Source organism: Ranitomeya variabilis, chromosome 2, assembly GCF_051348905.1.
Source record: "Ranitomeya variabilis isolate aRanVar5 chromosome 2, aRanVar5.hap1, whole genome shotgun sequence".
NCBI classification, from domain to species: domain Eukaryota; kingdom Metazoa; phylum Chordata; class Amphibia; order Anura; family Dendrobatidae; genus Ranitomeya; species Ranitomeya variabilis.
The window spans coordinates 556,792,112-556,864,200 of NC_135233.1; positions in this window are offsets into that span (position 1 = coordinate 556,792,112).

Below are 72,089 nucleotides of genomic sequence, written 5' to 3' on the forward strand. Positions count from 1 at the left end.
CTGTAAGCACCATATTATTTGAATTGGGCGTTGGCGCCCAATGGCGGGGCACGGACGAAACGCACGGGATCCTTCTAACCGGAGATACGGAAGTTGTAGCCGTGGCCTTGGCACAGGGGCAGGAGACTGCGCAGCTCCATAAGTAAGGTAAGAAAATGTTATCATCTTACCTGAAAGTCCCCTGTGCCCAGTCCTTGTCTATACCTCTTGCCGGTCAGGTGTGGTCTGGTCACAAATTCCCAGGTAGTGTAAAAAATCCGTAGCCACGAATCCACCCTGGGAGGTGTCTGCTGTGTGCCGTGTATGTGTTTGTGTAAAATCCGAGAGAAGAAGGAAAAAGTGATTTTTGCTTATGGTGGCTGGGTAACAGACAGCAGGAGGTCAAATCGCTGAATAAGCTATCACAGATTCCCGTGCAATAGGAGAGACAGGACGTCTCGGGACAGGCAGTTCCATGATCCAGGCTCGGATGGTGATAGTTAAAAGGGCTGCCACAGATTCCCGTAGCCGGCGGCCAGTCAGGACGACCGGAGCGGAGGGTGGTAGAGTCCGGCATATGCGTGCCAGTGCGATTGATAGTTGTCTGTTCCCAGCGCAACCTGCACGTGTCACAGACTTTAAAAGGGCGTCTCTCGGATTGTCTATCTGTTTCTGTCTGTCAAGTGTTGCTTCTTTAAGAAGCATGAAATAGTGAAAAGAAAGTTTTGGGTTTTTTTTTTCTTTCTCTCATGAACTTCCTCTTTTTTCAGCTGAAGCAGAGAGATATGCATTGTAAATCACACTGTCACATCGTTTTTTTTTTACTGACTGTTTTCAGCTGCAATGCTGGCTATGTGTAGCTTTTTGTGAAGAAGTTAAGTTAAATTGTATCTATCATTTTTGATGTGACATACATGTTTTCAGATATGTGATTTTAGTGACATTTGATATTATTGCAATAGCATACGGAATAAAAAGAGGAAGTGTGTCTCTGACTGCATTTGAGCGCAGAGATTCTAAAGGAAAAAAAAAAGGAGAAGAGAAAAGCCGTTTTCATTTTTAATTTTTTTTTACTCTCTTAAAGGGTCTTTTTCTTTTTGCGGCATTTTAAAATTTTTAATTAAGTTTTCCTCAATCTTCAATCTCTTTACCTTTTTATTTTTTTTATTTATTTATTTATTTTTGGAAAAAGTTTTCTTTTTTTTTCCTTTTGTATCAAAATTTTGAGTTTTTGGTTGTGAGCTAAGTTTTTGACGGTTTTTCTTATCGTTTTGGGTTTTTCTTAGAGTTTTATATACTCATTTTTAGAAGTTTTTTTATTATTTAGCACGGTTTTTTTTCATTTTTGTGTGTTTTTCATTTTTTTTTTTTGCTTTTGCCATGGGGAATAAAGTGGCCGAGCAACAGGAAAGTCTTTTTACTTCCTAATGAGAAAACAGCCCCTAGATAGTGGCAGGACACGAAGGTGTTAAGTATGTGAAGATTTTTGGAAGGTATAAAGTACGTGAAATTCATTAGAATGGCAGACTTCAAGCTGCGGAGTGGCATGACGTAGAAAGGAAAATAAGGGAAGTTAGCTGATGTTAGATTGCTGAATACTAATACATGGTATGAAGTGGCAGCAGAGCTTACATCGTTTAGGTGGTACAGAAAGTTATGTGAGCAAACCAGGAAGTGATTTTTGTGAGTATGAGACGGGAGAATCTGCGCAGTCTGCTTTTAGCAGAATCCATGGTATAGGTAGTTATTTTTGCACAGTATGTGGCGCGCCCCGTCTCTCCCTACAGGGAGAAGGCATAATTGCTCCTCTCTATTATTCTTGTTGTTCTCATCTATCCTCTTTTTTTTTTTTTTTTTTCTCTGTCAGTCTTTTCTATCCACATTCTCTCTCTCTCTTTTCCTCTCCTCTTCCTCCACATTTTTTTCTCTTCTCTCTCTTCCCCTCTCTATCTCTCTCCTCCATACCCTCCATCTTCTCCTCCCTCCTTCTCCACTCCCCCACCACACCTTTCTCCTCCTTCTTTTCTTTCTCCACACCCATCTCTCCTCCCTCTTTCTCCACACCCCTCTCTCTCTCTCTCTCTCCTCCTTCTCCACTCCCCCACCACACCTTTCTCCTCTTTCTTTTCCTTCTCCACACCCATCTCTCCTCCCTCTTCTCCTCGCCCTCTCTCTCCCCTCCTTCTCTCTCCTCTCTTCTCCTCCCTCTCTCTCCACATTCTCTCTCTCCCCTCCTACTATTCCTTTGTCTCACTCCTCAACCCCTCCCTCTTCTTCTTCCTCTTTTTTCCTCCTTGTTGCCGGCTGGGCCAACGCCCAATTCAAATAATATGGTGCTTACAGCACAAGGTTTCCCTCTATGCCCCTGGCACAAACCAGACACTGCCATTTGTGATATCGGGGAAAGAAGGTGAAAGCCCCCCCCCTACAGTGGGCAGCCCCAGACACATCAGGTAGCAGACAGCTCAGCCCTGGGTGCAGAGGGGGGAGGAATGATATCAGAACGAGCTCACTGACAGATCCTCCGTTACCTCATTTCACAGTCAATAATATTGTAACCCTTAAAGTTTTACATGAACTTTGATATCACCATGTATTGATAATGTACAACTTCAGCACCGGTCAGAGCTGCCTACATTCACACCAACATAGAACTATAAGCCTAATCCATCATAGCTTCAGCAAGGGGGGAGACATCCTCACATAAAAAAGCAACTTCTAAGTCCAAAATCAGCCAGTGTATGACCCCAGTACAAGCCATCACAACTATTCCTCTGATGAAGATGAAGAGGGAACATCATACATGCTGTCCAGTACTAGAAAAGAAACCCACAGGCACCAAGAATGCAAGGGCAGATAGAGGCACCACCATTACACTATGTGCACTGCACTTCAAGTCAGATGACAATCTTCCAGACCCAGGGATGCATCCCATGCCATTTTACCGAAGAATGTAGCAGAACCAGTGAACATATGCAGCCACCTGGAATGATCTCTTGGCCATGAATGAAAATAGAAGCAGGTGATGCACTCTGGCCAATCATGAAGGAACAATTCAAACTTCCAGCAGAATCAGACGTACACGCTTGGGAGTCAGGGCCACAGCTAATTGAACAGCTCAGAGAGTGGGCCAAAGGCAGATTGGCAGGACAAGCCATGACATGAGCCAAGATAAGACAGAGTCTGTAAAGAAGTTTCATTGCAGAGTAATGCAAGTATTCCAAGACTTGGGCTTCACCATTCATGACCTGATACACAGGCCTTTGGGCATGGACTGAGACAGCCAATCAGGAAACCACTGATAGTGGCTAGGCCTAGGAACAGGTCAATAGCAGTGGACTGACCCAGAAAAAATGTTTTATGTGCGCCTAGGAGACTGTTTATTGCCGATTGTCACCAAAATTGCCACCATTATAGCACCACAAAAGAGCACAAAGAAGGAAAAGGGTGCCGTGCTGCTGAGAACACCAGAAGGGGAGCCAGAGGTGAAGATGCTACAAAGTGCCGATCGACACACCGGAAGAACCGCTGCAGACTCCAGAGAGGAGACACCGACCTCAATAAGGTTAGCAAAGGGGAGAAGCTATGTCGGAGCAGGAGGAAGAAGTGATGGCAGATGCAGCCACAGCCCCTGTAATGCCCCAAGACCTTGGGTTGGATGCAGCCACCGGTCTCATGGCACCCCGGGCCTCGCCACGAATGCACCTGCAGGCCCCGTCTTACCACCGCAGCTTCAATCAGCAGGCCGGACCCCGCTGCCGCTGCAGTACCCATCATGCCGTTGTCCACAGTAGCCAAAGGGATTGAGTCCCAACCAGGGGTGCAGAAGACAGCCCCTCTCATGGTGACCACTGACCTGGAAGCGCAACCACCCTACAAAGACAGAAGAAGTGTCAAGGGTTACATCTGTGGCAAGTTTGGCCATTTCCAGAACCAGTGCAGGGCACCCACGCCCCCGAAGAGACTGGACCCATGCAACCCAAGAGTTGGTCCAGAGAAACAGGTCAAGGAGGAAGTGCAGAAAGCAGTGAAGTACCCCGTCCATAGGACAGAGGCAAGCAAGCCAGGCCCGCAAGACACTATGCTCCTGACATGTAAAACTTCATCTGCAAGACCACTACCTCAAATTACCCTTAAAATGGATGGCGTTGTCAGATCCAACGCGTTGCAGCCAGAAGTGTGATGACACCTGTGGAACTCGCTGATCCCACCTGCCTATCAGAATCCTCTGTGTCTTGCATGGGCATTGATGGTCAAGTCAGACATTCTCAGCTTACAAAGCCACTGAGCGTGTACACTCAGCCAGGACACTCTATCCTGTCCCAGTTTGTGGTGTAAAGGACCTGCCACTCAACCTGCTGGGAGCAAACCTACTGCAGAAGCTGAAGGCAACCACAGAGTTCCACGAAGATGGGGCAGTGACACTTTCTTCATCCCTGACCCAAGAAGAGTCATGCTGGCGGCCCTACAAGAACATTAAGCAATCGATGAGGCCTACCCAAGGAGGTACTGGATGTAGTACCAGAAAGTCTATGGTCAAAGGGACCCCAGCACGTGAGAAAACCTCAAGTTGCCCCAGTACGGGTGTCACTCAAGCCATGTACCCCGTTCCCTCGTAAGGCCCAGGCCAGGCCTAGAGTCAAGCTGCCTCTGATCAACTGAAGGTCTACCTGGAAATAGGAATCATTGTGCCTCGCACATCGCCTTGCAATACCCCGCTTTTCCCCGTCAAGAAAAAGACTGTAAAAGGAGAGCCAGCCAAGTTCAGAATGGTATATGACCTGAGAGCTGTGAATGACGCCACGGTGTTTGAAACTGCAATTATGCCGAATCCGCACACTCTGCGCTCAAATGTGCCTGCCACAGCAAAAGTGTTCACAGTGAACAACCTGGCTAATGTTTTCTCCAGTGTTCCCCTTCATCCGGAAGACCAGTTCCTGTTTGCCTTAATGCACCAGGGGGGACAACACACATGGACAGTGATGCCACAGTGGGCCCAGAACAGCCCTTCACGGTTCACCAAAGCAATGTCCACAGTCCTCACCAACTGGGTCGCAGAACATGCAGAAGTGACCCTGCTACAATACATGGACAATCTACTCCTTTGTGCAATTGACTTTGACACGTGTAAAGCCCATTCCTTGTATCTCCTACTCTACCTGGCGGAGCAGCACTGCAGGATCTCAAAGAACAAAGTCCAGTGGTGTCTGAAGCAAGTTACGTTCCAGAGACACTGTATTGCTCACCAGGCGAAACACCTGACAGATGACCGGAAGACCACAGTGGAGAAGATGGTCCCTCCGAGAACTCCAAAGGTGCTACAGGCCTTCCTTGGTCTAGTTTCATATTGCAGAGCCTGGATCCCTGATGCTTCCGTCCTAATGCAGCCTCTGTGTGAATACGTCAGCGTGACCCCGTTCCTCCAGACAGATGTGGCCTTTAGTTCGTTCAAGAAGTTAAAAGGCTCTGTAGTCTCAGCGCCAGCACTAGGCCTATCTGACTACAAGAAGCCATTCCATCTCTACTTGATGAGAAGAGAAGGCCTTGCTACTGGAGTCCTGACACAGCTTCAGGGGGGAATGCAGAGACTTTCGGACTACTTTTCAGCTTGCTTGGATCCAGTTGCAAGGGAAGCCTCTTCCTCCCGCATGAGAGCAGCAGTTGCAGCACACGCCCTCCTGGACAGGACTACTGACATCAGTGAAAAAAAAAAACATTGGAAATCCTGGCTCTGCATGACATCTCAGCAATCCTCAACCAAACCCAGCTAAAACATCTCTCCACCGCCAGGCATCTTCGCCTCCAGTGCTCTCTACTCCTGCCCAACAATGTCACCATCTCCAGATGCACAGTCCTCAACCCGTCCACTCTACTCCCACTCCCAAGGGGGGATACAGATATGGACCCTCAGATAAAAAGTCTGATCAAAATCTGCATGACACCTTCTGCAGGGATCTGAATTTGCTCCGGACGGATGACCATGATTGCTTCAGCATCATGCAACAGGAAACAGCAGGACTACCCAAGGTGGCAGAAGAGCCACTGACCAACCCAGAGTTGATCCTCTATGTGGATGGCTCCAGATTCGCAGATGATGAAGGAAGATGTGCAGTGATCAGCAATCAAGAGATCCTGTGGTCCAGAAGTCTGCCGCCCAGTCTGTCAGCCTAGGAAGCAGAACTGATAGCGCTGATGAAGGCCTACCAGATGGCAGAAGACAAGACTGAGAAAATGTATACCGATTCAAGGTACTTGCATGGCATAGCACACGACTTCGGACCCATCTGGGCTGCAAGGGACTTCATCACAGCAAGCGGAACAACCGTGAAGCATCAATGGAGCCATTAAGGACCTGCTGAACACACTTCAACTTCCAAAAGTGGTGACAATACTAAAAGTCAAAGCGCATGGAAAACTAAACACAGTAGAGGCACGAGGCAACAACATGGCGGATATGGCAGCCAAAGAAGCAGTCAAGGGAAGACAATATGGAAAAGTGGAAGAGGTCGCAGAGCCAGACGGCTACTACATGACGACTGAAGACAAGAAACCTGACCAAATGACATCCTGTGATCTGCTCAAAAAGCTGCAAGAGCAAGCCCCAAAGGACTAGAAGGAATTCTGGATGCAGAAAAGAGCAGCACATGAAGAGGGAAGGGTATACTAAATGGACTACAAACCCGGTTTACCCCGAAGCATGTACCCTATGGTGGTCCAGTGGGCACATGGGCCCACACACAGATTAAAGACACAGATGAATGTTCCGATTGGTGCTTACTGGTTCGCTCCAGAAATCTCCACCCTAACAGCCAAGTTCATAAACAGCTGTCTGACCTGTGGCAAATGCAACCCTGGAAGAATGAAGAAAGTTCCCACACATCGTCTTGCCAGACCACTGTACCCCCTTCCAGAGGATCCAGAGAGACCACATCCAAATTCCGCCAAGTGAAGGATTCGAATATGCCCTTGTGGTCGTGGACATGTTCTCAGGATGACAGCCAGAAGCTTTCCCAGTGAGGAAGCAGTCAGCAAAGACTACTGCAAAGAAGCTACTCTCAAAGACGAGATATGCAGCTATGGGGTCCCAGAAGTGATAGAGAGTGACCAGGGACCCGCATTCACAACAAATCTCACACGAGAGATCTAGTCAGCAGTAGGGTCAGACTTAGGCCTACACACTCCCAATCACACTACTCAGTGTTAAGCACACTCCCAGAGGCACAGGAAAGCTGTCATTATATGAAATTTGTTTGGGTCTAGTCCCAGGTTAGGGGTATCCTTTCCCTTAGCAGCTGATTATGCAATATGATACTTTGTCTGCTTATGTAATTGAAATCACCAAGAAACTTGCTAACATCCATTCTCGAGTTTTTTTCTTCATTGCCAGATCCAGATTCAGTGTCCGGTATGCACTCCTAGAAGCCAGGAGACTGGGAGTTGGTGGAAAAAAGTTTGTAAGGAGAACACCACTCGATCCCAGATTTGATGGTGCTGTTCAAGTGCTGCTGATGACACCAAACTCTGCGAAACTGGAGGGAAGACCCGCTTGGATCCACTCATCGCATGGCAAGAAAGCTCCCCTACCAGAAGATGACACCCAAGCCAGAATGATGTTGCGGCCTGACCGAAAAGATGACCTACCTGATAAAGACTACACATCGCTCACTACACATGCTATTGACTAAGAGACTGATTGCAACGAACCCCCGTTAGGGACAGATCTCCTGACCGCCCATTTGCGAAAAGTCTGTACGGAGTGGGGCACAGGCGTTAGGCTTGTGTCAGTTCGCCTACAGCACAAAAGAGTTGCAGCGCTTTGGGACAGGAGGCTAGGATTAGGGCAAGTGATATCTAAGGGGGGCTTGTGATAGAAATATATATATCATGTAGATCTCACTTGCATGTATACTCCTCTATAATCATATATACTCTTATACTCACAGCTAATATATACATTATAATAAATGGTTTAAAATGGTTGACACAAACTAATATAACCCAGACAGATCATATGGGATTTTCCATACCAAAAAGCAGAAGTGTGTCAGATGTTTGGTGACTGCTGATCAGATGTCTCCACTTTGTCCTAGACACAGAACTCAAGTTTAGTTGCTTAATACGCTGTCATATGAGCATTAGTCACAATATTCCATATATGTTTAGATAACCAATGACAGAGGAGCTAGACAATATGGTAATTAACTAACAACCCCTGACAACCCCTAACCACTCCTTTCTATGTGAAAATATAAAACTGTGTATGTACAATAAAGTATCAGTATTGATGGAATGTTATTGACACAATAATGTTGTGCAGTCTCATTCTTCCTTGAGCGCTCAAAATACTCAGTCTAATTGGGAGCGGCCGCAGCACACACAGAGGGATAAATTTATCCAACCCTAATATTTCCATAACACAGGTCCTAGTCTCTCTTGTACAGAACTGAAAATCTTATCACAGGCGACAACCGTATACCACAGACAAAAATTATTTTATTTTTTCTACACTTGCTTGCTTATCCTTCTCTAAAAAAACCTGTTTTTCCTGTTTTAACACACATTGCTTAACTTGCTCATCCTGTTCCAAACACAATGCTTCTCCTTCTGTAAACACTTGCTTCTTTTTCTTTCCTAGAAACCTGCTTTGACTGTCCTCACACAATGCTTCTCTTAACTACCAGTCATCTCCCCTCTTCACAACATGTAACAGGCAGTAGGCAACTAAAACATGTGACGGTTCTTGCAATTAAATGACCAGCAGCGGAGAGACCCTTCTGCCGTCTTACAGATACCAAGGAAACCGGACACGGTCAGGCAATCTGCACAGGATACCCCGAAGGACACAGGTAAAGACTACAGATTATAAAAATCAGCAGACTTACCGTGCTCTGTTAAGGAGGTGATCAGTCTCCAAGTTCGGGGTACTCAGTGCATCCAGCCGTTCCACTCGCCGGTTTTCAGGGTTCAGGGCTCTCCTCTGCTGGCCCCAGGTTTGGCGGCCAAATATTAGGGTTGAACAATTAATATAATGTTCAATTCTCTAGTTGCCTACTCCTGGCCTAATGGATATTGATCATGTGCACTAAAGAAATACACCAGACACAGTCAGCTGTAACTCTCCTTGATCAATGTGTGGCTCAGCTCCAAGAAGGGAAGTTTATTAGTCAAACACAATCTTATATATCTCCTGTAAGGGGGCTCGGTTAGCTTTAAAATGGGAGTGATCGGATGTATTTCATTGGTTAGTGGGTTGCGCATGAGCAAGTCCATGGGCGGATCCATGAGGTCATCAGGGTGGGTTGGTCCGTGAGGTCATCAGGGTGGGCGTCGCTGTGGGTGGATCCATGAGGTCATCAGGGTGGGCGTCATCTTGGATACCAGAGCACACGGCATGCTGATACAGGAAATGGCGGCCATCTTTAGTGTCTTCATTGTTCATCTTGGATACCAGAGCACACGGCTCTGGTAGAGGAGATGGCAGCCATCTTAAGTGTCTCACTTTGTCTGAGGAAAACTTATGTAAGGTTAAACAATACATGTTATGGGTTGCTTCCCTCAATTACCTTATGTGTTGAGGTTAATTAAGTATTTGATCTTATGGCTCTCCTCAACAGTCACACCTCAGGGACGGTTTAATGGTCTCAGGGGACTCATTTAATACGTGTTGAGTTCGACGTGTTCAAGGACAATAACTGAATGAGCCACCTTGTACAAATGCAGCATTACTGCTGTACAAGGTGACTGTTATACATACAAACGCCTGGGGGGGACAGGTTCCCTTCAATTTCAGTTGTTGTGTCTGCGTGGCGTTTGCAGGACACAATGCCGGCTACACAGCAGGGAAACAGCTGGCATTACTGAACCCCACTGACACATTGGCTGGTGTTTTTCTTTGTGCAGCCAGCACTTCCGAGCACCAACTGGCGGTGTTAGAGCCCAGGGTCAGTAGGAGCAGAGGGAGCAGAGTGTAGGCCGAAGCCTGCACTGGAGGCAGTTTTAGGTCTGTTGTGTCGGCGTGGCATTTGCAGGACACGTTGCCGGCTACACAGCAGGGGAACAGCTGGCGTTGCTGAACCCCACTGACACATTGGCGGGTGTTTTTCTCTGTGCAGCCAGCACTTCCGGGTGCCAACTGGAGTTGTTAGAGCCCAGGGTCAGCAGGAGGAGCAGAGGGAGCAGAGTGTAGGCCGAAGCCTAATTGAACCAATTTTAAAGGTAACCTTTAACCCCCCCCTCAGGTGTTACAAACTAGAAGAGCCACACCTTGGGCAGCAGTAGTGCTGCACAAGTCAAAGGTTGCTCTTTTAATTTTATTCCTTGCACACGCTGAATGAAACACGTATAACATTTAGCCCCTTATACAATCAAACTGTATTGGAGGCGTGACTTTCCTTCGTAATGAGACGCAGCACAGCTGTCAAAAATCCCACCTTGGTGCTGGGCGCAGCCTCCTGAGCGTCGTTATTTGCTGTACAGCAGTCTGCGCTGTCGTGTTATCCTTTGGCCATGCGCTGTTAGTGCTGCCCGTCTTCTGACATAATTTCATGTCGGCCGGTGCGGTTCGCGATGCCCATGAATCCCAGCCGCGCAGTGTCTTCTCATTAATTCACCCTGCGGGGCTGGGATTCATGGCCTTGCGCAGTCAATATGTTCACCTCTCACTCGTGTCCTTACACCTGCTTCAGACTGTGCGGCGTCAGCTGATCCCTTATCGCATGCCACGGCCATGAAGCCGTACAGTCTGAAGAAGGCGGAAGGAGATGAGTGACAGGCGAAGATATGCACTGCTCATGCCCATCAATCACACCCTCGCAGTCAAAATAAATAAGACACCGAGGGGCGTTGTGTCAGCCAGGGCGGCCGCAGAGGCGCAGCCAGCCAACCAATGATGTCAGAAGACGGGCAGCGCTACCAAGGGGGTTGCAGCGTGTCATTACAAAGGAAAGTCACACCTCAGGGACGGTTTAATGGTCTCAGGGGACTCATTTAATACGTGTTGAGTTCGACGTGTACAAGGACAATAACTGAATGAGCCACCTTGTACAAATGCAGCATTACTGCTGTACAAGGTAACTGTTATACATACAAACGCCTGGGGGGGGACAGGTTCCCTTCAATTTCAGTTGTTGTGTCTGCGTGGCATTTGCAGGACACGATGCCGGTTACACAGCAGGGGAACAGCTGGCGTTGCTGAACCCCACTGACACATTGGCGGGTGTTTTTCTCTGTGCAGCCAGCACTTCCGGGCGCCAACTGGCGTTGTTAGAGCCCAGGGTCTGCAGGAGGAGCAGAGGGAGCAGAGTGTAGGCCGAAGCCTAATTGAACCAATTTTAAAAGTAACCTTTAACCCCCCTCAGGTGTTACAAACTAGAAGAGCCACACCTTGGGCAGCAGTAGTGCTGCACAAGTCAAAGGTTGCTCTTTTAATTTTATTCCTTGCACACGCTGAATGAAACACGTATAACATTTAGCCCCTTATACAATCAAACTGTATTGGAGGCGTGACTTTCCTTCGTAATGAGACGCAGCACAGCTGTCAAAAATCCCACCTTGGTGCTGGGCGCAGCCTCCTGAGCGTCTTTATTTGCTGTAAGGAGTCTGCGCTGTCGTGTTATCCCTTGGCCATGCGCTGTTAGCACTGCCCGTCTTCTGATATCATTTCATGTCGGCAGGTGCAGTTCGCGATGCCCATGAATCCCAGCCGCGCAGTGTCTTCTCATTAATTGTCACTGCGGGGCTGGGATTCATGGCCTTGAGCAGTCAATATGTTCGCCACTCACTCGTGTCCTTACACCTGCTTCAGACTGTGCGGCGTCAGCTGATCCTTTATCGCATGCCACGGCCATGAAGCCGTTCAGTCTGAAGAAGGCGGAAGGAGATGAGTGACAGGCGAAGATATGCACTGCTCATGCCCATCAATCACACCCTCGCAGTCAAAATAAATAAGACACCGAGGGGCGTTGTGTCAGCCAGGGCGGCCGCAGAGGTGCAGCCAACCAACCAATGATGTCAGAAGACGGGCAGCGCTACCAAGGGGGTTGCAGCGTGTCATTACAAAGGAAAGTCACACCTCAGGGACGGTTTAATTGTCTCAGGGGACTCATTTAATATGTGTTGAGTTCGACGTGTGCAAGGACAATAACTGAATGAGCCAACTTGTACAAATGCAGCATTACTGCTGAACAAGGTGGCTGTTATACATACAAACGCCTGGGGTGGGGGGACAGGTTCCCTTCAATTTCAGTTGTTGTGTCTGCGTGGCGTTTGCAGGACACGATGCCGGCTACACAGCAGGGGAACAGCTGGCGTTACTGAACCCCACTGACACATTGGCTGGTGTTTTTCTCTGTGCAGCCAGCACTTCCGAGCACTAGTGTTGAGCATTCTGATATCGCAAGTATCGGGTATCGGCCGATACTTAGCGGTATCGGAATTCCGATACCGAGATCCGATACTTGCCGCGTATCGGATACCGGAATCGGAAGTTCCCAGGATTCAAACTGCACAAATTTGCACGAATTCAGCCAATGAGAATGATTCCAAGTGTGGGCACATCCTGTTCAGCATGGAGGGCATGAAACTACTGGCAAGGCTGTGATTGGCTGCTGAAATGATGTCATGCTGAAGTTTAAAAGTCTCTGGCGCCATTTTGCGCTCACTCTGCTGTGAATTCAGTTAGTGACAGGACGCTGTTTGCTGACTGAGGGCCAGTTTAGAGATAGCAATTTGCTTCATTGTTCTTTTCCAAGGCTAATTTAGCAACCGCTGTGTTCACCTACTAATCACCTTGCTTTTGCCTTGCAGCGCTGTTTTCACAGCGATCTGCAAGGTCTGTGTGTGTGTGTGTGTGTGAGTGCAGCCCACTCTCTAGTCTGTGTGCAGCCAATAGGCCATAGCTGGTTGTATTCAGTTCAGGGAGGGTGGTTCATTGCCTCATACTGTTCTATTTTTTATTTTTTTTTCAAGTAGTGTAGTCTGCTGCTCATTTTTTCTAATAATTCCTATTAGTGACTTTCCACCCGTATCCAGCTAACTTGTGGAAAAACACTACATAGGATAAAATAGAGGAGGTTTTTTGGGCCTTGCAGCGCCGTTTACGGCTGTCTGCACGGTCTCCGTGTGACTGCAGCTCGCCCTGTAGTCTGTGAGCAGCCATAGCCTGGTTGTATCCAGCTCAGGGTTCTTCACTGCGTCATACCGTAAAATCAATTTTCCTTTTGTTTTAAGTAGTGCAGGCTGCTGCACATTTTTTCAAAAAATTCCTATTAGTGTCTTTCCACCCGTATCCAGCTAACTTGTGGAAAAACACTACATAGGATAAAGTAGAGGAGGGTTTTTGGGCCTTGCAGCGCCGTTTACGGCTGTCTGCATGGTCTCCGTGTGACTGCAGCTCGCCCTGTAGTCTGTGAGCAGCCATAGCCTGGTTGTATCCAGCTCAGGGTTCTTCACTGCGTCATACCGTAAAATCAATTTTCCTTTTGTTTTAAGTAGTGCAGGCTGCTGCACATTTTTTCAAAAAATTCCTATTAGTGTCTTTCAACCCGTATCCAGCTAACTTGTGGAAAAACACTACATAGGATAAAGTAGAGGAGGGTTTTTGGGCCTTGCAGCGCCGTTTACGGCTGTCTTCACGGTCTCCGTGTGACTGCAGCTCGCCCTGTAGTCTGTGAGCAGCCATCGCCTGGTTGTATCCAGCTCAGGGTTCTTCACTGCGTCATACCGTAAAATCAATTTTCCTTTTGTTTTAAGTAGTGCAGGCTGCTGCACATTTTTCCAAAAAATTCCTATTAGTGTCTTTCCACCCGTATCCAGCTAACTTGTGGAAAAACACTACATAGGATAACGTAGAGGAGGGTTTTTGGGCCTTGCAGCGCCGTTTACGGCTGTCTGCACGGTCTCCGTGTGAGTGCAGCTCTCTCTGTTGTCAGTTCAGCCCCCAAAAAATAAATAAAAAATAAAGTTCACCAAACACACCACTTTACATTTCTGTAGGCCACATTAGCTCATATTAAAGTCTAGTCCACACTTTAGAAAATTAGTGTTTCTTATACCTGTTAGGACTCGGAGCTGTTCAGGAATAACCACACAAAGCCGTTAGTACTTTTCTGCTTATCTTTATCAGTCAACCAAGATGAAGAAGGCAGGGAGTAAGGCACGTGGGCGTGGGCGCGGAGCAGGGAGAGGACGTGGGGATTCTGTGCCTGCTGCGGGCACCGGTGACTCCTCAGCACCCACTTTCACCAGGGAACAGTCCTTCATGCGCAACTTTGTCCCAGAGCGCCGTACACCGCTGCTGCGTGAAGAACAAATTGAAGCCGTTGTCGGATGGATGGCAGCTAACGCATCGACTTCAATTAGTGCCACATCCTCTGAGACACAGAGCACTGGAGAGCAGCCATCTGTCTCTTCACCACCTGCCAAATTGCCCAGGCAGACAGAGAGCCCAGGACAGGAGCCGTCTCTACTTCTGTTCTCTGAATCTCTTGGCTTAGAAACAGGGGGCCAGCCAAGCAGCATTGGAGAAATGGAAGAAGAGGCAGGGTGCAGTGATGCCCAACAGCTTTTTCTCTCTGATTCTGAAGAGGCGGGTGGGCCAGTGCCTCCGGTCACCACATCGCAGGACGCATCCGCTGATGACACTCAGGTGCCAGTTTCTGGTGCGTGCTCTGCTGCTGAGACTACCCAGGAGGAGCAGTTGATGGCAGAGGGTAGTGTAGATGATGAGGTCCTTGATCCATCTTGGCGTGAGGGACAGGAAGGTGGTGGGAGCAGCTCTGAGGAAGAGATTCCCCGAACGGGCCAAAGAGGGAGAGGGAGGGGGAAGACTGCGGATCCTGCAGCCTCCGCTTTGGCACCCATTAGGAGCATGTCTCTTCCAAAATCCAAAAAGGGCGCTCCCAAGACTTGCAGTGCCTGGTCCTTTTTTGACACAGTTGCAGATGACATTTGCTATGTCAAATGCAAGGTGTGTCATCACAAAGTCAAAAGAGGTCAAAATGTCAGCAACCTCAATACCTCCAACATGTGGAAACATGTGCGGACCAGGCACATGGCGGAGTTAGAAAAACACACTGAAGAGCTAGGCCAACCAACAGCGGCAGCTACCACCTCTTCAGCTCGTGTTGCCTCTTCCTCCAGCTCACACGCAGCTGGTTCGGCTTCCTCCCAGGATCGCCGTGGAATAACCTCTGGCCCTGTTGTCCAGAGACCCACTGTAATTCCATCCGCAGCACCACGTTCCCAGGCATCCTCACACTCCCAGCCCAGTCTACAGCCATCGGTAGTACAGGCATGGGAGAAAAGGCGGCCTTTCTCGTCAAACCACCCACGAGCACAGGCTCTGACTGCAGGCATTGCCAAACTTCTGTCACTGGAAATGCTGTCATTCAGGCTGGTGGAGACTGACAGCTTCCGTGACTTGATGTCATTGGCAGTCCCACAGTACAATGTGCACAGCCATTTCAATTTCAGCAGGCAAGCCGTCCCTGCCCTGCACAAGCATGTGGAGGGACACATAAAACATGCGCTACTGAACGCCGTCAGTAGCAAGGTCCACCTCACCACCGATGCGTGGACCAGTCATCATGGACAGGGGCGATACCTTTCCCTCACTGCCCATTGGGTTAATGTTGTTGAGCCGGGTACAGATCGTGCGAGTGGCGCAGGGCGTGTCCTGCCCACTCCAAGGATTGCAGGAATCCTTGCATTGATTCCTCCTCATACACAAGTTCCTCAGAAACATCGCTGCAGGAGCCGTCACAGTCCACCTCCACATGGACCCGTGAACGTTTACCTGTTACGACCGACATGAGCACAGCCGTGGCCAAACGTAAACAGGCCGTCTTGAAATTAATTTATTTAGGGAATCGAAGCCACACAGCGCAGGAGCTCTGGAATGCCATCAAGCAGGAGAGCGATGTGTGGTTTGTGCCAGCGAATCTCCAGCCAGGCATGGTAGTGTGTGATAATGGCCGAAATCTGGTGGCAGCTCTGGGCCTCGGCAACCTCACTCACATCCCATGTCTGGCACTTGTGCTCAACTTGGTTGTGCAGAGTTTTTTGAGGGACTATCCGGATCTTGATGCACTGCTGCACAAGGTCCGCCTAAAGTGTGCTCACTTGCGGCGTTCCAGCATGGCAAAATCGCGCATTGCGGCTCTACATCGCCGATTCCGCCTTCCGGAACATCGCATCATATGTGACTTATCTACCAGGTGGAATTCCACGTTACATATGTTGGAGCGGTTGTGTGAGCAGCAGCAAGCCGTAATGGAGTACCAGCTGCATCAGGCGCAAAGAAGTCGCACTCCGTGCCGTTCAGACTTCACAACCACAGAGTGGGCCACTATGAAGGACGTCTGCCAGGTTTTGCGTCCCTTCGATTATTCCACGTGGATGGCGAGTGCAGATGATGCACTAGTCAGCATGACTGTCCCCCTTATCTGCCCGCTTGAAAAATCACTGCAAGCGCTAAGGGATGATGTTGTGGAAGAGGTGGAGGATAAGGATTCACCATTTCCATCATCTTCTGGACAGTCAGCGCCACATGGTTCCTCACAACCGCGTAGGCAGGGGACACTTTGTGAGGAGGATGAGGAGGAGTCAATGGAGGAGGAAGACATCCGTCCAGAGGAGGGAGTTACACAATTGTCCAGTAGTCAGTGTGTACAGCGAGGGTGGGGTGATGACGAGCGGGCAGAGATCACGCCTCAAGCAGGGGACAGCGTTTCTTGGCCAGTTGGCAGTCTCCAGCACATGGTGGATTACATGCTGCAGTGCCTGAGAAATGACCGCCGCATCGCCCAAATTCTCAACATGTCTGATTATTGGGTGTTCACCCTCCTCGATCCTCGCTACCGGGACAACGTAGAAAGCCTCATCACACCGTTGAAACGGGAGCGAAAAATGCGGGAGTACCAAGACACACTGGTGAATTCCATCATCTTCTCCAGTCCAACTGAGAGAAGTGCTGCTAGTGCATTACAAAGCAGCTCAGTGCGTCCAGGCAGTGGAGGAGGCTCTGCACAAAGAAGAAGCAGAAGCAGTGTGTTGTGTATCCGCTTTTTGGGCTCCCCTGGTGGTTGCTGGTGGTACTGGTGACTTGTTTGCACTTTGCTTCTTCTGTTCACCTGCTTCCATCAGTGTTTGGGAGTTTCCTATTTAGCCTTGCTCTCCAGTCAATTCCTTGCCGGTCATCATTGTAACCAGAGCCTTCGGTTGCATGTTCCTGCTACTAGTCTGCTGATCAGCTAAGTGGAATTTGTCCTTTTGTTTTGTACCTTTTGTCCAGTTTGCAGTTTTTGTAATTCTCTGTAGCTGGAAGCTCTTGCGGGCTGAAATTGCCACTCCTGTGTCATGAGTTGACACAGGAGTCTTAAAGTAATTTCAGGATGGTTTTTGAAAGGGTTTTCAGTTGACCGTGAAGTCCTCTTTTGTATCCTTCTGCTATCTAGTAAGTGGACCTCTCTTTGCTAAATCTACTTTCATACTGTGTATGTCTTTTCCTCTTAATTCACCGTTATTACATGTGGGGGGCTGCTATCATCTTTTGGGGTATTTCCCTAGAGGTAAGCCAGGTCTGTTTCTTCCTCTACCAGGCGTAGTTAGTCCTCCGGCTGGCGCGTGGCATATAGGAAGCCGTAGGTATGCTCCCTGGCTACTGTTAGTTGTGTGGTAGATTTAGCTCACGGTCAACTCGAGTTTCCATCACCCGAGAGCTCGTTCGTTACTTATGTGTTTTTTACGTTCCCTTGCCATTGGGAACCATGACAGTATGACCGGCCCACAAAATGTTAATTGTTTGGGCTGAAGCAGGAGAAAAAGAAGTGTTGAAGGGAAATTTTTTTTTTTTTCTTTCCCTCAGAGTTTTGCTGCCTAGCCCTTAATTGCTGTCTAGCTGCTTCTTACCTCCTCTTAACCCTTGAATGGCTCTGACCTTAGCTGTTTAACATGGATGTCCAGAGTTTGGCTGCAGGTTTAAATAATCTTGCTACGAAGGTTCAAAATTTACACGATTTTGTTATACATGCTCCTATTTCTGAACCTAAAATCCCTACACCAGAGGTGTTTTCCGGAGATAGATCTCGGTTTTTGAATTTCAAATATAATTGTAAATTATTCCTTTCTCTCAGACCTCACTCCTCTGGAGATCCTGTCCAGCAGGTTAAGATTGTAATCTCTTTGTTGCGAGGTGACCCTCAAAATTGGGCATTTTCATTGGCACCAGGGGATCCTGCGTTGCTCAATGTGGATGCGTTTTTCCTGGCTTTAGGGTTGCTTTATGAGGAACCTAATTTGGAGATTCAAGCTGAAAAAGCTTTGATAGCCCTATCTCAAGGGCAAGATGAAGCGGAGATATACTGCCAAAAATTTCGTAGGTGGTCTGTGCTTACTCAGTGGAATGAGTGCGCCTTAGCGGCAAATTTCAGAGAGGGCCTTTCTGATGCCGTTAAAGATGTTATGGTCGGGTTCCCTGCGCCTACAGGTCTGAATGAGTCCATGACAATGGCAATTCAGATTGATCGGCGTTTGCGGGAGCGCAAACCCGTGCACCATTTGGCGGTATCTTCTGAAGAGACGCCAGAGAAAATGCAATGTTTCAGAGTTATGTCCAGAAGCGAGCGGCAGAATTATAGGCGTAAAAATGGGTTATGCTTCTATTGTGGTGATTCTGCTCATGTTATATCGGCATGCTCTAAGCGTACTAGGAAGGTTGACAAGTCCATTTCAATTGGCACTTTACAGTCCAAATTTATTTTGTCGGTAACCTTGATTTGTTCATTATCAGTTATTACCGTGGATGACTATGTGGACTCGGGCGCCGCTCTGAGTCTTATGGACTGGTCCTTTGCCAGGCGCTGTGGGTTTGATTTAGAGCCTCTGGAAGTCCCTATACCTCTGAAGGGTATTGATTCTACACCTTTGGCTTGTAATAAACCACAGTTCTGGACGCAAGTGACTATGCGTATGACTCCAGACCATCAGGAGGTGATTCGCTTCCTTGTGTTGTACAATTTACATGATGTTTTGGTGCTTGGATTACCATGGTTACAGTCTCATAACCCAGTCCTTGACTGGAAGGCTATGTCTGTGTTAAGCTGGGGATGTCGGGGGGCTCATGTGGACACTCCTATGGTGTCCATTTTGTCATCTATTCCATCTGAGATTCCGGCATTTTTGTCTGATTATCGTGATATTTTTGAAGAGCCTAAGATTGGTTCACTCCCTCCTCACAGGGATTGTGATTGCGCCATAGATCTGATTCCTGGCAGTAAATTTCCAAAGGGTCGTTTGTTTAACCTATCTGTACCTGAACATGCTGCTATGCGCGAGTATATTAAGGAGTCCCTGGAAAAGGGACATATTCGTCCTTCTTCATCACCTTTAGGAGCCGTTTTTTTCTTTGTCTCTAAAAAGGATGGCTCTCTGAGGCCTTGTATTGATTATCGTCTCCTGAATAAAATTACAGTCAAATATCAGTATCCGTTGCCTTTGCTGACTGATTTGTTTGCTCGCATAAGGGGGGCTAAGTGGTTCTCTAAGATTGATCTTCGTGGGGCGTATAATTTGGTGCGAATTAAGCAGGGGGATGAGTGGAAGACCGCATTTAATACGCCTGAGGGCCATTTTGAGTATTTGGTAATACCTTTCGGCCTTTATAATGCACCTTCTGTCTTTCAGTCCTTAATGCATGATATTTTCCTGGAATATTTGGATAAATTTATGATTGTGTACTTGGATGATATTTTGATTTTTTCTGATGACTGGGAGTCTCATGTTCAGCAGGTCAGGAGGGTTTTTCAGGTTTTGCGGGAGAATTCTTTGTGTGTAAAGGGTTCAAAGTGTGTTTTTGGGGTTCAAAAAATTTCATTTTTGGGGTACATTTTTTCCCCTTCTTCTATTGAGATGGACCCTGTCAAGGTTCGGGCTATTTACGACTGGACGCAGCCTACTTCTCTGAAGAGTCTCCAGAAATTCTTGGGCTTTGCTAATTTTTATCGTCGATTTATAACTGGTTTTTCTGGCGTTGCTAAACCTCTGACGGATTTGACCTAAAAAGGGTGCTGATGTTGCCAATTGGTCCCCTGCTGCCGTGGAGGCCTTTCGGGAGCTTAAGCGCCGCTTTTTGTCTGCCCCTGTGTTGCGCCAGCCTGATGTTTCTCTTCCCTTTCAGGTTGAGGTCGATGCTTCCGAGATCGGAGCGGGGGCGGTTTTGTCGCAGAAAAGTTCCGACTGCTCAGTGATGAGACCTTGTGCCTTCTTTTCGCGAAAATTTTCGGCCGCCGAGCGAAACTATGATGTTGGTAATCGGGAGCTTTTGGCCATGAAGTGGGCATTTGAGGAGTGGCGTCATTGGCTTGAGGGTGCCAGACATCAGGTGGTAGTTTTGACTGATCACAAGAATTTAATTTATTTGGAGTCTGCCAGGCGCCTGAATCCTAGACAGGCACGTTGGTCGTTGTTCTTTTCCCGGTTTAATTTTGTGGTCTCGTACTTACCGGGTTCTAGGAATGTGAAAGCAGATGCTCTTTCTAGGAGTTTTGAGCCTGACTCTCCTGGGAATTCTGAACCTGCTGGTGTCCTTAAGGATGGAGTGGTTTTGTCTGCTGTCTCTCCAGATTTGCGACGTGCTTTGCAAAAATTTCAGGCGGATAGACCTGATCGTTGTCCGTCTGGTAGACTGTTTGTTCCTGACAAGTGGACCACTAGAGTCATCTCGGAAGTTCATTCTTCTACTCTGGCAGGTCATCCGGGAATTTTTGGCACCAGAGATTTGGTGGCTAGATCCTTCTGGTGGCCTTCCCTGTCTCGAGATGTGCGTGTTTTTGTGCAGTCTTGCGATGTGTGTGCTCGGGCCAAGCCTTGTTGTTCTAGGGCTAGTGGGTTGTTGTTGCCTTTGCCTATTCCGAAGAGGCCTTGGACGCACATCTCTATGGACTTTATCTCGGATCTCCCTGTTTCTCAGAAGATGTCTGTCATCTGGGTGGTGTGTGACCGTTTTTCTAAAATGGTTCATTTGGTGCCATTGCCTAAGTTGCCTTCCTCATCTGAGTTGGTCCCTCTGTTTTTTCAAAATGTGGTTCGCTTGCATGGTATTCCGGAAAACATAGTTTCTGACAGGGGTACCCAGTTCGTGTCTAGATTTTGGCGGGCAGTCTGTGCCAGGTTGGGCATTGAATTGTGCTTTTCGTCTGCATTCCATCCTCAGACCAATGGCCAGACAGAGCGAACTAATCAAACTTTGGAGACTTATTTGAGGTGTTTTGTGTCTGCGGATCAGGATGATTGGGTTGCCTTTCTGCCGTTGGAGGAGTTTGCTCTTAATAATCGGGCTAGTTCTGCCACTTTGGGTTCTCCTTTCTTTTGCAATTCAGGGTTTCATCCGCGTTTTTCATCTGGTCAGGTTGAATCTTCGGATTGTCCTGGAGTGGATGCGGTGGTGGATCGGTTGCATCGGATTTGGGGACAAGTGGTGGATAATTTGGAATTGTCCCAGGAGAGGACTCAGCAGTTTGCTAACCGTCGTCGTCGTGTTGGTCCCCACCTTCGCGTTGGGGACTTGGTGTGGTTGTCTTCCCGTTTTGTCCCTATGAGAGTTTCTTCTCCCAAATTTAAGCCTCGGTTCATCGGTCCTTATAGGATTTTGGAGATTCTTAACCCTGTTTCCTTTCGTTTGGACCTCCCGGCATCTTTCGCTGTCCATAATGTGTTCCATCGGTCGTTGTTGCGGAGATATGAGGTACCGGTGGTTCCTTCTACTGAACCTCCTGCTCCTGTGCTGGTGGAGGGTGAATTGGAGTACGTCGTGGAGAAGATCTTGGACTCCCGTATTTCCAGACGGAGACTTCAATATCTGGTTAAATGGAAAGGCTATGGTCAGGAAAATAATTCTTGGGTAACTGCCTCTGATGTTCATGCCTCGGATTTGGTTCGTGCCTTTCATAGGGCTCATCCAGATCGCCCTGGCGGTTCTTGTGAGGGTTCGGTGCCCCCTCCTTAAGGGGAGGGTACTGTTGTGTATCCGCTTTTTGGGCTCCCCTGGTGGTTGCTGGTGGTACTGGTGACTTGTTTGCACTTTGCTTCTTCTGTTCACCTGCTTCCATCAGTGTTTGGGAGTTTCCTATTTAGCCTTGCTCTCCAGTCATTTCCTTGCCGGTCATCATTGTAACCAGAGCCTTCGGTTGCATGTTCCTGCTACTAGTCTGCTGATCAGCTAAGTGGACTTTGTCCTTTTGTTTTGTACCTTTTGTCCAGTTTGCAGTTTTTGTAATTCTCTGTAGCTGGAAGCTCTTGCGGGCTGAAATTGCCACTCCTGTGTCATGAGTTGACACAGGAGTCTTAAAGTAATTTCAGGATGGTTTTTGAAAGGGTTTTCAGTTGACCGTGAAGTCCTCTTTTGTATCCTTCTGCTATCTAGTAAGTGGACCTCTCTTTGCTAAATCTACTTTCATACTGTGTATGTCTTTTCCTCTTAATTCACCGTTATTACATGTGGGGGGCTGCTATCATCTTTTGGGATATTTCCCTAGAGGTAAGCCAGGTCTGTTTCTTCCTCTACCAGGCGTAGTTAGTCCTCCGGCTGGCGCGTGGCATATAGGAAGCCGTAGGTATGCTCCCTGGCTACTGTTAGTTGTGTGGTAGATTTAGCTCACGGTCAACTCGAGTTTCCATCACCCGAGAGCTCGTTCGTTACTTATGTGTTTTTTACATTCCCTTGCCATTGGGAACCATGACAGCAGTGCCTCTGCCCAAGGCAAGACCAGTATGGCCCAACTGTGGCACAGTTTTGTGTGCCCGCCACAAAAGTCTACACCATCACAGACGGCTCCAGTCAGCAGGAGGCAACAGTTCCGTCAGATGGTGACAGACTACATGTCTTGCCCTCTTGCTGTACTCCCAGATGGCTCTTCCCCTTTCAAGTTTTGGGTCTCAAAGCTGGATACATGGCCAGAGCTAAGCCAGTATGCATTGGAGGTGCTGGCTTGCCCTGCGGCTAGTGTACTATCGGAACGCGTCTTTAGTGCTTCAGGTGGTGTACTAACTGACCGTCGCATGCGACTATCCTCCGATAATGTTGACCGGCTTACTTTCCTGAAAATGAACAAGGCCTGGATCTCGCAGGAATTTGCCACTCCTCTTCCTGATTAAATAATTAGGTGACTGTCTACAGTATCCAGGTCTCCTGTTGTGTTCATCTTTCTACCACCTGAACTTAAATTCCTGGGCTCCAACACCGCCAGTTGAGGCTCAGAAGTGCCGTCTGCACAGTCAAAACATACGACCCAGTGTTATTGGGTTTCAGTAACATCAGCTGATCCCCAGCTGTGTAGCCGGCAATGTGTCCTGCGACCGCCACGCTGACACAACAACTTAAATGTAAGGGAACCTGCCCCCCTCCCCAAGGCGTTTGTTACTGAAAGAGCCACCTTGTGCAGCAGTAATGCTGCACAAGGAAAAGGTAGCTATTTTTGTTTTGCTCCTTGCACGCGCAGAACTTAACACTTATAAAATGTGTCCGCTGATACCGTAAAACCGTCCCGGAGGTGGGACTTTCCTTCGTAATGTGACGCAGCACAGCCGTCATTCTTATCCCCCCGGCGACGTGCGCCGGCTCCTCAGCGTTGTTTGATTCTGTCTCGAAGCCTGCGCTGTTATGTTATCCCTTGGCCAGGCACACTTAGCGCTGCCCATCTTCTGACATCATTTGGTGTCAGGCTGGCTGCGCCTGTGTGGCCGCGCTGGCCGAGATCCCGCCTCGCAGTGTCTTCTGATTTAATCCCAGTGCAGGCCTGAGATCCATGGACATGCGCAGTGCATATCTGAACCTCCGCCTCTCACTCATCTCCCTACGCCTTCTTCAGACTGTGCGCCGTCAGCTGATACCTAATAGCATGCCACGGCCGTGACGCCGCACAGTCTGAAGAAGCCGTAGGGAGGGGAGTGAGAGGCGAGGATATGCACTGCGCATAGCCATGGATCCCAGGCCCGCTGTTGGATTACATTAGATGACACTGCGAGGTGGGCTCTCGGCCAGCGCATCCATACAGGCGCAGCCAGACTGACACCAAATGATGTCAGAAGATGGGCAGCACTAAGTGTGCATGGCCAAGGGATAACATAACAGCGCAGGCTCCGGGACGGAATTAAACAACGCTGAGGAGCCGACGCACGGCGCCAAGGGGGTAGGAATGATGGCTATGCTGCGTTATATTACGAAGGAAAGTCCCACCTCTGGAACGGTCTCACGGTATCAGGGGACACATTTTATAATATGTGTTTAGTTCTGTGTTTGCAAGGAGCATAATGAAAAGAGCCACCTTTTCCTTTTGCATCCTTTGTGCTGCACAAGCTGGCTCTTTCAGCTACAAACGCCTTTGGGGGGGGTTAAAGGTTCCCTTTTGACTTTCTCCAATCGGGCTTCGGCCTACACTATGTTCCTCTGCTCCTCCTGCTGTCCCTGGGCTCCAACACCGCTAGTTGTTGTCCAGAAGTGCTTGCCGCACAGTCAACAGTCGCTCCTCTGTTATTGGGGTTCAGTAACGTCAGCTGTTCCCCAGCTGTGTGTGTGGCAATCCCTCCTATCTTCTCCACCTCCTCCTCCTCATCCTGCTGTCCCTGGGCTCCAACACCGCTAGTTGTTGTCCGGAAGTGCTGTCCGCACAGTCAACAGTTGCTCCTCTGTTATTGGGGTTCAGTAACGTCAGCTGTTCCCCAGCTGTGTGTGTGGCAATCCCTCCTATCTCCTCCACCTCCTCCTCCTCATCCTGCTGTCCCTGGGCTCCAACACCGCTAGTTGTTGTCCGGAAGTGCTGTCCGCACAGTCAACAGTCGCTCCTCTGTTATTGGGGTTCAGTAACGTCAGCTGTTCCCCAGCTGTGTGTGTGGCAATCCCTCCTATCTCCTCCACCTCCTCCTCCTCATCCTGCTGTCCCTGGGCTCCAACACCACTAGTTGTTGTCTGGAAGTGCTGTCCGCACAGTCAACAGTCGCTCCTCTGTTATTGGGGTTCAGTAACGTCAGCTGTTCCCCAGCTGTGTGTGTGGCAATCCCTCCTATCTCCTCCACCTCCTCCTCCTCATCCTGCTGTCCCTGGGCTCCAACACCGCTAGTTGTTGTCCGGAAGTGCTGTCCGCACAGAGCCAAACACCTCGCCAATGTGTAAGTGGGGTTCAGTAATGCCTGCTGCTCCCCTGCTGTGTAGCCGGCAACGTGTCCTGCAACAGCCACGCAGACACAACAACTTAAATTTAAGGGAACCTGGAAGCCACCCCCCAGGCGTTTGTTACTGAAAGAGCCACCTTGTGCAGCAGTAATAATGATGCAAAAGGAAAAAGTGGCTCTTTTTGTGGTGCTCCTTGCACACGCTGAACTTGACACTTATGAAATGTGTCCCCTCACACCGTTAAACCGTCCGGTCAGAGGGACTTTCCTTTGTCATGTGACGCAGCACAGCTGTCATTCTTACCCCCTTGGCACCGTGCGCCGCCTCCTCAGCTATGTTTGAATCTGTCCCGGAGCCTGCGCTGTTATGTTAGCCCTTGTCCATGCACACAGTTTGCGCTGCCCATCTTCTGACATCATTTGGTGTCAGGCTGGCTGCGCCTGTGCGGCCGCGCTAGACGAGATCCCGCCTCGTAGTGTCTTCTGATTTAATCCCACTGCGGGCCTGTGATCCATGGACATGCGCAGTGCATATCTTAACCTCCGCCTCTCTCTCATCTCCCTCAGCCTTCTTCAGACTGTGCGCCGTCAGCTGATCCCTAATAGCATGCCACGGCCATGACGCCGCACAGTCTGAAGAAGCTGGAAGGAGGGGAGTGAGAGGCAAGGATATGCACTGCGCATGCCCATGGATCACAGGTCCGCAGAGTGATTACATTAGATGACACAGCGAGGCGGGATCTTGGCCAGCGCAGCTGCACAGGCGCAGCCAGCCTGACACCAGATGATGTCAGAAGATGGGCATCGCAAACTGTGTGCATGGACAAGGGCTAACATAACAGCACAGGCTCCGGGACAGATTCAAACAACGCTGAGGAGGCGGCGCACGGCGCCAAGGGGGTAAGAATGACAGCTGTGCTGCGTCACATGACAAAGGAAAGTCCCTCCGACCGGACGGTTTAACGGTGTGAGGGGACACATTTCATAAGTGTCAAGTTCAGCGTTTGCAAGGACCATAATTAAAAGAGCTAAGTTTACCTTTTCCAGAATTAGTGCTGTACAATATGGCTCTTTCAGCTACAAACCCCTGGGGGGGGTTTAAAGGTTCCCTTTCAACTTGCTCCAGTTCAGGCTTCGGCCTACACTATGCTCCTCCTGCTGACCCTGGGCTCTAACACCGCCAGTTGGCGCCCAGAAGTGCTGGCTGCACAGAGCCAAACACCTCGCCAATGTGTCAGTGGGGTTCAGCACCGCCAGCTGTTCCCCTGCTGTGTAGCCGGCATCGTGTCCTGCAACAGCCATGCAGACACAAGAACTGAAATTGAAGGGAACCTGTCCCCCCTCCCCCAGGCGTTTGTATGTTTCACAGCCACCTTGTACAGCAGTAATGCTGCATGTGTGCAAGGTGGCTCAGAAACTTATTCCCCTTGCACACGTGGAACTGAACACGTCAAAAATGTGTCCTATGTGACCATTAAACCGTCCCTGAGGTGTGACTTTCCTTTGTAATGACACGCTGCAACCCCCTTGGTAGCGCTGCCCGTCTTCTGGCATCATTGTTTGGCTGGCTGCGCCTCTGCGGCCTCCCTGGCCCACACAACGCCCCTCGGTGTCTTACTTATTTTGACTGCGAGGGTGTGATTGATGGGCATGAGCAGTGCATATGTTCGCCTGTCCCTCATCTCCTTCGGCCTTCTTCAGACTGTGCGGCTTCATGGCCGTGGCATGCGACAAGGGATCAGCTGGCGCCGCACAGTCTGAAGCAGGTGTAAGGACCCGAGTGTGAGAGGCGAACATATGTACTGCACCAGGCCATGAATCCCAGCCCCACAGTGTTTTAACAATGTAAAGACACTGCGGGGCTGGGATTCATGGTCATCGCGAACCGCACCGGCCAACATTAAATGATGTCAGAAGATGGGCAGCGCTAACAGCGCAAGGCCAAGGGATAACACGACAGCGCAGACTCCTGTGCAGCAAATAACGATGCTCAGGAGGCCGCGCCCAGCACCAAGGTGGGATTTTTGACAGCTGTGCTGCGTCTCATTACAAAGGGAACTCACGCCTCCAAAACAGTTTGACTGCTTAAGGGCCTAAATGTTATACGTGTTTCTTTCTGCGTGTGCAAGGAGCAAAATTAAAAGAGCAAACTTTGACTTGTGCAGCATTACTGCCGCCCAAGCTGTGGCTCTTGAAGTTTGTAACCCGTGAGGGGGGGGGGGGGTTAAAGGTTACCTTTAAAATCGGTTCAAATAGGCTTCGGCCTACACTCTGCTCCACCTGCAGAGCCCGGGCTCCAACACCGCTAGTTGCTGTCCGGAAGTGCTGGCTGCACAGAGCAAAACACACGCCACTCTGTCAGTGGGGTTCAGCACCGCCAGCTGTTCCCCTGCTGTGTCGCCGGCATCATGTCCTGCAACAGCCACGCAGACACAAAGCTGCCACCAGTGCAGGCTTCGGCCTACACTCCGCTCCCTCTCCTCCTCCTGCTGACCCTGAGCTCTAACAACGCCAGTTGGGGCCCAGAAGTGCTGGCTGCACAGAGCCAAACACCTCGCCAATGTGTCAGTGGGGTTCAGCACCGCCAGCTGTTCCCCTGCTGTGTAGCCGGCATCGTGTCCTGCAACAGCCACGCAGACACAAGAACTGAAATTGAAGGGAACCTGTCCCCCCTCCCCCAGGCGTTTGTATGTTTCACAGCCACCTTGTGCAGCAGTAATGCTGCATGTGTGCAAGGTGGCTCAGAAACTTATTCCCCTTGCACACGTGGAACTGAACACGTCAAAAATGTGTCCTATGTGACCATTAAACCGTCCCTGAGGTGTGACTTTCCTTTGTACTGACACGCTGCAACCCCCTTGGTAGCGCTGCCCGTCTTCTGGCATCATTGTTTGGCTGGCTGCGCCCCTGCGGCCTCCCTGGCCCACACAACGCCCCTCGGTGTCTTACTTATTTTGACTGCGAGGGTGTGATTGATGGGCATGAGCAGTGCATATGTTCGCCTGTCCCTAATCTCCTTCGGCCTTCTTCAGACTGTGCGGCTTCATGGCCGTGGCATGCGACAAGGGATCAGCTGACGCCGCACAGTCTGAAGCAGGTGTAAGGACCCGAGTGTGAGAGGCGAACATATGTACTGCGCCAGGCCATGAATCCCAGCCCCGCAGTGTTGTAACAATGTAAAGACACTGCGGGGCTGGGATTCATGGTCATCGCGAACCGCACCGGCCAACATTAAATGATGTCAGAAGATGGGCAGCGCTAACAGCACAAGGCCAAGGGATAACACGACAGCGCAGACTCCTGTGCAGCAAATAACGACGCTCAGGAGGCCACGCCCAACACCAAGGTGGGATTTTTGACAGCTGTGCTGCGTCTCATTACAAAGGGAACTCTCGCCTCCAAAACAGTTTGACTGCTTAAGGGCCTAAATGTTATACGTGTTTCTTTCTGCGTGTGCAAGGAGCAAAATTAAAAGAGCAACCTTTGACTTGTGCAGCATTACTGCTGCCCAAGCTGTGGCTCTTGTAGTTTGTAACCCCTGAGGGGGGGGTTAAAGGTTACCTTTAAAATCGGTTCAAATAGGCTTCGGCCTACACTCTGCTCCACCTGCAGAGCCCGGGCTCCAACACCGCTAGTTGCTGTCCGGAAGTGCTGGCTGCACAGAGCAAAACACACGCCACTCTGTCAGTGGGGTTCAGCACCGCCAGCTGTTCCCCTGCTGTGTAGCTGGCATCGTGTCCTGCAACAGCCACGCAGACACAAAGCTGCCACCAGTACAGGCTTCGGCCTACACTCCGCTCCCTCTCCTCCTCCTGCTGACCCTGAGCTCTAACAACGCCAGTTGGGGCCCAGAAGTGCTGGCTGCACAGAGCCAAACACCTCGCCAATGTGTCAGTGGGGTTCAGCACCGCCAGCTGTTCCCCTGCTGTGTAGCCGGCATCGAGACCTGTAACAGCCACGCAGACACAAGAACTGAAATTGAAGGGAACCTGTCCCCCCTCCCCCAGGTGTTTGTATGTTTCACAGCCACCTTGTACAGCAGTAATGCTGCATGTGTGCAAGTTGGCTCAGAAACTTATTCCCCTTGCACACGTGGAACTGAACACGTCAAAAATGTGTCCTCTGTGACAATTAAACCGTCCCTGAGGTGTGACTTTCCTTTGTAATGACACTCTGCAACCCCCTTTGTGGTGCTGCCCGTCTTCTGGCATCATTGTTTGGCTGTCTGCGCCTCTGCGGCCGCCCTGGCCCACACAACGCCCCTCGGTGTCTTATTTATTTTGACTGCGAGGGTGTGATTGATGGGCATGAGCAGTGCATATGTTCGCCTGTCCCTCATCTCCTTTGGCCTTCTTCAGACTGTGCGGCTTCATGGCCGTCGCATGCGACAAGGGATCAGCTGGCGCCGCACAGTCTGAAGCAGGTGTAAGGACCCGAGTGTGAGAGGCGAACATATGTACTGCACCAGGCCATGAATCCCAGCCCCGCAGTGTTGTAACAATGTAAAGACACTGCGGGGCTGGGATTCATGGTCATCGCGAACCGCACCGGCCAACATTAAATGATGTCAGAAGATGGGCAGCGCTAACAGCACAAGGCCAAGGGATAACACGACAGCGCAGACTCCTGTGCAGCAAATAACGACGCTCCGGAGGCCGCGCCCAACACCAAGGTGGGATTTTTGACAGCTGTGCTGCGTCTCATTACAAAGGGAACTCACGCCTCCAAAACAGTTTGACTGCTTAAGGGCCTAAATGTTATACGTGTTTCTTTCTGCGTGTGCAAGGAGCAAAATTAAAAGAGCAACCTTTGACTTGTGCAGCATTACTGCTGCCCAAGCTGTGGCTCTTGTAGTTTGTAACCCCTGAGGGGGGGGTTAAAGGTTACCTTTAAAATCGGTTCAAATAGGCTTCGGCCTACACTCTGCTCCACCTGCAGAGCCCGGGCTCCAACACCGCTAGTTGCTGTCCGGAAGTGCTGGCTGCACAGAGCAAAACACACGCCACTCTGTCTGTGGGGTTCAGCACCGCCAGCTGTTCCCCTGCTGTGTAGCTGGCATCGTGTCCTGCAACAGCCACGCAGACACAAAGCTGCCACCAGTGCAGGCTTCGCCCTACACTCCGCTCCCACTCCTCCTCCTGCTGACCCTGGGCTCTAACAACGCCAGTTGGGGCTCTAGGAAGACAAGCTTGAATAGGTCCCCATCCTGGTTCCAGCACCGTCAGCTGGTTCCGGGCAGAGCCTTTGGCTTAGGTGCCTCCTTCTGGGTATCCGAGTTCCACCAACGTCAGGTGGTCCTTGGTAGTGCTTTCACGCACGGGTACCTCCTGCTTAGTAACCGGGTTCCAGTAACGTCAGCTGGTCCTCGGTAGTTCCATTGGCTCTTGGACATTCGGGTAGCCATCCGAGTTCCAGTTCCATCAGCTGTTTCTCGGCATTTTCTCAGCCTTCTTGTACCTTCTGCTACATTTCCAAGTTCAAGAGACTAAAGACGATGACCCGGAAGACCACCCCTAAGATGATGACGACACCAGAGACGACAACCACTGAGATGATGACGACCCTGGAGACGATGACCCTGAAGACCACCCCGATGACGACGACCCCGGAGACGATGACCCTGGAGACGACGACGACCTGGAAGACCAAGAAGCAGAAGAACAAGAGGCTGCAGAAAAAAGAGCAGAAGAACATTAAGCATAAGACTAAATATCAGAGCAAAAGATATTATCTAAATTATAAGGTAGAAGATGAAGAAGAAGATGAATAAGGTGAAGAAGTTGATGTCAAAGAAGCTGATGATGAGGATAATGAAGAAGAAAGTGTGGGAGAAGTAAAAAAGAAGGTGAAGGGCGTGGAAGTAGTGAAACATCAATATCTGACAAAATAAAAAAAAAAATAACAAAGTCAAAATCTTTCTAACGCCGAACGTCATAAAAAAAAAAAAAATCCTGCTATTCTATTTGATTGGGCTAAACCTCTGTGCCTTTAATGTCTCCGCCACCTCCCCCAATACATCCTACATTATTCTTAGTTGTTTTCCTTCATGTAGAATGAACCTACAAGGAAAGAAAGGGTTTATTTTAATTCCGATATTTTCGTCCCATTGACTTGCATTGGTATCGGTATCGGATTAGATCCAATACTTTGACGGTATCGGCCGATACTTTCCGATACCGATACTTTCCGATAATGGAAGGTATCGCTCAACACTACCGAGCACCAACTGGTGGTGTTAGAGCCCAGGGTCAGTAGGAGCAGAGGGAGCAGAGTGTAGGCCGAAGCCTGCACTGGAGGCAGTTTTAGGTCTGTTGTGTCTGCGTGGCGTTTGCAGGACACGTTGCCGGCTACACAGCAGGGGAACAGCTGGCATTGCTGAGCCCCACTGACTCATTGGCGGGTGTTTTTCTCTGTGCAGCCAGCACTTCCGGGCTCCAACTGGCGTTGTTAGAGCCCAGGGTCTGCAGGAGGAGCAGAGGGAGCAGAGTGTAGGCCGAAGCTTAATTGAACCAATTTTAAAGGTATCCTTTAACCCCCCTCAGGTGTTACAAACTAGAAGAGCCACACCTTGGGCAGCAGTAGTGCTGCACAAGTCAAAGGTTGCTCTTTTAATTTTGTTCCTTGCACACGCTGAATGAAACACGTATAACATTTAGCCCCTTATACAATCAAACTGTGTTGGAGGCGTGACTTTCCTTCGTAATGAGAAGCAGCACAGCTGTCAAAAATCCCACCTTGGTGCTGGGCGCAGCCTCATGAGCATCGTTATTTGCTGTACAGGAGCCTGTGCTGTTGTGTTATCATTTGGCCATGCACTGTTAGCGCTGCCCGTCTTCTGACATCATTTCATGTCGGCCGGTGCGGTTCGCGATGCCCATGAATCCCAGCCGCGCAGTGTCTTCTCATTAATTCACACTGCGGGGCTGGGATTCATGGCCTTGCACAGTCAATATGTTCGCCTCTCACTCGTGTCCTTACACCTGCTTCAGACTGTGCGGCGTCAGCTGATCCCTTATCGCATGCCACGGCCATGAAGCCGTTCAGTCTGAAGAAGGCGGAAGGAGATGAGTGACAGGCGAAGATATGCACTGCTCATGCCCATCAATCACACCCTCGCAGTCAAAATAAATAAGACACCGAGGGGCGTTGTGTCGGCCAGGGCGGCCGCAGAGGTGCAGCCAGCCAACCAATGATGTCAGAAGACGGGCAGCGCTACCAAGGGAGTTGCAGCGTGTCATTACAAAGGAAAGTCACACCTCATGGACGGTTTAATGGTCTCAGGGGACATATTTAATACGTGTTGAGCTCGACGTGTGCAAGGACAGTAACTGAATGAGCCACCTTGTACAAATGCAGTATTACTGCTGTACAAGGTGGCTGTTATACATGCAAATGCCTGGGGGGGGACAGGTTCCCTTTAATTTCAGTTGTTGTGTCTGCGTGGCATTTGCAGGACACGATGCCGGCTACACAGCAGGGGAACAGCTGGCGTTACTGAACCCCACTGACACATTGGCTGGTGTTTTTCTCTGTGCAGCCAGCACTTCCGAGCACCAACTGGCGGTGTTAGAGCCCAGGGTCAGCAGAAGGAGCAGAGGAGCAGAGTGTAGGCCGAAGCCTGCACTGGAGGCAGCTTTGTGTCTGCGTGGCGTTTGCAGGACACGATGCCGGCTAAACAGAAGGGGAACAGCTGGCGTTACTGAACCCCACTGACACATTGGCTGGTGTTTTCTCTGTGCAGCCAGCACTTCCGGGCACCAACTGGCGGTGTTAGAGCCCAGGGTCAGCAGAAGGAGCAGAGGAGCAGAGTGTAGGCCGAAGCCTGCACTGGAGGCAGCTTTGTGTCTGCGTGGCGTTTGCAGGACATGTTGCCGGCTACACAGCAGGGGAACAGCTGGCGTTACTGAACCCCACTGACACATTGGCTGGTGTTTTTCTCTGTGCAGCCAGCACTTCCGAGCACCAATTGGCGGTGTTAGAGCCCAGGGTCAGCAGAAGGAGCAGAGGAGCAGAGTGTAGGCCGAAGCCTGCACTGGAGGCAGCTTTGTGTCTGCGTGGCGTTTGCAGGACACGTTGCCGGCTACACAGCAGGGGAACAGCTGGTGTTACTGAACCCCACTGACACATTTACGGGTGTTTTTCTCTGTGCAGCCAGCACTTCCGGGCACCAACTGGCGGTGTTAGAGCCCAGGGTCAGTAGGAACAGAGGGAGCAGAGTGTAGGCCGAAGCCTGCACTGGAGGCAGTTTTACTTCTGTTGTGTCTGCGTGGCGTTTGCAGGACACGTTGCCGTCTACACAGCAGGGGAACAGCTGGCGTTACCGAACCCCACTGACACATTGGCGGGTGTCTTTCTCTGTGCAGCCAGCACTTCTGAGCACCAACTGGCGGTGTTAGAGCTCAAGGTCTGCAGGAGGAGCAGAGTGTAGGCCGAAGCTGCACTGGAGCAAGTTGAAAGTGAACCTTTAACCCCAACTTCAGGCGTTTGTTGCTGAAAGAGCCATCTTGTACAGCACTAATGCTGCAAAAGGAAAAGGTGGCTCTTTAAATTATGCTCCTTTCTAAGGCTGAACTAGAAACTTATGAAATGTGTCCCCTCACACCGTTAAACCGTCCCGGAGGTGGGACTTTCCTTTGTAATGCGACGCAGCACAACCTTCATTCCTACCCCCTTGGCGCCGTGCGCCGCCTCCTCAGCGTTGTTTGATTCTGTCCCGGAGCCTGCGCTGTTATGTTATCCCTTGGCCAGGCACACTTAGCGCTGCCCGTCTTCTGACATCATTTGGTGTCTTTGGTGTCAGGCTGGCTGCACCTCGCAGTGTTGTCTAATGTAATCCCACTGCGGGCCTGGGATCCGTGGCCATGCGCAGTGCATATCCTCACCTCTCACTCCCCTCCCTCTGGCTTCTTCACACTGTGCGGCGTCACGGCCGTGGCATGCTATTAGGGATCTGTTGACGGTGCACAGTGTGAAGAAGGCGGAGATAGATGAGTGAGAGGCGGATCCCAGGCCCGAAGTGTGATTAAATCAGAAGACACTGCGAGGCGGGATCTTGGCCAGCGCGGCCGCACAGTTGCAGCCAGCCTGACACCAAATGATGTCAGAAGACAGGCAGCGCTAAGTGTGCCTGGCCAAGGAATAACATAACAGCGCAGGCTCCGGGACAGAATCAAACAACGCTGAGGAGGCGGCGCACGGCACCAAGGGGGTAGGAATGACGGCTGTGCTGCATCACATTACAAAGGAAAGTCCCACCTCCGGGACAGTTAAACGGTGTGAGGAGACACATTTCATAAGTGTTAGGTTCAGCGTGTGCAAGGAGCACAAATAAAATAGGCACCTTTCCCTTGTGCAGCATTACTGCTGCACAAGGTGGCTCTTTCGGTAACAAACGCCTGGGGGGGGGAAGGTTCCCTTAAATTTCAGTTGTGCCAGCGTGGCGGTCGCATGACACGTTGCCGGATACACAGCAGGGGAGCCGCAAGCGTAACTGAACCCCACTAACACATTGGCGAGGTGTTTGGCTCTGTGCAGCAACCAGCAGTGTTGGAGCCCAGGGACAGCAGGAGGAGCAGAGTGTAGTCCGAAGCCTGCACTGGAGGCATGTAAATGTCTCTTAGTGTGCCAGCGTGGCGGTCGCATGACACGTTGCTGGATACACATCAGGAGAGCAGCTGACGTTACTGAACCCCAATAACAGAGGAGCGACTGTTGACTGTGCGGACAGCACTTCCCGGCACCAACTAGCGGTGTTAGAGCCCAGGGACAGCAGGAGGAGCAGATTGGAGGTATTGCTGCACACACAGCTGGGGAACAGCTGACGTTACTGAACCCCAATAACAGAGGAGCAACTGTTGACTGTGAGGACAGCACTTCCAGGCACCAACTAGCGGTGTTAGAGCCCAGGGACAGCAGGAGGAGGAGATTGGAGGAATTGCCGCACACACAGCTGGGGAACAGCTGACGTTACTGAACCCCAATAACAGAGGAGCGACTGTTGACTGTGCGGACAACACTTTCAGGCACCAACTGGCAGTGTTGGAGCCCAGGGACAGCAGGAGGAGCAGATTTGTTTTGTCAGATACACAGCTGGGAATCAGCTGACGTTACTGAAACCCAATAACACGACAGCAAGTGTTAACTGTGCAGCCAGCACTTCCAGGCACCAACTAGCAATGTTAGAGCCAAGGGACAGCAGGAGGAGCAGAGGAACACAGTGTAGGCCGAAGCCTTAATAGAGCAAGTCGAAAGGGAACCTTTAACACCCCCCAAGGCGTTTGTAGCTGAAAGAGCCAGCTTGTGCAGCACAAAGGATGCAAAAGGAAAAGGTGGCTCTTTTCATTATGCTCCTTGCAAACACAGAACTAAACACTTATAAAATGTGTCCCCTGATACCGTGAGACCGTCCCAGAGGTGGTACTTTCCTTCGTAATGTGACGCAGCACAGCCGTCATTCCTACCCCCTTGGTGCCGTGCGCCACCTCCTCAGCGTTGTTTGATTCTGTCCCGGAGCCTGCGCTGTTATGTTATCCCTTGGCCAGGCGCACTTAGCGCTGCCCGTCTTCTGACATCATTTGGTGTCAGGCTGGCTGTGCCAGTGCGGCAGCACTGCCCAAGATCCCGCTGTAACAACTCTGCTGGCATCACGGCATTGCCTCTCATCTCTCACACTATCTTACCCACTGTTCCAGGTCATGTTGTGGTTTCTGTTTCTTGCCAGCACCATGTTCTATGTCTCTGCTCTCTGCATGCTTCATGGCTGTGTGTATAGGGGGCCGGCGCCTGAACTCTCTGGTTCTTATAGGAATCAGGTGCATCTGTCTAATCCGTTCCTGACCAATGACCAAGAGGCCTCCAGTATATAGTTCAGCTCCACCCAGTGGACTGGGCCTGTGCAATGTGTTTGCTCAGTTAGTGTCTAGCTGCTGAGTTTGCCAGGCCTTGTTCTATGTTACTCCCTCGCTGGAGGCTCTACTCTGTATTCTTGCCTTGTTCTTGTTGTCCACCCTCCAGGAGGCAGAATATCCTGGTCCATGTGTCTTTGTCCTTGTGTCTTGTTCCATTGCCTTGTCTGTACTTAGTCTTATCTCCATCTCCTTGTCTGTGGCTTCCTTCCCTGCTGTGTCTTTCCTTGTGTTCTCAGTCTGCTAATGCTCTGCACTCTTGCAGCTCTGCCTGCTCTGTACTTTTGTGGCTTTTACCTCTGATCCGCACTCCTGCGGTTCTGCTCCGTTCATCTCTGCTCCGCTCCTGTTGCTGTAAGAATCTCTTGCTGCAGCTCTTCTCCACATTCCTTGTGGTTCTGCTCTGCTTTGCTTTTATTGCTGTGCTATCTCTTGCTGCTCTACCGCTCCTATCCGCAGCCTTGCGGTTCTCTTCCAGTGTGAACAGGTCCCAACCTGTTTCTCCATACTACATATCCGTTCCCGCACCTCTTGTGTGGACAGGTCCCTACCTGTTCCTCCACACTACATATCCGTACCTGCACCTCCAGTGTGAACAGGTCCCTACTAGGGTTGAGCGAAACGGGTCGGACATTTTCAGAAGTCGCCGACTTTTGGCAAAGTCGGGTTTCATGAAACCCGACCCGACCCCTGTGTGGGGTCGGCCATGAGGTCGGCGATCTTCTGAATCTGGTATCGGAATTCCGATACCGAGTTCCGATATGTTTGCGATATCGGGAATCGGTATCGGAATCCATATTTAAGTGTAAAATAAAGAATAAAAATAAAAAATATTGATATACTCACCTCTCCGACGCAGCCCGATGTAACCGGCAGCTTCGGTACCTCAGAATGAGCGCTTGAAAGACCTTAGATGACGTCACGGCCTGTGATTGGTCACGTGACCTCCACGCGACCAATCACAGGCAGTGACGTCATCTAAGGTCTTTCAAGCGCTCAATCTGAGGTACCGAAGCTGCCGGTTACATCGGGCTGCGTCGGAGAGGTGAGTATATCAATATTTTTTATTTTTATTCTTTATTTAACACTTAAATATGGATCCCAGGGCCTGAAGGAGAGTTTCCTCTCCTTCAGACCCTGGGAACCATAGTATCCCATTGCACTGCATTGGGTTTCGTGTTTTGGCCGACCCCCGAACCCGACTTTTTTATAGGATCGGCCGATTTCACTCGACCCGACTTTTGAGAAAGTCGGGTTTCGTGAAACCCGACCCGATCCTATAAAAATAAAAGTCGCACAACCCTAGTCCCTACCTGTTCCTTCATAAACCACATCAACCAGTCCTGTGTTCTCTGTCGTGCCTTCCAATCCAGTGTTCCTGCCAGTCCTGCCGTTCCTGCCATGTCTTCCAGTCCTGTGTTCCTGCCGTACTAGCCAGTCCTGTGTTTCCTGCCGTTCCTGCCTGTCCTGTGTACCTGCCAGTCCTGTGTTCTCTGCCGTGTCTCTGCCAGCCCTGTGTTTCAACCGTGCCAGCCTACTCGTCTGAGTTTCAGCCGTGCTCTTCTGCCAGTCCTGCCTGATGCCCGCACCAATCCTGGTGTTCCTGTCTCCCGAGTGGGATCAGCAGCCACAGCCAGACATCACCCTGGAGTAGCACCTGGCAGCTGCCTGCTGCACAAGCCTGACCTCACCATCAGAGGCTCCAGTGAAAACCCAGGCAGCTGTCATAGTCACGCCCCTTCCAGGGTAGTCTGGTTTGTGGCACAATGGGGCCACAACCCCCCCGAGCTCACGCCCACCAGTCAGGGCATGAGCGTGACTCCCGCCTCGCAGTGTCGTCTAATGTAATCCTACTGCGGGCCTGGGATCCATGGGCATGCGCAGTGCATATCCTCGCCTCTCACTCCCCTCCCTCCGGCTTCTTCAGACTGTGTGGCGTCACGGCCGTGGCATGCTATTAGGAATCAGCTGATGGCGCACAGTCTGAGGAAGGCGGAGGGAGATGAGTGAGAGGCGGAGGTGAAGATATGCACTGTGCATGCCCATGGATCCTAGGCCTGCAGTGTGATTAAATCAGAAGACTCGGCCAGCGCGGCCGCACAGGCGCAGTCAGCCTGACACCAAATGATGTCAGAAGACGGGCAGCGCTAAGTGTGCCTTGCCAAGGGATAACATAAAAGCGCAGGCTCCGTGACAGAATCAAACAATGCTGAGGAGGCGGCGCACGGCGCCAAGGGGGTAGGAATGATGGCTGTGCTGCGTCACATTACGAAGGAAAGTCCCACCTCCGGGACGGTTTTACGGTACCAGTGGACACATTTTATAAGTGTTAAGTTCTGCGTGTGCAAGGAGCTAAACAAAAATAGCTACCTTTTCCTTGTGCAGCATTGCTGCTGCACAAGGTGGCTCTTTCAGTAACAAACGCCTGGGGAGGGGGGACAGGTTCCCTGAAATTTCAGTTGTTGTGTCAGCATGGCGGTCGCAGGACATATTGCCGGCTACACAGCTGGGGATCAGCTGATGTTACTGACACCCAATAACACTGGGTCGTATGTTTTGACTGTGCAGATGGCACTTCTGAGCCTCAACTGGCGGTGTTGGAGCCCAGGAATTACAGTTCAGGTGGTAGAAAGATGAACACAACAGGAGACCTGGATACTGTAGACAGTCACCCAATTATTTAATCAGGAAGAGGAGTGGCAAATTCCTGAGAGATCCAGGCCTGGTTCATTTTCAGGAAAGCAAGCCGGTCAACGTTATCGGAGGATAGTCGCATGCGATGGTCTGTTAGTACACCACCTGCAGCACTAAAGACGCGATCCGATAATACACTAGCCGCAGGGCAAGCCAGCACCTCCAATGCATACTGGCTTAGCTCTGGCCATGTATCCAGCTTAGAGACCCAAAACTTGAAAGGGGAAGAGCCGTCTGGGAGTACAGTAAGAGGGCAAGACATGTAGTCTGTCACCATCTGACGGAACCGTTGCCTCCTGCTGACTGGAGCCGCCTGTGATGGTGTAGACATTTGGGCGGGCACACAAAACTGTGCCACAGTTGGGCCATACTGGTCTTGCCTTGGGCAGAGACACTGCTTCAGCTCCCTCTTTGTGCAGAGCCTCCTCCACTGCCTGGACGCACTGAGCTGCTTTGTAAAGCACTAGCAGCACTTCTCTCAGTTGGATTGGAGAAGATGATGGAATTCACCAGTGTGTCTTGGTACTCCTGCATTTTACGATTACGAATGGTGTGATGAGGCTTTATATGTTGTCCCGGTAGCGAGGATCGAGGAGGGTGTACACCCAATAATCAGCCATGTTGAGAATGTGGGCGATGCGCCGGTCGTTTCTCAGGCACTGCAGCATGTAATCAACCATGTGCTGCAGACTGCCAACTGGCCAAGAAACGCTGTCCCCTGCTTGAGGCCTGAGCTCTGCCCCCGCTCTTCATCACCCCACCCTCGCTGTACACACTGACTACTGGACAATTGTGTAACTCCCTCCTCTGGACGGATGTCTTCCTCCTCCATTGACTCCTCCTCATCCTCCTCACAAACTGTCCCCTGCCTATGCGTTTGTGAGGAACCACGTGGTGCTGACTGTCCAGAAGCTAATGGAAATGGTGAGTCCTCATCCTCCACCTCTTCCACAACATCATCCCTTAGCGCTTGCAGTGTTTGCTGAAGCAGGCAGATAAGGGGGACAGTCATGCTGACTAGTGCATCATCCACTCGCCATCCGCGTGAAATAATCAAAGGGATGCAAAACCTGGCAGACTTCCTTCATAGTGGCCCACTCAGTGGTTGTGAAGTCTGAACGGCGCGAGTGCGACTTCTGATGCAGCTGGTACTCCATTACTGCTTGCTGCTTCTCACACAACCGCTCCAACATATGTAACATGGAATTCCACCTGGTAGGTAGGTCACATATGATGCGATGTTCCGGAAGGCGGAATCGGCGATGCAGAGCTGCAATGCACGATCTTGCCGTGCTGGAACGCCGCAAGTGAGCACACTCTAGACGGACCTTGTGCAGCAGTGCATCAAGATCCGGATAGTCCCTCAAAAAACTCTGCACGACTAAATTGAGCACATGTGCCAGACATGGGATGTGAGTGAGGTTGCCGAGGCCCAGAGCTGCCACCAGATTTCGGCCATTGTCACACACTACCATGCCTGGTTGGAGATTCGCTGGCATGAACCACACATCGCTCTCCTGCTTGATGGCATTCCAGAGCTCCTGCGCTGTGTGGCTTCGATTCCCCAAATAAATTAATTTCAAGATGGCCTGTTTACGTTTGGCCACGGCTGTGCTCATGTCGGTCGTAACAGGTAAACGTTCACGGGTCCATGTGGAGGTGGACTGTGACGGCTCCTGCAGCGATGTTTCTGAGGAACTTGTGTATGAGGAGGAATCAATGCAAGGATTCCTGCAATCCTTGGAGTGGGCAGGACACGTCCTGCACCACTCGCACGATCTGTACCCGGCTCAACAACATTAACCCAATGGGCAGTGAGGGAAAGGTATCGCCCCTGTCCATGGTGACTGGTCCACGCATCGGTGGTGAGGTGGACCTTGCTACTGACGGCGTTCAGTAGCGCGTGTTTTATGTGTCCCTCCACATGCTTGTGCAGGGCAGGGACGGCTTGCCTGCTGAAATAAAAGCGGCTGGGCATATTGTACTGTGGGACTGCCAATGACATCAAGTCACGGAAGCTGTCAGTCTCCACCAGCCTGAATGACAGCATTTCCAGTTACAGAAGTTTGTCAATGCCTGCAGTCAGAGCCTGTGCTCGTGGGTGGTTTGACAAGAATGGCCGCCTTTTCTCCCATGCCTGTACTACCGATGGCTGTAGACTGGGCTGGGAGTGTGAGGATGACTGGGAACGTGGTGCTGTGGGTGGAATTACAGTGGGTTTCTGGACAACAGTGCCAGAGGTTCTTCCATGGCGATCCTGGGAGGAAGCCGAACCAGCTGTGTGTGAGCTGGAGGAAGAGGCAACACGAGCTGAAGAGGTGGTAGCTGCCGCTGTTGGTTGACCTAGCTCTTCAGTGTGTTTGTGTAACTCCGCCGCGTGCCTGGTCCGAACATGTTTCCACATATTTGAGGTATTGAGGCTGGTGAAATTTCTCCCTCTTTTGATTTTCTGATGACACACCTTGCATTTGACAAAGCAAATGTCATCTGCAACTGTGTCAAAAAAGGCCCAGGCACTGCAAGTCTTGGGAGCGCCCTTTTTGGCTGTTGGAAGAGGCATGCTCCTAATGGGTGCCGAAGTGGAGGCTACAGGCTCTGCACTCTTCCCCCTCCCTCTCCCTCTTTGGCCCGTTCGGGGAATCTCTTCCTCAGAGCTGCTCCCACCACCTTCCTGTCCCTCACGCCACGATGGGTCAAGGACCTCATCATCTACACTACCCTCTGCCACCAACTGCTCCTCCTGGGTAGTCTCAGCAGCACAGCACGCACCAGAAAGTGGCACCTGAGTGTCATCAGCGGATGCGTACTGCGGTGTGGTGACCGGAGGCACTGGCCCACCCGCCTCTTCTGTCTTCAGACAGAGAAAAGCTGTTGGACATCACTGCACACTGCCTCTTTTTCCATTTCTCCAATGCTGCTTGGCTGGCCCCCTGTTTCCAAGCCAAGAGATTCAGAGAACAGAAGTAGAGACGGCTCCTGTCCTGGGCTCTTTGACTGCCTGGGCAATTTGGCAGGTGGTGAAGAGACAGATGGGTACTCTCCAGTGCTCTGTGCCTGAGAGGATATGGCACTAATTGAAGTCGATGCGTTAGCTGCCATCCATCCGACAACGGCTTCAATTTGGTCTTCACGCAGCAGCGGTGTACGGCGCTCTCCGACAAAGCTGCGCATGAAGGACTGTTCCCTGCTGAAACTGGGTGATGATGAGTCACCGGTGCCCGCAGCAGGCACAGAATCCCCACGTCCTCTCCCTGCTCTGCGCCCACGCCCACGTGCCTTACTCCCTGCCTTCTTCATCTTGGTTGACTGATAAAGATAAGCAGAAAAGTACTAACGGCTTAGGGTGCTTATTCCTGAACAGCTCCTAACAGGTATAAGAAACACTAATTTTCTAAATTGTGGACTAGACTTTAATATGACCTAATGTGGCCTACACAACTGTAAAGTGGTGTGTTTGGTGAACTTTATTATTTTTTTATTTGGGGGGGCTGAAATGACTACAGGGCGAGCTGCACTCACACGGAGACCGTGCAGACAGCCGTAAACGGTGCTGCAAGGCTCAACAAACCTCCTCTACATTATCCTATGTAGTGTTTTTCCACAATTTAGCTGGATACGGGTGGAAAGCCACTAATAGGAAGTATTTGAAAAAATGTGCAGCGGGCTGCACTATTTGCAAAAAAGGACAATGGAATGGATAGAACAGTATGAGACATTGAACCACCCTGAGCTGAATACAACCGGCTATGGCTGCACACAGACTAGAGAGTGGGATGCACTCACACACACACACACACACACACACAGAGACCTTGCAGATCGCTGTGAAAACAGCGCTGCAAGGCAAAAGCAAGGTGAACACACAGCGGTTGCTAAATTAGCCTGGGAAAAGCACAAAGAAGCAAATCGCTATCTCAACTGGCCCTCAGTCAGAACACAGCATCCTATGCCTAACTGAATTCACAGCAGAGTGAGCCAGAAAGGGCAGCAGCATTTTTTATAGTGCATCATGACATCATTTCAGCAGCCAATCACAGCCTTGCCAGTAGTTACATGCCCACCATGCTGAACAGGATGTGCCCACACTTGGAATCATTCCTCATTGGCTGAATTCGTGCTGTTTGAATTCTGGGAACTTCCGATTCCGGTATCCGATATGCGGTAAGTATCGGATCTCGGTATCGGAATTCCGATACCGCAAGTATCGGCCGATACCCGATACTTGCGGTATCGGAATGCTCAACACTACAGGTGACTGAATGGGGATGCATATTGTGCATAGACAGAAAGACAGGGAAAGGCTTATTAGTTTTGAGCAGATTAAGATCTCACACCCCTTAGAAATAGCCATGGTCACTGCAGTTACAATTTGTCAGCTCAGACAGTATGTTGCCGAAAGAAAATATAGAATATTGGAATTTCTATCCATCCAAGGAAACAGATATATATTTTCTCATAACTATAGCCCCTACCAAAAGTCCCCAAAGCCACAAGGGCCATATAACTGCCAACAGCTATGCCATGTTTTGTCTCTAACCATAGATAAAATCCCGATGCAAAATACGTCATCAACCTCGACCTTCTGCAGTCGTCCGGAGAGGAGTTAATGCATAAGTTGGGATTTCCTAAAATCATGAAGAGCTGATAGCAGCCCACAACCTGGCACATGTGAGGTCATCACAGGGGGGGGGATGTGTGGGTGGGACTCAGGGTCTGATAAAAGATTTAGCTCAATTATGATCTTTGTTCCTGTAAACAGTTGCACACTTGTGTATGCATGAATCCCGTTTATTGATGGCCCCAAGCGAACCGCTCTCCTTCAGCTAAACTGAATCGGTGTAGTAAGTTATCCTGTTAATCCCTTTTATTTTCTGTAACTGTACATGCTGTGTTGTTTTGTCTCCCTTGTAAAATCTTTTGTATAGTTTTCATAAACACTGTCTCTCTTTGGTTTAAATATAAAATGTAATAGTTATGTTCCTTCTGTTATGGAAATATTAGGGTTGGATAAATTTATCCCTCTGTGTGTGCTGCGGCCGCTCCCAATTAGACTAAGTATTTTGAGCGCTCATCAAGAATGGACTGTACACAACTGTGACAGAACAACATTCCATCAATACTGAAACTTTATTGTACATACATAGTTTTATATTTTCACATAGAAAGGAGTGGTTAGGGGTGGTTAGTTAAATACCATATTGTCTAGCTCCTCTGTCATTGGTTATCTAAACATATATGGAATATTGTGATTAACGCTCATATGACTGCTGATTAAGCTGATTAGCAACTAGAATTGAACTCTCTGCATGTAGGACAGAGTTGAGACATGTGACACTGTTGGTCTGCCGTTTCAGCAAGATTCAGCTATATTCTAGGCATTATTTCAGACATCTGACCCGAGTTCCTGTTTTTAAGATGGAAAAACCCCATACAGTCTGTCTGGCTTATATCAGTTTGTCAGCCATTTTAAACCATTGATTATAATGTATATATTAGCTGTGAGTATATGAGTATTTATGATTATAGAGGAGTATACATGCAAGTGAGATCTACATGATATATATATTTCTATCACAAGCCCCCCTTAGATATCACTTGCCCTAATCCTAGCCTCCTGTCCCAAAGCGCTGCAACTCTTTTGTGCTGTCGGCGAACTGACACAAGCCTAACGCCTGTGCCCCACTCCGTACAGACTTTTCACAAATGGGCGGTCAGGAGATCTGTCCCTAAAGGGGGTTTGTTGCAATCAGTCTCTTAGTCAATAGCATGTGTAGTGAGCGATGTGTAGTCTTTATCAGGTAGGTCATCTATTCGGTCAGGACGCAACATCATTCTGGCTTGGATGTCATCTTCTGGTAGGGGAGCTTTCTTGCGATGCGATGAGTGGATCCAAGTGGGTCTTCCCTCCAGTTTCACAGAGTTTGGTGTCATCAGCAGCACTTGAACAGGACCATCAAATCTGGGATCGAGTGGTGTTCTCCTTACAAACTTTTTTCCACCAACTCCCAGTCTCCTGGCTTCTAGGAGTGCATACCGGACACTGAATCTGGATCTGGCAATGAAGAAAAAAACTCGAGAATGGATGTTAGCAAGTTTCTTGGTGAGTTCAATTACATAAGCAGACAAAGTATCATATTACATAGTCAGCTGCTGAGGGAAAAGATACCCCTAACCTGGGACTAGACACAAACAAAATTTCATATAATGACAGCTTTCCTGTGCCTCTGGGAGTGTGCTTAACACTGAGTAGTGTGATTGGGAGTGTGTAGGCCTAAGTCTGACCCTACTGCTGACTAGATCTCTAGTGTGAGATTTGCTGTGAATGCGGGTCCCTGGTCACTCTCTATCACTTCTGGGACCCCATACCTGCATATCTCGTCTCTGAGAGTAGCTTCTTTGCAGTAGTCTTTGCTGACTGGTTCTTCACTGGGAAAGCTTCTGGCTGTCATCCTGAGAACATGTCCACGGCCACAAGGGCATATTTGAAACCTCCACTTGGCGGCATCTGGATGTGGTCTATCTGGATCCTCTGGGAGGGGTACGGTGGTCTGGCAAGATGATGTATGGGAACTTTCTACATTCTTCCAGGGTTGCATTGGCCACAGGTCAGACAGCTGTTTATGAACTTGGCTGTTAGGGTGGAGATTTCTGGGGCGAACCAGTAAGCACCAGCCGGATCATTCATCTGTGCCTTTAATCTGTGTGTGGGCCCATGTGCCCACTGGACCACGATAAGGTACATGCTTCAGGGTAAACAGGGTTTGTAGTCCATTGAGTATACCCTTCCTTCTTCATGTGCTGCTCTCTTCTGCATCCAGCATTCCTCCTTGTCCTTTGGGGCTTGCTCTTGCAGCTTTTTTGAGCAGATCACAGGACGTCATTTGGTCAGGTTTCTTGTCTTCAGTCGTCATGTAGTAGCTGTCCGGCTCTACGACCTCTTCCACTTTTCCATATTATCTTCCCTTGACTGCTTCTTTGGCTGCCATATCGACCATGTTGTTGCCCCGTGCCTCTACTGTGTTTAGTTTTCCATGCGCTTTGACTTTTAGTACTGTCACCACTTTTGGAAGTTGAAGTACATTCAGCAGGTCCTTAATGGCTCCATGATGCTTCATGGCTGTTCTACTTGCTGCGATGAAGTCCCTTGCAGCCCAGATGGGTCCGAAGTCGTGTGCTATGCCATGCGAGTACCTCGAATCGGTATGCATTTTCTCAGTCTTGTCTTCTGCCATCTGGTAGGCCTTCATCAGCGCTATCAGTTCTGCTTTCTGGGCTGACATACTGGGCGGTAGACTTCTGGACCACTGGATCTCTTGATTGCTGGTCACTGCATATCCCGTGTGGAATCTTCCTTCATCATCTGCAAATCTGGAGCCTTCCACATAGAGGATCAACTCTGGGTTGGTCAGTGGCTCTTCTGCCACCTTGGGTAGTCCTGCTGTTTCCTGTGGCATGATGCTGAAGCAATCATGGTCATCCGTCCGGAGCAAATTCAGATCCCTGCAGAAGGTTTCATGCAGATTTTGATCAGACTTTTTATCTGAGGGTCCATATCTGTATCCCCCCTTGGGAGTGGGAGTAGAGTGGACGGGTTGAGGACTGTGCATCTGGAGATGGTGACATTGTTGGGCAGGAGTAGAGAGCACTGGAGGCGAAGATGCCTGGCGGTGGAGAGATGTTTTAGCTGGGTTTGGTTGAGGATTGCCGAGATGTCATGCAGAGCCAGGATTTCCAAAGGTTTTTCCAATGATGTCAGTAGTCCTATCCAGGAGGGCGTGTGCTGCAACTGCTGCTCTCATGCGGGAGGAAGAGGCTCCCCTTGCAACTGGATCCAGGCAAGCTGAAAAGTAGTCCGAAAGTCTCTGCTTTCCCCCCTGAAGCTGCGTCAGGACTCCAGTAGCAAGGCCTTCTCTTCTCATCAAGTAGAGACGGAATGGCTTCTCGTAGTCAGATAGGCCTAGTGCTGGCACTGAGACTACAGAGCCTTTTAACTTCTTGAACGAACTGAAGGCTGCATCTGTCAGGAGGAACGGGGTCACGCTGACGTATTCACACAGAGGCTGCATTAGGACGGAAGCATCAGGGATCCAGGCTCTGCAATACGAAAGTAGACCAAGGAAGGCCTGTAGCACCTTTGGAGTTGTTGGAGGGACCATCTTCTCCACTGTGGTCTTCCGGTCATCTGTCAGGCGTTTCGCCTGGTGAGTAATACAGTGTCTATGGAACGTAACTTGCTTCAGACACCACTGGACTTTGTTCTTTGAGATCTTGCAGTGCTGCTCCGCCAGGTAGAGTAGGAGATACAAGGAATGGGATTTACACGTGTCAAAGTCAATTGCACAAAGGAGTAGATTGTCCATGTATTGTAGCATTGTTACTTCTGCATATTCTGCTACCCAGTTGGTGAGGACTGTGGACATTGCTTTGGTGAACCGTGAAGGGCTGTTCTGGGCCCACTGTGGCATCACTGTCCATGTGTGGTGTCCCCCCTGGTGCATTAAGGCAAACAGGAACTGGTCTTCCGGATGAAGGGGAACACTGGAGAAAACATTAGCCAGGTTGTTCACTGTGAACACTTTTGCTGTGGCAGGCACATTTGAGCGCAGAGTGTGCGGATTCGGCATAATTGCAGTTTCAAACACCGTGGTGTCATTCACAGCTCTCAGGTCATATACCATTCTGAACTTGGCTGGCTCTCCTTTTACAGTCTTTTTCTTGACGGGGAAAAGCGGGGTATTGCAAGGCGATGTGCGAGGAACAATGATTCCTATTTCCAGGTAGACCTTCAGTTGGTCAGAGGCAGCTTGACTCTATGCCTGGCCTGGGCCTTACGAGGGTACGGGGTACATGGCTTGAGTGACACCCGTACTGGGGCAACTTGAGGTTTTCTCATGTGCTGGGGTCCCTTAGACCATAGACTTTCTGGTACTACATCCAGTACCTCCTTGGGTAGGCCTCATCGGTTGCTTAATGTTCTTGTAGGGCCGTGTTGTGGATTCTGTTTGTGGGCTCCCTCTGGTGGTTACTGCTGGTACTGGGTGACTTTGGTGGGTTGCGGCCTTTGGTATCCACCTGTCCATCAGAGGCTGGGTGTTTCCTATTTTACCTGGCCTTTCTGTCATTCCCTTGCCGGCTATCAATGTATTCAGATGTGCTCTGTTTGGTTCCTGCCTACCTGCTCCCAGATCTTTCAGGATAAGCTAAGTGCTGATTTTCAGTTGTTTGGTTTTTTGTCCAGCTTGCTTATTATGTCTCTATGCTAGCTGGTAGCTCTAGTGGACTGAGGTTCTCCCCATGTGCCATGAGTTGGCACATGGGTTCTTGTAATCTCAGGATGGTTTTTTTGATTAGGGTTTTTTGCTGACCGCTCAGTCCCCTTTTGTATCGTTCTGCTTTCTAGTTTACAGCGGGCCTCTATTTGCTAAAACTATATATATCATCTCTATGTTGTGCCTTCCTCTCATTTCACCGTCAATACATGTGGGGGGGCAACTATATCTTTTTGGGGTTCATTCCTCTGGAGGCAAGTGAGGTCTTTATTTTCTCTGCAGTGCTAGTTAGCTCTTAGGCTGGTGCGTGGCGTCTAGAACCAACGTAGGCACGCTCCCTGGCTATCTCTAGTTGCGTTTGTCAGGCGTAGGGCAGCGGTCAGCCCAGGTTCCATCACCCTAGAGCTCGTCCGTTATTTATTTGTACTTTGCTTGTCCTGTGCTATCCCTAGCCATTGGGGATTCATGACAGTATAGCCGGCCCACAAAGTGTTAATTGTTTGGGCTGAAGCAGGAGAAAAAGAAGTGTTTAGGGAATTTTTTTTTTTTTTTTTTCCCTTCAGAGTTTTGCTGCCTAGCCCTTAATTGCTGTCTAGCTGCTTCTTACCTCCTCTTAACCCTTGAATGGCTCTGATCTTAGCTGTTTAACATGGATGTCCAGAGTTTGGCTTCCAGCCTGAGTAATCTCGCGGCAAAAGTTCAAAACATACAGGATTTTGTTGTTCACACTCCCATGTCTGAACCTAGAATTCCTATTCCAGAGTTCTTTTCTGGAGATAGATCTACCTTCCTGAATTTCAGGAACAATTGTAAACTGTTTCTTTCTTTGAAATCTCGCTCCTCTGGAGACCCTGCTCAACAGGTCAAGATTGTAATATCTTTCCTGCGGGGCGACCCTCAGAATTGGGCATTTGCATTGGCACCAGGGGATCCTGCATTGCTCAGTGTGGATGCGTTTTTTCTGGCATTGGGATTGCTCTATGAGGAACCTAACCTGGAGATTCAGGCTGAAAAGGCTTTGTTAGCCCTCTCTCAGGGGCATGATGAAGCGGAAATATATTGTCAAAAATTTCGGAAATGGTCGGTGCTTACTCAGTGGAATGAATGCGCCCTGGCTGCTAACTTCAGAAATGGTCTTTCTGAGGCCATTAAGGATATTATGGTGGGGTTCCCTACGCCTACAGGTCTGAATGAGTCTATGGCTATGGCCATTCAGATTGATCGGCGTTTACGGGAGCGCAAACCCGTGCACCAGTTGGCGGTGTCTTCTGAACAGGCACCTGAGACTATGCAATGTGATAGAATTCAGTCCAGAAGTGAACGGCAAAATTATAGGCGGAAAAATGGATTGTGTTTTTATTGTGGTGATTCAGCTCATGTTATATCAGCATGCTCTAAACGCACAAAAAGGGTTGATAAATCTTTTGCCATTGGTACTCTGCAGCCTAAGTTCATTTTGTCTGTGACTCTGATTTTTTCACTGTCTTCCATTTCCGTCGATGCCTATGTGGATTCGGGCGCTGCCCTGAGTCTTATGGATTGGTCATTTGCTAAACGCTGCGGTTTTAGTCTGGAGCCTCTGGAAGTTCCTATTCCTCTGAAGGGAATTGACTCTACACCATTGGCTATGAATAAACCGCAGTATTGGACACAAGTGACCATGCGCATGACTCCCGTTCATCAGGAGGTGATTCGCTTCCTTGTACTGTATAATTTACATGATGTACTAGTGCTTGGTCTGCCATGGTTACAAACTCATAATCCTGTCCTGGACTGGAAAACAATGTCTGTGTTAAGCTGGGGATGTCAGGGGGTTCATGATGATGCACCTCCGATTTCAATCGCTTCATCTACTCCTTCTGAGATCCCTGCGTTTTTGTCTGACTATAGGGATGTTTTTGAGGTGCCTAAGCTCAATTCGCTCCCTCCTCATAGAGAGTGTGACTGTGCTATAGAATTGATTCCTGGCAGTAAGTTCCCTAAGGGTCGTTTATTTAATCTGTCACTGCCAGAGCATACTGCTATGCGGAATTATATTAAGGAGTCCTTGGAAAAGGGACATATTCGTCCATCTTCGTCCCCTCTGGGAGCAGGTTTTTTTTTCGTGGCAAAAAAAAGATGGTTCCCTGAGGCCTTGTATAGATTATCGCCTTCTGAATAAGATTACAGTCAAATACCAGTATCCATTGCCATTATTGACTGATTTGTTTGCTCGCATTAAGGGGGCTAGGTGGTTAACTAAGATAGATCTTCGCGGTGCGTATAATCTGGTGCGGATAAAACAGGGTGATGAGTGGAAAACCGCATTTAATACGCCTGAGGGCCATTTTGAGTATTTGGTAATGCCTTTTGGACTCTCCAATGCTCCGTCAGTCTTTCAGTCCTTTATGCACAATATTTTCCGTGAATATCTGGATAAGTTTATGATTGTGTATTTGGATGATATTTTGGTGTTTTCTGATGACTGGGAGTCTCATGTTCTACAGGTCAGGAAGGTGTTTCAGGTTCTGCGGGCCAATTCTCTGTTTGTGAAGGGCTCAAAGTGTCTCTTCGGAGTCCAGAAGATTTCTTTTTTGGGGTACATTTTTTCTCCTTCTACTATTGAGATGGATCCCGTCAAGGTTCAGGCGATTTGTGACTGGACACAACCTACATCTGTTAAGAGCCTTCAGAAGTTCTTGGGGTTTGCTAATTTTTATCGTCGGTTCATTGCTAATTTTTCCAGTATTGTTAAACCTTTGACTGATTTGACTAAAAAGGGTGCTGATGTTGCTGATTGGTCTCCTGCGGCCGTGGAGGCCTTTCAGGAACTTAAGCGCCGGTTTTCTTCTGCTCCTGTGTTGTGTCAACCAGATGTTTCACTTCCTTTTCAGGTTGAGGTTGATGCTTCCGAGATTGGAGCGGGGGCGGTTTTGTCACAGAGAAGTTCTAATGGCTCGGTGATGAAGCCATGTGCATTCTTCTCTAGAAAATTCTCGCCCGCCGAGCGCAATTATGATGTGGGTAATCGGGAGCTTTTGGCCATGAAGTGGGCATTTGAGGAGTGGCGTCATTGGCTTGAGGGTGCTAAATATCGTGTGGTGGTCTTGACTGATCACAAGAATCTCATTTACCTTTAGTCTGCCAGGCGTTTGAATCCTAGACAGGCTCGTTGGTCGTTATTTTTTTCTCGTTTCAATTTCGTGGTTTCATACCTGCCAGGTTCAAAGAATGTGAAGGCAGATGCTCTTTCCAGGAGTTTTGTGCCTGACTCTCCTGGAGACTCTGGGCCTACTGGTATCCTTAGGGATGGGGTAATATTGTCCACCGTATCCCCAGACTTGCGACGTGCATTGCAGGAGTTTCAGGTGGATAAACCGGATCGTTGTCCACCAGAAAGACTGTTTGTTCCGGATGATTGGACCAGTAGAGTCATCTCCGAGGTCCATTCTTCTGTGTTGGCTGGTCATCCTGGAATATTTGGTACTAGAGACTTGGTGGCCAGGTCTTTTTGGTGGCCTTCCTTGTCTAGGGATGTGCGTACCTTTGTGCAGTCTTGTGAAGTGTGTGCTCGAGCTAAGCCTTGCTGTTCTCGGGCCAGTGGGTTGTTGTTATCCTTGCCCATCCCGAAGAGGCCTTGGATGCACATTTTCATGGATTTTATTTCTGATCTCCCGGTTTCACAGAAAATGTCCGTTATCTGGGTTGTGTGTGACCGCTTTTCTAAGATGGTTCATTTGGTGCCCTTGCCTAAGTTGCCCTCCTCCTCTGAGTTGGTCCCTTTATTTTTTCAGAACGTGGTTCGTTTGCATGGGATTCCGGAGAATATCGTTTCTGACAGGGGATCCCAGTTTGTGTCTAGATTTTGGCGGACGTTTTGTGCCAAGATGGGCATTAATTTGTCTTTCTCGTCTGCATTCCATCCTCAGACGAATGGCCAGACGGAGCGAACTAATCAGACCTTGGAAACTTATTTGAGGTGTTTTGTTTCTGCTGATCAAGATGACTGGGTTGCTTTTTTGCCACTGGACGAATTTGCTCTTAATAATCGGGCTAGTTCTGCCACGTTGGTCTCTCCTTTTTTTTGTAATTCGGGGTTTCATCCTCGTTTTTCCTCTGGTCAGGTGGAGTCTTCGGATTGTCCTGGAGTGGACGTGGTGGTGGACAGGCTACATCAGATTTGGAATCAGGTGGTGGACAATTTGAAGTTATCTCAGGAGAAGACTCAGCAGTTTGCTAATCGCCGTCGCCGCGTGGGTCCCCGACTTCTTGTTGGGGATTTGGTGTGGTTGTCTTCCCGTTTTGTCCCTATGAAGATCTCTTCTCCTAAGTTCAAGCCTCGGTTCATCGGTCCTTATAGGATCTCGGAGATTCTTAACCCTGTATCTTTTCGTTTGGATCTCCCAGCATCGTTCGCTATTCATAATGTGTTCCATCGGTCGTTGTTGCGGAGGTATGAGGTGCCCGTTGTTCCTTCGGTTGAGCCTCCTGCTCCGGTGCTGGTGGAGGGAGAATTGGAGTATGTTGTTGAGAAGATCTTGGATTCTCGTGTTTCCAGACGCAAACTCCAGTATTTGGTTAAGTGGAAGGGTTATGGTCAGGAGGATAATTCCTGGGTGGTCGCCTCCGATGTTCATGCGACTGATTTGGTCCGCGCCTTCCATAGAGCTCACCCTGTCACCCTGATCGCCCTGGGGGTTCTCGTGAGGGTTCGGTGACCCCTCCTCAAGGTACTGTTGTGGATTCTGTTTGTGGGCTCCCTCTGGTGGTTACTGCTGGTACTGGGTGACTTTGGTGGGTTGCGGCTTTTGGTTTCCACCTGTCCATCAGAGGCTGGGTGTTTCCTATTTTACCTGGCCTTTCTGTCATTCCCTTGCCGGCTATCAATGTATTCAGATGTGCTCTGTTTGGTTCCTGCCTACCTGCTCCCAGATCTTTCAGGATAAGCTAAGTGCTGATTTTCAGTTGTTTGGTTTTTTGTCCAGCTTGCTTATTATGTCTCTATGCTAGCTGGTAGCTCTAGTGGACTGAGGTTCTCCCCATATGCCATGAGTTGGCACATGGGTTCTTGTAATCTCAGGATGGTTTTTTTGATTAGGGTTTTTTGCTGACCGCTCAGTCCCCTTTTGTATCGTTCTGCTTTCTAGTTTACAGCGGGCCTCTATTTGCTAAAACTATATATATAATCTCTATGTTGTGCCTTCCTCTCATTTCACCGTCAATACATGTGGGGGGGCAACTATATCTTTTTGGGGTTCATTCTTCTGGAGGCAAGTGAGGTCTTTATTTTCTCTGCAGTGCTAGTTAGCTCTTAGGCTGGTGCGTGGCGTCTAGAACCAACGTAGGCACGCTCCCTGGCTATCTCTAGTTGCGTTTGTCAGGCGTAGGGCAGCGGTCAGCCCAGGTTCCATCACCCTAGAGCTCGTCCGTTATTTATTTGTACTTTGCTTGTCCTGTGCTATCCCTAGCCATTGGGGATTCATGACAGGGCCGCCAGTATGACTCTTCTTGGCTCAGGGATGAAGAAAATGTCACTGGCCCATCTCCCTGGAACACTGTGGTTGCCTTCAGCTTCTGCAGTAGGTTCGCTCCCAGCAGGTTGAGTGGCAGGTCCTTTACACCACAAACTGGGACAGGATAGAGTGTCCTGGCTGAGTGCACACGCTCAGTGGCTTTGTAAGCTGAGAATGTCTGACTTGACCATCAATGCCCATGCGAGACACAGAGGATTCTGATAGGCAGGTGGGATCAGCGAGTTCCACAGGTGTCATCACACTTCTGGCTGCACCACTTTGGATCTGACAACGCCATCCACTTTAAGAGTAATTTAAGGTATTGGTCTTGCAGATGAAGTTTTACATGTCAGGAACGTAGTGTCTTGCGGACCTGGCTTGCTTGCCTCTGTCCTATGGACGGGGTACTTCACTGCTTTCTGCACTTCTTCCTTGACCTGTTTCTCTGGACCAACTCTTGGGTTGCATGGGTCCAGTCTCTTCGGGGGCGTGGGTGCTTTGCACTGTTTCTGGTAATGGACAAACTTGCCACAGATGTAACACTTGACACTTCTTCTGTCTTTGTAGGGTGGTTGCGCTTCCAGGTTAGTAGTCACCATGAGAGGGGCTGTCTTCTGCACCCCTGGTTGGGACTCAATCCCTTTGGCTACTGTGGACAACAGCATGATGGGTACTGCAGCGGCAGCGGGGTCCGGCCTGCTGATTGAAGCTGCGGTGGTAAGACGGGGCCTGCAGGTGCATTCGTGGCGAGGCCCAGGGGTGCCATGAGACCGACGGCTGCATCCAACCCAAGGTCTTGGGGCATTACAGGGGCTGCGGCTGCATCTGCCGTCACTTCTTACCCCTGGTCTGACATAGCTTCTCCCCTTTGCTAACCTTATTGAGGTCGGTGTCTCCTCTCTGGAGTCTGCAGCGGTTCTTCCGGTGTGTCGATCGGCACTTTGTAGCGTCTTCACCTCTGGCTCCCCTTCTGGTGTTCTCAGCAGCACGGCACCCTTTTCCTTCTTTGTGCTCTTTGTGGTGCTATAATGGCGGCAGTTTTGGCAACAATTAGCAATAAACAGTCTCCTAGGCGCACATAAAACATTTTGCTGGGTCAGTCCACTGCTATTGACCTGTTCCTAGGCCTAGCCACTATCAATGGTTTCCTGATTGGCTGTCTCAGTCCATGCCCAAAGGCCTGTGTATCTGGTCATGAATGGTGAAGCCCAAGTCTTGGAATACTTGCATTACTCTGCAATGAAACTTCTTTACAGACTCTATCTTATCTTGGCTCATGTCATGGCTTGTCCTGCCAATCTGCCTTTGGCCCACTCTCTGAGCTGTTCAATTAGCTGTGGCCCTGACTCCCAAGCGTGTATGTCTGATTCTGCTGGAAGTTTGAATTGTTCCTTCATGATTGGCCAGAGTGCATCACCTGCTTCTATTTTCATTCATGGCCCAGAGATCATTCCAGCTGGCTGCATATGTTTACTGCTTCTGCTACATTCTTCGGTAAAATGGCATGGGATGCATCCCTGGGTCTGGAAGATTGTCACCTGACTTGAAGTGCAGTGCACATAGTGTAATGGTGGTGCCTCTATCTGCCCTTGCATTCTTGGTGCCTGTGGGTTTCTTTTCCTAGTACTGGACAGCATGTATGATGTTCCCTCTTCATCTTCATCAGAGGAATAATTGTGATAGCTTGTACTGGGGTCGTACACTGACTGATATTGGACTTAGAAGTTGCTTTTTTATGTGAGGATGTCTCCCCCCTTGCTGAAGCTATGATGGATTAGGATTATAGTTTCATGTTGGTGTGAATGTGGATGTAGGCAGCTCTGACCGGTGCTGAAGCTGTACATTATCAATACATGGTGATATCAAAGTTCATGTAAAACCTTAAGGGTTACAATATTATTGACTGTGAAATGAGGTAACGGAGGATCTGTCAGTGAGCTCGTTCTGATATCATTCCTCCCCCCTCTGCACCCAGGGCTGAGCTGTCTGCTACCTGATGTGTCTGGGGGCTGCCCACTGCATTGTGTGTAGGGGGATTTTCACTTTCTTTCCCCGATATCACAACTGGCAATGGCTGGACTGTGCCTGGGGCATAGAGGGAGACCTTGTGCTGTAAGCACCATATTGTTTTAATTGGGCGTTGGCCCAGCCGGCAACGAAGAGGAAAAAAGAGGAAGAAGAAGAAGGAGGAGGGGTTGATGAGTGAGACAAAGGAATAGTAGGAGGGGAGAGGGAATGTGGAGGAGAAGAGAGGAGGGGAGAGAGAGGGTGAGGAGAGATGGGTGTGGAGAAGGAAAAGAAGGAGGAGAAAGGTGTGGTGGGGGAGTGGAGAAGGAGGGAGGAGAGCGTGGGTGAGGAGAGGGAGGAGAAGATGGAAGGTGTGAAGGAGAGAGATAGAGAGGGGGAGAGAGAGGAGAGAAAAGTGTGAAGAAAGAGGAGAGGAAAAGAGAGCGAGAGAGAAGAATGAGGAGAAAAAGAGTGACAGAGGAAAAAAAGGAGGATAGAGGAGAACAACAAGAATAATAGAGAGGAGCAATTATGCCTTCTCCCTGTAGGGAGAGACAGGGCGCACCACATACTGTGCAAAAATAACTACCTATACCATGGATTCTGCTAAAAGCAGACTGCACAGTTTCTCCCGTCTCATACCCACAAAATCACTTCCTGGTTTGCTCACATAACTTTCTGTACCACCTAAACGATGTAAGCTCTGCTGCCACTTCATACCATGTATTAGTATTCAGCAATCTAACATCAGCTAACTTCCCTTATTTTTCCTTCTACGTCATGCCACTCCGCAGCTTGAAGTCTGCCATTCTAATGAATTTCATGTACTTTATACCATCCAAAATCTTCACATACTTAACACCTTCGTGTTCTGCCACTAACTAGGGGCTGTTTTCTCATTAGGAAGTAAAAAGACTTTCCTGTTGCTCGACCACTTTATTCCCCATGGCAAAAGCAAAAAAATGAAAAACACACAAAAATGAAAAAAAACAGTGCTAAATAATAAAAAAAAACTTCTAAAAATGAGTATATAAAACTCTAAGAAAAACCCAAAACGATAAGAAAAACCGTTAAAAACTTAGTTCACAACCAAAAACTCAAAATTTTGATACAAAAGGAAAGAAAAAAAACTTTTTCCAAAAATAAATAAATAAATAAAAAATAAAAAGGTAAAGAGATTGAAGATTGAGGAAAACTTAATTAAAAATTTTAAAATGCCGCAAAAAGAAAAAGACCCTTTAAGAGAGTAAAAAAATTAAAAATGAAAACGGCTTTTCTCTTCTCCTTTTTTTTTTTTTTTTTAGAATCTCTGCGCTCAAATGCAGTCAGAGACACACTTCCTCTTTTTATTCCGTATGCTATTGCAATAATATCACTAAAATCACGTATCTGAAAACACGTATGTCGCACCAAAAATGATAGATACAATTTGTTTCTTCACAAATAGCTACACATAGCCAGCATTGCAGCTGAAAACAGTCAGGGAAAAAAAACCCAGATGTGACAGTGTGATTTACAATGCATGCAAAGAGGAAGTTCATGAGAGAAGGAAAAAAAACCCAAAACTCTTTTACTATTTCATGCTTCTTAAAGCGGCAATAGTACATGACACAAACAGAAACAGATACAGATAGACAATCCGAGAGATGCCCTTTTACATTCTGTGACACGTGCAGGTTGCGCCGGGAACAGACAACTATCAATCGCACTGGCACGCATATGCCGGACTACCACCCTCCGCTCCGGTCGTCCTGACTGGCCGCCGGCTACGGGAATCTGTGGCAGCCCTCAAAACTATCACCATCCGAGCCTGGAACATAGAACTGCCTGTCCCGAGACCTTCTGTTTCTCCTATTGCACGGGAATCTGTGATAGCTTATTCAGCGATTTGACCTCCTGCTGTCTGTTACCCAGCCACCATAAACAAAAGTCACTTTTCCTTCCTCTCCCGGATTTTTCACAAACACAGAACACATATATATTTCTATCACACTTCTGTTCTGTAAACTATGCCTCGAAGACATAAGATACCGTAATCAGTGTCCAATAGGCCAAATGGATTAGTGGTGTCGGCGAGTAGTCTGGAGTTATAGTGGTGTTAGTGGTGACCGTACGGGGGTGTATACACATATCCAGATTGCATTCGGACCAATGTTATTCTATCAATGTGTGTTCATCTGAGTTTTTTTTTCCAGCTCAGATTGATCATGATTGGACTGGAAAAAAATTGCAGCATTGTAATCGGAAATCGCATCACATCCCACAATAGAAGTCACTGGGTGCGAGAAAAAAAATCATACAGCACTCGGACCATGCGAGTGCTGTCCAATTTTTACACACCGATCGCACTTGAAAAGCAGGCAATACATTCCCCGCGTACAGTTAAATCACAGAGTGACAGGTTAGAATTGAATAGATAGGATAGATATAAACACATAGAAAACATTGCATACAGTAAATGCAAATAGAATAGGTAGATATACAGATTTCTGTGACAAATAAAATTGTTACAGTGTATGTGCAGCTTATTCTACATTTATTTAATTAATAAAAGATTATTTTTCTGAAAAAAATGGCATGAGCTCCAGCATAATTTTGTTAACCAGCAGAGGGAAAATCAACGGCTGTAAGCAAATGTTTATAGCCTGGGAAGGGGGTAATACCCATGGAGCTTCCCAGGCTATTAATATCAGCTCACAGTTGTATAATTAGCCTTTACTACATCCGCTCTTCGCCAGTCATTACACTGGTTGCCCATTCATTATAGGATCCAATTCAAAGTACTTGTACTCACCCACAAAGCTCTTCACAGTGCGGCACCCCCTTACATCTCCTCCCTCATTTCTGTCTATCGGCCTAGCTGATTGCTGAGCTCTGCAAACGACTTTCGACTAACCTCTGCACTTATCCGTACCTCCCACTCTCGACTCCAAGACTTCTTCTGCATTGCACCTATCTTCTGGAATGCTCTATCCCAAGAAATTAGGAACAGCCGCAACTTGCACAGTTTTAGGCACTCCCTCAAAACATATTTTTTCAGAGTGACCTATCACATTCCCTAATCAAAGTCATTTGATGTGTAAGTGTATGTGCGTGTAGCCCATTCACTATCTCCACCTATCCCCCACCCTGTGAAGATGGTTCGACCTTTATTGTAAATGCATCATTGTAAATACACACCTGTACTTTGTATCTCCCCCACCTCATTGTAGATTGTAAGCTCTCACGAGCAGGGTTGTTTTATTTTGCTTTAATCATTATATTATTGTTAACGCTGTTACGTGTGACTGTTGTGTTTGAAACTGTTTAACTGTAAAGCACTGCGTAATATGTTGGTGCTATATAAATAAAGAATATTATTATTATTGGCTATTAAAAGGGAGGACCCCCCAAAAAATGACTTGGTGTCCCGCTATAATTAATATCCAGCAAAGGCTATGCAGACAGCTGCAGGCTGATATTAATAGCCTAGGAAGGGGCAATAGATACTATCTCCCAGGCTAAAAACATCAGCTTTCAGCTATCCCAGAAAAGGTGCATCTCTAGGCTGCGCCAATTCTGGCACTTACCTTCGCTCTTCCCACTTGCCCTGTAGCGCTGGCAAGTAGGGTGATATTTGGGGTTTTGATGTCACCTTTGGTAGGGTGATATTTGAGGTTTTGATGTCATCTTTGTATTGTCAGGTGACATCAAGCCCCAAGATTAGTAATGGAGAGGCATCAATAAGACGCCCCCATTACTAACCCCATAGTCACATTGCATGAAAACACAGACACCCAGAAAAAGTCCTTGAATTGAAAGAATGACACAGACTCCTTTAATAATCTTAATTAAACCATACTTTCAACCTTGGCCCTCGTCATCTGCAAAGGAGTTTAAAAAACAAACAACAATATTCCTCACCTTTCTGCAGAGATGCTGCTAATCCATTTGTCCCACAAACGGTCTATCTCTGCTACATCTAAATGACAGGCTGCATGGGTTGCATGATGCAACCATCAAGTCTTCCAGCAGACACTGAGCACTATGTGCTCAGTGTCTCCCTGTAGACTCCTATTACCTATCTGACAGCACCGCAATCTTGAGAAAGTTCTCCTGCTCGCAGTGCTGTCAGACAGGTCCTGTGAGTTCACAGACAATGAACTCACTTCACCTATGTGATGTCGGCACGAGCACCATGGGAAAACTATAGTGAGACTCCATGTCATTTTTTGGGGGGTCTCCCATTTTAGTAGCCAATAAAGGCTAATTATACAGCTGTGGGCTGATATTAATAGCCTGGGAAGCTCCATGGGTATTACCCTCTTCCTAGGCTATAAACATCTGCCCCCAGCTGTCGGCTTTCCCTCTGCTGGTTAACAAAATTATGTGGGCGCCCACGCCATTTTTTTTCAGAAAAATAATCATTTATTAATTACAGTAAATACATGTACAGTAAGCTGCACACACTGTACTAATTGTATTTGTCACAGACATCTGTATATCTACCTATTTTATTTGTATTTACTTTATGCAATCCATCTATTCTAACCTGTTGGCTCCTGCTGTGAATTTACACTATGCAGCTTCTGAATTGCTGGCTTTTATTCTCTATCTATGTCTATCTATGTATCTATCTATCTATATACAATATACACTCACCGGCCACTTTATTAGGTACACCATGCTAGTAACGGGTTGGACCCCCTTTTGCCTTCAGAACTGCCTCAATTCTTCGTGGCATAGATTCAACAAGGTGCTGGAAGCATTCCTCAGAGATTTTGGTCCATATTGACATGATGGCATCACACAGTTGCCGCAGATTTGTCGGCTGCACATCCCAAAGATGCTCCATACAAGGCAGGATGGATCCATGCTTTCATGTTGTTTACGCCAAATTCTGACCCTACCATCCGAATGTCGCAGCAGAAATCGAGACTCATCAGACCAAGCAACGTTTTTCCAATCTTCTACTGTCCAATTTCGATGAGCTTGTACAAATTGTAGCCTCAGTTTCCTGTTCTTAGCTGAAAGGAGTGGTACCCGGTGTGGTCTTCTGCTGCTGTAGCCCATCTGCCTCAAAGTTCGACGCACTGTGCGTTCAGAGATGCTCTTAGGCCTACCTTGGTTGTAACGGGTGGCGATTTGAGTCACTGTTGCCTTTCTATCAGCTCGAACCAGTCTGCCCATTCTCCTCTGACCTCTGGCATCAACAAGGCATTTCCGCCCACAGAACTGCCGCTCACTGGATTTTTTTTCTTTTTCGGACCATTCTCTGTAAACCCTAGAGATGGTTGTGCGTGAAAATCCCAGTAGATCAGCAGTTTCTGAAATACTCAGACCAGCCCTTCTGGCACCAACAACCATGCCACGTTCAAAGGCACTCAAATCACCTTTCTTCCCCATACTGATGCTCGGTTTGAACTGCAGGAGATTGTCTTGACCATGTCTACATGCCTAAATGCACTGAGTTGCCACCATGTGATTGGCTGATTAGAAATTAAGTGTTAACAAGAAGTTGGACAGGTGTACCTAATAAAGTGGCCAGTGAGTGTATATATATATACATATATATATATATATATATATATATATATATATATATATATATATATATATATATATATATATATATATATATATATATATATATATATATATATACCGTATATACCCGAGTATAAGCTGAGATTTTCAGCCCAAATTTTTGGGCTGAAAGTGCCCCTCTTGGCTTATACTCGTCTTGTTCGGCGGCGGGGTCGGCGGGTGAGGGGGAGAGAGGACTGTCGCATACTCACCTGCTCCTGGCGCGCCTAACGCTGTCCCAGCTGCTCCCATGGTCTCCCTCGCTGCAGCTCTTCCTCTATTCAGTGGTCACATGGTACCGCTCATTAAAGAAGGGGCGGAGCCGCATATTCATTACTGTAATGAGCGGTACCAGTGACCGCTCATTACAGGAAGAAGCTGCGGTACCATGGGACAGGTAGGGACAGCGTCTGGAGCGCCGGGACCAGTTGAGTATTTCATATTCACCTGTCCGCGTTCCATTCGCCGGGCGCCGCTCCTGTTGTGAACTATACTTTTTGGCTCCCTCTTGTGGTCACTAGTGATTTGGCACTTGGATTGTCTTTTACCAGGTTGGTGCTCACCTGCTTCGTTAGGCTTGGGGTGTTGCTATTTAAACTTCCTGGATTCTCAGTCCAGTGCCTGGCATCGTTGTAATCAGTTCACTTCTGTTTGCTCCTGTCTTCAGGTCCTGGTTCTTTGCAAGATAAGCTAAGTCCTGCTTTCGTACTCTTGATCATTTGCATTGTTCATATTTTTTGTCCAGCTTGTACAATATGTGATTCCTGTTATTGCTGGAAGCTCTAGGGGGGCTGATATTCTCCCCCCACACCGTCAGTCGGTTTGGGGGTTCTTGGATATTCAGCGTGGATATTTTGCAGGGTTTTTTGCTGACCATATAAGTCTTCTTACTATATTCTGCTATTAGTCAGTGGGCCTCTCTTTGCTAAATCTAGTTCATTCTTACGTTTGTCTTTTCTTCTTACCTCACCATTATTATTTGTTGGGGGCTTGTATTACTTTGGGGTCTTTTCTCTGGAGGCAAGAGAGGTCTTATTTTCCCTGATGGGGGTAGTTAGTTCTCCGGCTGGCGCGAGACGTCTAGGACCAACGTAGGCACGTTCCCCGGCTGCTGTTAGTGTTTGCGCTAGGATCAGGTATATGGTCAGCCTAGTTACCAAATCCCTATGAGCTGGTATTTATGTTTTGCAGACTTTGCTGTAATCTTTGAGGTCCCCTGCCATTGGGATCATAACAGTATGCCAGGCCAATAAATAGTTAATGCATTGCTGAAGTGGGATTAAAAGAAAAGAAGTTCTGAGTTTTTTTTTTTTTTCTTCCTCCCCTTTATCTCTGAGTGGCTTGAAGCTTTGCTGCAGACATGAATGTTCAGACCTTGATTACTAGTGTGGATCAGCTTGCTGCACGTGTGCAGGGCATTCAGGATTTTGTTGTTAGCAGTCCTATGTCAGAGCCTAAGATACCTATTCATGAGCTGTTCTCTGGAGATCGATTTAAATTTAGGAATTTTAGGAATAATTGTAAATTGTTTCTATCTTTGAAACCTCGTTCGTCTGGAGATTCAGCTCAGCAAGTCAAAATTATTATCTCCTTTGTTATGACCCCAATGGCGAGGGTCTCAGAGGAACGTGGAAGTCTGCAGAATACAAAAATCCAGCTCATAGGGCAGTGGTAACTGGGTTGACCATATATCTACTCCTAACGCCAACACTAGAAGTAGCCGGGGATCATTCCTACGTTGATTCTAGATGACACGCGCCAGCCGGAGAATCTAGCTACCCCTAGTAGAGGAAAACAAAGACCTTTCTTGCCTCCAGAGAAGGGGACCCCAAAGCTGGATAGAAGCCCCCCACAAATAATGACGGTGAGGTAAGAGGAAATGACAAACACAGAAATGAACCAGGTTTAGCACAGAGAGGCCCGCTTACTGATAGCAGAATAAAGAAAGGTAACTTATATGGTCAACAAAAACCCTATCAAAATCCACACTGGAAATTCAAGAACCCCCGAACCGTCTAACTGTCCGGGGGGAGAACACCAGCCCCCTAGAGCTTCCAGCAAAGGTCAGGATGTAGATATGGAACAAGCTGGACAAAAATACAAAACCAAAACAAATAGCAAAAAGCAAAAGGCAGACTTAGCTGATATAACTGGAACCAGGATCAGTAGACAAGAGCACAGCAGACTAGCTCTGATAACTACGTTGCCAGGCATTGAACTGAAGGTCCAGGGAGCTTATATAGCAACACCCCTAACTAACGACCCAGGTGCGGATAAAAGGAATGACAGAAAAACCAGAGTCAAAAAACTAGTAACCACTAGAGGGAGCAAAAAGCAAATTCACAACAGTACCCCCCCCTTAGTGAGGGGTCACCGAACCCTCACCACGACCACCAGGGCGATCAGGATGAGCGGCATGAAAGGCACGAACTAAATCGGCCGCATGAACATCAGAGGCGACCACCCAGGAATTATCCTCCTGACCATAGCCCTTCCACTTGACCAGGTACTGAAGCCTCCGCCTGGAGAGGCGAGAATCCAAGATCTTCTCCACCACGTACTCCAACTCGCCCTCAACCAACACCGGAGCAGGAGGCTCAGCAGAAGGAACTACAGGCACAATGTACCGCCGCAACAAGGACCTATGAAATACATTGTGAATAGCAAACGACACAGGAAGATCCAGACGAAAAGATACAGGATTAAGGATTTCCAATATCTTGTAAGGCCCAATAAAACGAGGTTTAAATTTGGGAGAGGAGACCTTCATAGGAACAAAGCGGGAAGAAAGCCATACCAAATCCCCAACGCGTAGTCGGGGACCCACACCGCGGCGGCGGTTGGCAAAGCGCTGAGCCTTCTCCTGTGACAACTTCAAGTTGTCCACCACATGATTCCAGATCTGCTGCAACCTATCCACCACAGAATCCACCCCAGGACAGTCAGAAGGCTCCACATGACCCGAAGAAAAGCGAGGATGGAAACCAGAGTTGCAGAAAAAAGGCGAAACCAAGGTGGCGGAACTAGCCCGATTATTAAGGGCAAACTCAGCCAACGGCAAGAATGTCACCCAATCGTCCTGATCAGCAGAGACAAAACACCTCAAATAAGCCTCCAAAGTCTGATTGGTTCGCTCCGTCTGTCCATTAGTCTGAGGATGGAAAGCAGACGAAAACGACAAATCAATGCCCATCCTACTACAAAAGGATCGCCAGAACCTGGAAACGAACTGGGATCCTCTGTCTGACACAATATTCTCAGGGATGCCGTGCAAACGAACCACGTTCTGGAAAAACACAGGAACCAGATCGGAAGAGGAAGGCAGCTTAGGCAAAGGAACCAAATGGACCATTTTGGAGAAGCGATCACATATCACCCAGATAACGGACATGCCCTGAGATAGCAGAAGATCAGAAATGAAATCCATGGAGATATGAGTCCAAGGTCTCTTCGGGACAGGCAAGGGCAAGAGCAAACCGCTGGCACGAGAACAGCAAGGCTTAGCTCGAGCACAAGTCCCACAGGACTGCACAAATGACCGCACATCCCTTGACAAGGAAGGCCACCAAAAGGACCTGGCCACCAGATCTCTGGTGCCAAAAATTCCCGGGTGACCTGCCAACACCGAGGAATGAACCTCGGAAATGACTCTGCTGGTCCACTTATCCGGGACAAACAGTCTGTCAGGTGGACAAGACTCAGGCCTATCAGCCTGAAATCTCTGCAACACACGTCGCAGATCCGGAGAAATAGCTGACAAGATAACTCCATCTTTAAGAATACCAACAGGATCAGCGACTCCAGGAGCATCAGGCACAAAGCTCCTAGAAAGAGCATCGGCCTTCACATTCTTTGAACCTGGTAAATACGAGACAACAAAATCAAAGCGGGAGAAAAACAATGACCAGCGGGCCTGTCTCGGATTAAGGCGTTTAGCAGACTCGAGATACATCAGATTTTTGTGATCAGTCAAGACCACCACACGATGCTTAGCACCCTCAAGCCAATGACGCCACTCCTCAAATGCCCATTTCATGGCCAACAACTCCCGATTGCCCACATCATAATTTCGCTCGGCAGGCGAAAACTTCCTAGAGAAAAAGGCACAAGGTTTCATAACAGAGCAACCAGGGCCTCTCTGCGACAAAACGGCCCCTGCCCCAATCTCCGAAGCATCCACCTCAACCTGAAAGGGAAGTGAGACGTCAGGCTGGCACAAAACAGGCGCCGAAGTAAACCGGCGTTTCAACTCCTGGAAAGCCTCCACGGCAGCAGGAGCCCAGTTAGCTACATCGGAGCCCTTCTTGGTCATATCCGTCAAAGGTTTCACAATGCTAGAAAAATTAGCGATAAAACGACGGTAGAAGTTAGCGAAGCCCAAGAACTTCTGAAGACTCTTAACTGACGAGGGCTGAGTCCAATCAAGAATAGCTCGGACCTTGACTGGGTCCATCTCCACAGCAGAAGGGGAAAAAATGAACCCCAAAAAGGGAACCTTCTGTACACCAAAGAGACACTTTGAGCCCTTGACAAACAAAGAATTTTCACGCAAAATTTTAAAGACCAACCTGACCTGCTCCACATGCGAATCCCAATTATCAGAAAAAACCAAAATATCATCCAGATAAACAATCAAAAATTTATCCAGATACTTCCGGAAAATGTCATGCATAAAGGACTGAAAAACTGAAGGCGCATTGGAGAGCCCAAAAGGCATCACCAAGTACTCAAAATGACCTTCGGGCGTATTGAATGCGGTTTTCCATTCATCACCTTGCTTAATGCGCACAAGGTTGTATGCACCACGAAGGTCTATCTTGGTGAACCACTTGGCACCCTTAATCCGGGCAAACAAGTCAGACAACAGCGGTAAAGGATACTGAAATTTGACAGTGATCTTATTTAAAAGCCGATAATCAATACAAGGTCTCAAAGATCCGTCCTTTTTTGCCACAAAAAAGAATCCCGCACCAAGAGGGGAAGAAGACGGACGAATATGTCCTTTCTCCAGAGACTCCTTGATATATGAACGCATAGCGGTATGTTCAGGTACCGACAGATTAAACAGTCTTCCCTTAGGAAATTTACTGCCTGGGATCAAATCTATAGCACAGTCACAGTCCCTATGAGGAGGCAGTGCACTGGACTCAGACTCACTGAAGACATCCTGATAATCAGACAAATACTCCGGAACTTCCGAAGGCGTAGAAGAAGCAATAGACACAGGCAGGGAATCCCTATGAATACCACGACAGCCCCAACTTGAGACTGACATAGCCTTCCAGTCCAGGACTGGATTATGGGTTTGTAACCATGGCAGCCCTAAAACAACCAAATCATGCATTTTATGTAAAACCAGGAAACGTATCACCTCGCGGTGTTCAGGAGTCATGCACATGGTAACCTGTGTCCAATACTGCGGTTTATTTGCTGCCAATGGTGTAGCATCAATACCCCTAAGAGGAATAGGATTTTCTAATGGTTCAAGAGTAAAACCACAGCGCTTAGCAAATGAGAGATCCATGAGACTCAGGGCAGCACCTGAATCTACAAACGCCATGACAGGATAAGATGACAGTGAGCAAATCAAAGTTACAGACAGAATAAATTTAGGTTGCAAATTACCAACGGTGACAGGACTAACAACCTTAGCTATACGTTTAGAGCATGCTGAGATAACATGTGTAGAATCACCACAGTAGTAGCACAAGCCATTCCGGCGTCTATGAATTTTCCGCTCATTTCTAGTCAGGATTCTATCACATTGCATTAAATCAGGTGTCTGTTCAGACAACACCATGAGGGAATTTGCGGTTTTTCTATCACATTGCACCGAATTAGGTGTCTGTTCAGACAACACCACTGTTGTGAATTTGCTTTTTGCTCCCTCTAGTGGTTACTAGTTTTTTGACTCTGGTTTTTCTGTCATTCCTTTTATCCGCACCTGGGTCGTTAGTTAGGGGTGTTGCTATATAAGCTCCCTGGACCTTCAGTTCAAGGCCTGGCAAACTGTTATGACCCCAATGGCGAGGGTCTCAGAGGAACGTGGAAGTCTGCAGAATACAAAAATCCAGCTCATAGGGCAGTGGTAACTGGGTTGACCATATATCTACTCCTAACGCCAACACTAGAAGTAGCCGGGGATCATTCCTACGTTGATTCTAGATGACACGCGCCAGCCGGAGAATCTAGCTACCCCTAGTAGAGGAAAACAAAGACCTTTCTTGCCTCCAGAGAAGGGGACCCCAAAGCTGGATAGAAGCCCCCCACAAATAATGACGGTGAGGTAAGAGGAAATGACAAACACAGAAATGAACCAGGTTTAGCACAGAGAGGCCCGCTTACTGATAGCAGAATAAAGAAAGGTAACTTATATGGTCAACAAAAACCCTATCAAAATCCACACTGGAAATTCAAGAACCCCCGAACCGTCTAACGGTCCGGGGGGAGAACACCAGCCCCCTAGAGCTTCCAGCAAAGGTCAGGATGTAGATATGGAACAAGCTGGACAAAAATACAAAACCAAAACAAATAGCAAAAAGCAAAAGGCAGACTTAGCTGATATAACTGGAACCAGGATCAGTAGACAAGAGCACAGCAGACTAGCTCTGATAACTACGTTGCCAGGCATTGAACTGAAGGTCCAGGGAGCTTATATAGCAACACCCCTAACTAACGACCCAGGTGCGGATAAAAGGAATGACAGAAAAACCAGAGTCAAAAAACTAGTAACCACTAGAGGGAGCAAAAAGCAAATTCACAACACTCCTTCTTGCGTGGCGACCCTCAGGATTGGGCTTTCTCGTTAGCGCCAGGAGATCCTGCATTGGCGGATGTTGATGCGTTTTTTCTGGCACTCGGATTGCTTTATGAGGAGCCTAATCTTGAAATTCAGGCAGAAAAAGCTCTACTGGCCATCTCTCAGGGCCAGGATGAAGCTGAGGTGTACTGCCAAAAATTTCAGAAATGGTCCGTGCTTACTCGATGGAATGAATGTGCTCTGGCCGCAAATTTCAGAAATGGCCTTTCTGAAGCCATTAAGAATGTGATGGTGGGTTTTACAATTCCTACAAGTCTGAATGATTCTATGGCGCTGGCTATTCAGATTGATCGGCGTTTGCGGGAGCGCAAATCCGCTAAACCTCTGGCGGTGTTGTCTGAACAGACACCTGTCTCAATGCAATGTGATAGAATCCTGACTAGAACCGAACGACAAAATCATAGACGTCAGAATGGGCTGTGTTTTTACTGTGGTGATTCTACACATGTTATATCAGCATGCTCTAAACGCCTAACCAAGGTTGTCAGTCCTGTCACCATTGGTAATTTGCAGCCTAAATTTATTTTGTCTGTGACTTTAATTTGTTCATTGACTTCCTACCCTGTTATGGCATTTGTGGATTCAGGTGCTGCCCTGAGTCTTATGGACTTGTCGTTTGCCAAGCGCTGCGGTTTTGTCCTGGAGCCTTTAAAGGTTCCGATTCCTCTCAGAGGAATTGATGCTACGCCACTGGCGGAAAATAAACCGCAGTATTGGACACAAGTGACCATGTGCTTGACTCCTGAACATCGGGAGGTGATTCGTTTTCTTGTTCTGCATAAAATGAATGATTTGGTCGTTTTAGGTCTGCCATGGTTACAGACCCATAATCCTGTTTTGGATTGGAAGGCTATGTCTGTCTCAAGTTGGGGTTGTCAGGGAATTCATTGCGATTCTCCGCCGGTGTCTATTGCTAGTTCTACTCCTTCAGAAGTTCCTGAGTATTTGTGTGACTATCAGGATGTATTCAGTGAGTCCAGGTCCAGTGCTCTTCCTCCTCATAGGGACTGTGACTGCGCTATAGATTTGATTCCTGGCAGTAAATTTCCTAAGGGACGATTATTTAATTTGTCTGTACCCGAGCATGCCGCGATGCGTTCTTATGTCAAGGAGTCTTTGGAGAAGGGGCATATTCGTCCATCCTCTTCCCTTCTCGGTGCGGGATTCTTTTTTGTGGCCAAGAAAGACGGGTCTTTGAGACCTTGTATAGACTATCGGCTTCTGAATAAAATCACTGTTAAGTTTCAGTATCCGTTGCCGCTATTGTCAGACTTGTTTGCTCGGATTAAGGGCGCCAAGTGGTTCACCAAGATAGATCTTCGTGGTGCGTACAACCTTGTGCACATTAGGCAGGGAGATGAATGGAAAACTGCATTCAATACGCCCGAAGGTCATTTTGAATACTTGGTGATGCCCTTTGGGCTCTCTAATGCCCCTTCAGTGTTTCAGTCCTTTATGCATGATATCTTCCGGAAGTATCTGGATAAATTTTTGATTGTGTATCTTGATGATATTCTAGTTTTCTCGGATGATTGGGATTCTCATGTAAAGCAGGTCAGGATGGTGTTTCAGGTTTTGCGTGATAACGCTTTGTTTGTGAAGGGCTCAAAGTGTCTTTTTGGAGTGCAGAAGGTTTCCTTTTTGGGTTTTATTTTCTCCCCTTCTGCCGTGGAGATGGACCCAGTCAAGGTCCGAGCTATTCATGATTGGACTCAGCCCACGTCTGTTAAGAGTCTTCAGAAGTTCTTGGGGTTCGCTAATTTCTACCGTCGCTTTATCGCAAATTTTTCTAGCGTTGTTAAACCTTTGACAGATATGACCAAGAAAGGTTCTGATGTGGCTAATTGGGCTCCTGCTGCCGTGGAGGCCTTCCAGGAGCTGAAGCGCCGGTTTTGTGCCAGCCTGATGTCTCACTTCCCTTTCAGGTTGAAGTGGATGCTTCTGAGATCGGTGCTGGGGCTGTTTTGTCACAGAGAGGCTCTGGTTGTTCTGTGATGAGACCATGTGCCTTTTTCTCTAGGAAGTTTTCGCCTGCTGAGCGGAACTATGATGTTGGTAATCGGGAGTTGTTGGCCATGAAGTGGGCATTTGAGGAGTGGCGTCATTGGCTCGAGGGTGCTAAGCATCGTGTGGTGGTCTTGACTGATCACAAAAATCTGATGTATCTAGAGTCTGCTAAGTGCCTGAATCCTAGACAGGCTCGTTGGTCATTGTTTTTCTCTCGTTTTGACTTTGTGGTCTCATACCTACCTGGTTCGAAGAATGTTAAGGCTGATGCTCTCTCTAGGAGCTTTGTGCCTGACTCTCCTGGAGTCTCGGAGCCAGCTGGTATTCTTAAAGAGGGAGTGATCGTGTCGGCTATATCTCCGGATTTGCGACGTGTGTTGCAGAGATTTCAGGCTGGTAGACCTGACTCGTGTCCACCCGACAGACTGTTTGTTCCTGATAAATGGACCAGCAGAGTCATTTCCGAGGTTCATTCCTCGGTGTTGGCAGGGCATCCGGGAATTTTTGGTACCCGAGATTTGGTGGCTAGGTCCTTTTGGTGGCCTTCCTTGTCACGGGATGTGCGGTCATTTGTGCAGTCCTGTGGGACTTGTGCTCGGGCTAAGCCTTGTTGTTCTCGTGCTAGCGGGTTGCTTTTGCCCTTGCCCGTCCCGAAGAGGCCTTGGACACACATTTCCATGGATTTCATTTCTGATCTTCCGGTGTCTCGGGGAATGTCTGTCATCTGGGTGGTGTGTGATCGTTTTTCCAAGATGGTCCATTTGGTACCCTTGCCTAAGTTGCCTTCCTCTTCCGATCTGGTTCCTTTGTTTTTTCAGAATGTGGTTCGTTTACATGGCATTCCGGAGAATATCGTGTCCGACAGAGGATCCCAGTTTGTGTCCAGATTCTGGCGATCTGTTTGTGCTAAGATGGACATTGATTTGTCGTTTTCATCTGCCTTCCATCCTCAGACTATTGGTCAAACGGAGCGAACTAATCAGACACTGGATGCTTATTTGAGATGTTTTGTTTCTGCGGACCAGGATGATTGGGTGACCTTCTTGCCATTGGCGGAGTTTGCCCTTAATAATCGGGCTAGTTCCGCTACTTTGGTTTCGCCATTCTTCTGCAACTCTGGTTTTCATCCTCGTTTCTCCTCGGGTCATGTTGAGTCTTCTGACTGTCCTGGGGTGGATTCCGTGGTGGATAGGTTGCAGCGGATTTGGAATCATGTGGTGGACAACTTGAAGTTGTCACAGGAGAAGGCTCAGCGTTTTGCCAACCGCCGCCGCGGTGTGGGCCCCCGACTTCGTGTTGGGGATTTGGTTTGGTTGTCTTCTCGGTATGTCCCTCTGAAGGTTTCCTCTCCTAAGTTTAAGCCTCGCTTTATTGGTCCTTATAAAATTTTGGAAGTTCTTAACCCGGTTTCTTTTCGTTTGGATCTTCCGGTGTCGTTTGCCATTCACAACGTGTTCCATAGGTCTTTGTTACGGCGGTACGTTGTGCCTGTGGTTCCTGCTGTTGAGCCTCCTGCTCCGGTGTTGATTGAGGGCGAGTTGGAGTACGTGGTGGAGAAGATCTTGGATTCTCGTCTCTCTAGACGGAGGCTACAGTATTTGGTCAAATGGAAGGGCTATGGTCAGGAGGATAATTCCTGGGTGGCCGCCTCTGATGTTCATGCGGCCGATTTGGTTCGTGCCTTCCACGCTGCTCATCCTGGTCGCCCTGGTGGTCTTGGTGAGGGTTCGGTGACCCCTCCTTAAAGGGGGGGTACTGTTGTGAACTATACTTTTTGACTCCCTCTTGTGGTCACTAGTGATTTGGCACTTGGATTGTCTTTTACCAGGTTGGTGCTCACCTGCTTCGTTAGGCTTGGGGTGTTGCTATTTAAACTTCCTGGATTCTCAGTCCAGTGCCTGGCATCGTTGTAATCAGTTCACTTCTGTTTGCTCCTGTCTTCAGGTCCTGGTTCTTTGCAAGATAAGCTAAGTCCTGCTTTCGTACTCTTGATCATTTGCATTGTTCATATTTTTTGTCCAGCTTGTACACTATGTGATTCCTGTTGTTGCTGGAAGCTCTAGGGGGGCTGATATTCTCCCCCCACACCGTCAGTCGGTTTGGGGGTTCTTGGATATTCAGCGTGGATATTTTGCAGGGTTTTTTGCTGACCATATAAGTCTTCTTACTATATTCTGCTATTAGTCAGTGG